General features: G+C 39.7%; 2 protein-coding genes across 2 annotated transcripts; both read right to left on the bottom strand.

The window, feature by feature from the left end:
• Positions 1-14,760: 14,760 nt before the first annotated feature.
• RAB38 (RAB38, member RAS oncogene family) lies at positions 14,761-35,029 on the bottom strand. The gene is made up of 3 exons (XM_003203523.5): positions 34,735-35,029; positions 26,346-26,626; positions 14,761-15,060 (listed from the first exon to the last, which is right to left on the bottom strand). The coding sequence occupies exons 1-3, from the start codon at positions 34,937-34,939 to the stop codon at positions 14,908-14,910; spliced, it is 639 nt and encodes a 212-aa protein (XP_003203571.1). The 5' UTR covers positions 34,940-35,029; the 3' UTR covers positions 14,761-14,907.
• Positions 35,030-54,376: 19,347 nt separating this feature from the next.
• CTSC (cathepsin C) lies at positions 54,377-69,652 on the bottom strand. Its single transcript, XM_085216407.1, has 7 exons — positions 69,275-69,652; positions 67,476-67,621; positions 60,982-61,148; positions 60,394-60,549; positions 59,186-59,301; positions 55,778-55,909; positions 54,377-55,031 (listed from the first exon to the last, which is right to left on the bottom strand). Exons 1-7 carry the CDS (start codon positions 69,435-69,437, stop codon positions 54,529-54,531), a joined length of 1,383 nt encoding a protein of 460 aa, XP_085072533.1. The 5' UTR covers positions 69,438-69,652; the 3' UTR covers positions 54,377-54,528.
• Positions 69,653-72,089: the final 2,437 nt, after the last annotated feature.

The raw sequence follows: 72,089 nt of genomic DNA, 5'->3' as shown, positions 1-72,089 counted from the left end.
GTGCAAGATTTATTTCTCTGCACTTATTTACTAAACTCAGCTTGTTAGCTTCAGTAGTCTGAGAACATTGTCCATTGATTCAAACCTTGCTCAAGCAACTAAATGATTTCCAGTACCTGAATGGGGCCTACAAGAAAGCTGGGGAGGGACTTTTTATAAGGGCGTGTAGTGAAGGATGAGGGAAAATGGCTTTAAACTGGAAGAGGGTAGATTTAGACTAGATATTAAGAAGAAATTCTTTACTGTGGAGATGTTGAGACATTGGAATGGGTTGCCCAGTGAGGCTGTGGATGCCCCCTCCCTGAAAGCATTCAAAGCCAGGCTAGATGGGGCTGTGAGCAGCCTGGTCTAAAGGTAGGTATCCCTGCCTATAGCAGGGGGTTGAAACTAGGTGATCTTCATATCCACTTGGACTTTTGCCAGGGATCTGATGTAAAGGTCTCTTGTGCCATTCAACGAACTGGAGAAGTCACCCAGAGTATATGCTAGAATAAAAGTAGCACAGGGTTAGAGAAGGTTCCTAGTAGTGCCCTTTGTGGCTGTCTTCTCATCTTTGTTTGCAGTCCAACCTCAGAAGTCCTGAGACTTCACTGTAAAGTTGTTCTTCTGCCAAGTGAGATGCAAATGGAGCGTATAGGAAGAGAGCTTGTAATATGCTTAGCCAGTACTTTTCATAATGCTTATCTCTGTGATGACTTTCCATTTTTTATTATTCATATTGCAAGATCTGTGAATTCATGGCTGGCATTGTGTCCTGGTTAAAATTTGTATATAAAAGTGATCCAAGCTCAGTTCTTGTTTTGTATCTTATAAACACAGTTCTTCAGCGCCAAAGTATACCTTCCCAGTGGGAAAGGGTGGGAAAATAAAAGAGATTTCTTTAAGATCTCATCCTAAACAGAGATGTACTCATTGTTTTGTCATATTAAGAGATTTCTCTTCCAGGTTAGTTGACTGTCCAAAGGAACATTTTTGAATATAAAACTGTCCACAAAGTGTTGCTCATTGTCTCATGTTGATTTGAGACAATACTTTCCTTACCAGACTCTGTCAACTTGTTATAATTCAGCTCGTTTCAAATCTCCCTTTAAAAATAGTATTTCTATACTTGACAAGCATAACGCTAAGAGTTGAAGAAGTCACAAAGAAACAGTGCTGAGAAGTGGCAGAAGCTGAGTGAGGTTCAGTACTATGTTGACATCATTTCTATCATTTCTATCATTTCAGTACTCTATTGACATCTTTATGAAGCATAAAGAAGATAATGTCTGCTTAGAGCATAACGCATGCACCTGAGATAGGTGTTTATTCACATAGTGCAGGGACAACATATGACTTCTAAACTAATTATAAGATTAAGTGGTGATGAGATTCCGTGTTGCTCCTGCAGGAAAGGGTGCTTCCCAGTTTGGAATTCCATATGAACTCATCTTGATTGTTCATGTAAATCACTGAGTCTGCCATCAATCTATGCAAATAAGCAGTCATTAAACCAAACAGTGGCATCACCATGTATAAATTATTACAAGGATAGGAAAACAATAATATTTTTTTTACAGAATTTTCTATTAACAAGGGTCCAACCCCCAAAATCTGAATTGTTTCACATATCCACAATGAAGACACTTGCTTCTTGTTTCTGCTGTACAGAATGAGATAATGAGGCAATAAGGATTTCCTGGGGCAAGGTAAAAGCTGAGCACACATCATTCATCTTGATTAATATTTCAGATCATTATCAGAAGATAAGAAAGTGAAAAAATGAGGAAGCTCTTCAAACTTGCAGGCTATTTTTATATGCTTCAGAACTGAGAATTTGATGGCCACTGTGTTCATTTCATTTGCCTGTACTAAAGTGAATGTTCTTTGAGAATAAAATACACACATAATTTGGTTTTGACTTGGTGGAAAAAAGACTAAGTCACTAGAAATTATGTGACTGATTTCTAAAGAAAATAAATGGATTTTGGTGGCTAAGTCTTTAGCTGAAGAGATTGTACAAAGGAGCTTAACATGTGGGTATAATTTTCTAAAGGTTTCCCAGAGGGCTAATAGGGTAAAATAAGTCAGATATGTTATGTGATTAATGCAGCTGCTTTGTCATCATAATTCAAGTGGTCATCAATTAGATCAGTGTAATGGGGTCAACTACAAACTGTCAAAACTGTAGAGAATACCAAATGGACAATCATAGAGACAAAGAGGGGGAAAAATTAAATGTAAATGTAAGAGTGGCATCATGATCTGTGCTGATATGATATGTTCTTATTATAGACTGGCAATTAAAAAATGAGTTATGACAAATTTATACACTTACATTCTTTTAGAAGTGGTCATACACCTACAAATAACCTAGAGAGAAGTGTTCAATATATAAATAATGGGAAAAAATAGCTAAAATCTTTGAAAAACTCTTGAGTTGGAAAGGAAAACTGTTATTGCTGACTTTGACAAAAGATAAGATATAACTAAGGAACAGCCAACTTATTAATAAAAGAAACAAACACCAGTAACCTGATGTTTCACTTGGTTTTATAAATGCACTTCAAAGCAGATGTGGACATGACTTCATATACTAAAGAATACTACAAAAAAAAAAAAAAAAGGTAGAGACAAGAAAATATAAATTCGAACTCAACTACTGTGTAGAAGATTTTAGTTCCTGGGAGAAAAAAAAAAAAAGATATGTTCTCAAATATAAAAAATATAAAAATAAAAGTGCCCTAACAGGAATTACTATTGATGCAATATTATCAGGAGGGACAGGATTTTTCATATGTCCACATTTATGCTGTACATCTTACAATTTATTACATTTAGGAATCAAAATTTTCTGGGTTTCGATTTCACTAGTTGTAGGCAGTACACAAAGTGATAATTCACCTCATCCAAAGTTCAGCCAACCAGTGACACTGGTCATGTATGCTTCTGTCATATTCACTGTCAAATCATATCCAAGGACATCTCTAGATAGGAACCCAAACAAGTGTCTTGTTCTCTTCATATATTTTTATTCCTCTCCAGAGTCAAAATGGAGAAGAGGAAATGAGCTTAGGAATTAACCTCTTAGGAACCAGAACTTTGTTGCAAAAGCTCCAACCACTGACTATAGGGGTAAAAGAAAATACACAGTGAGCCATTTTTCATGTCAGAGACATCATGCAAGGTGGTGTTTTATTTGATGTTAAGAATTTGAATATAATTGCTCAAGATGACAAATTGCTTGGCTCCAAGTGGTTATTGGATATTTTCCTAATATTCAGCATGATTCTTGTAGAACATGAGCCAAAAAATTGTCACCCAATTACCCTGCCATTCTCAAGGATGAAGGTGTGTAGTCCCCAGAAAAAATCTCAGCTGGCTTCATTCCACATCCTGAGTAACTTGAAAAGAAACATCATGGGTCGGACCAAGGGGCAGTGCCATACTTCCACTAGCCATCAAAAACAATGAGGAGAAGATAAGAAAGTGTATGTATCTGATACTGTCTCAGCTACCAGCTGTTTTTAGTTTGAGAACTCCAAAGGCTGTATGTGCTTCTTCATTAGACTGGTTGTCTAACTAATACTACTTTTGGTTTTGAGTATATTTAAATTCTCTGGATCTCCCACAGTCCTGCTAACCCGAGATTATTGCTGTGTTAGGGAAATGATCAAAGAAAAGCTGACTCAATTGTCGAGAAAAGCTTTTCTTTTTTTTTCCCCCATTACTATAAGGAGATTAAAAGATTTCTAATTAATGGCTGCAATCTCAGAGAATTTAATGATCAAATTGATTATGTGGGTTTCTGTGGCTGTGAGGCCTCCTCTGATTTAGTTAAGATTTCTGTGAGACCACTTATTCATCGGTGGCACAGCAAAAGAGATACAAGCAAAACTGAGAGAAAGAGATCTAGCTGCTCAGTTGGTGTGGCCCCAGGGAGATGGCAACACTACAAGTGATCTCATAGGGAATTGGTCTATGTGCTGGATGATGGGTACAATTCAGTGGTTTAGCTACTGATTGGATCTTTCTCCGTTATGTTTCTGTCTTCCTTACCTGTAAAAGAAATATGTGCTTGGGACTTAATGGATGGTTTTGTTTAATTTTCATACTACTGCTTTTGTGTAACAGTCACCAAGTAGGCTTCTTCCCCTGGGTAACTAGTGATAGGAAGAGAGGTCATGGTGTTAAGTTACACCAGGGAAGGTTCAGGTTGGATATTAGGAAAGAGTGGTGACGCATTGGCACAGGCTGCCCAGGGAAGTGATGAAGTCACTGTCCCAGGAAGTGTTCAACGAACATGAAGATGTGGCACTGAGGGACATGCTTAGTGGGCATAGTGATGATGGGTTGATGACTGGACTACTAGATCTTAGATGTTTTTCCAACCAACAGGAAAGGAAATTACATGTCAGCAGCATGCTGAAACTGACAAATCCCAAGAGACTGCAGTGAACAGTCCTCCCATACCTTTGGCAAGAGTACTTTAATCAATATGCTGTAATGTAAACACTCCACCTTTCACTGACTTACCATAATACATGTTTTTCATTTTCTACATCTTGGTTATCTGTCTTTAGAGATCAGTCTGGTTGACTTCAGTAAGTGTAAGCTCTAGCTAGGTATTTTTGAAACTGCCATGGCAATTGTGCTCCTAGGAAATGCTGGGGAAGGGCAAAACTTGGCTACCTTCTGTAGGCAGTGAAAATGGTGGCCTGCAGCAAGAGTGCAGAACTACGGACAGACCCATGGGGCCATAGTGGTGGTAGGGCTGAGCAGGGCTGCAAGGGAGGCAATGGAAGAGAGAAATGATAAAATGATGCCATGATGGGAAGAGAGGAGTGCTGGTACATCTGGATTGGAAGGGAAAGGAGGATATAGAATTCAATGTGAAGAAACTGACATGAGGTGTTGCACCTCTAACATTAGTTATATATTGTAATTAAGTAAATTCTGTCTATATAATGCTATATAAGCATATGTATGCAGTGTGCATATAATGCATATCTATATTACTCCTTCAACATATACCACTATGCATATTTCAGGTCATATACTGTATGAAAAACAATGTTTTCAGAAATTACTGTTTAATGTGGACTGTCAATCAAGGTTTCTTCTTAACATAAGTTATTGGTGATCCTTCTGCTGAATGTGTTTAATCTCCCAAATTCTGGATTTCTGTAGTGCATGGGAATTTTTTCTTTCATTGCCTTTTTTGGAAAAGGATCATTCTGAATCTTGTTTGATGGAAAAACTGTGAGGAAAATTGTCTGAAACAATGCTTAGAAACCAGAAAAGAAGGTTTTGTTTTTAGAGGCATCCAATGACTATGAAACCAATATGACATTATTTGGGAATGGTATTCCCCATGACTTCTGAATATTTTAAAATCCTTGTTGTTAGCTTTATAGAGCTCAGTGGGAATTGCAGGGCTCCTGTAGTTCCAGGATTCAATCTATTTTTATTTAAATTCTTTGATGCTGATATTTCAGTATAGCTGCTATCCAGACAATAAATGTAAAAATCAAAGACCTAGTTTCAATTTCTGTAAGTTTTGATGTCATTTGCAATCATTATTTCCCTTTTGTAAATAGTTTTGTGAGTAAAATTGTACTGTAATGCTTACAGTATTTGATATGCTTTCTCTAGCTAATGTATCCTTACTCTGTAATTTTCCAATGTTTTCTGTTTTTTCTCTCTAAATTCAAATAATTATATCATATTATTTTCTGCTTTCAAGTTCTTTGATCATTTTGACACGTTGTTCCACCATGTTCTTACTGACAGTCCCACTCTGGATGTATGCACGTTTGGATTTTGTGTTGAGGGACATGATTTAGTGAGTACTATTGGTGATAGTGGATGGTTGGACTGGATGATCTTGAAGGTCTTTTCCAACTTGGTAATTCTGTGATTCTGTGATTCAGACTTGCAACTACTTACACAATGAGAAACCACTTTTATGAATCTTCTCTGTAAGATTTTCTCTTATTTCTTTCTTAACTCTTAAGAAACATTTTGTTATGAATTTCACAGTCTGCAATTTTTAATTTACATTTTTTTTATTTTAGCCCTCAATTTCTTTATTAGGTGGTAAATCAGACCATAAATGCATTTAGCATTATCAGAGCAGAAGATCAATGTGCATGCAGATGTAAGAGATTTTGTAGCTCTTAAGTCAAACATGGATTTACACAAATGCAAATGCAGCCATTTCGTTCCTATGCACAAAATTTACCTGAGATGCATGAACACACAGAGACTATAAAAATGAAGAGACAGCTGTTATAAAGACATGTAGGATATTCTATAGATTTACAGAACTTGGACCTGTAAATCTTAGAATGAGTATAAAGGAAATTTGCAAGAGAAGAAATTTAAACATTTTCCAAGTGAGTGTTTTGGCTGCCAGGTTAGATAATCTTTTGACTAAATCCATCTAAAGCCTGATCCTAATGTGGTTATTCTGCACAGGCAATACTTCCATTGCTTGCTCCACTTGAGGGCAACATGAAATAAGACTTTGAAGCCCACTAGGATAAAAGGTTGAACATTCTAACTAGTGGGTGATAACATAGGAAAGGAGGTGGCAGTAAGACTTTGAAGTTGTTGTTTAAATATTAATAATCAGGGGCTTTGTAGTGGAAGAATACGGAGAATTAACTGGATACTAAGCTGCTCAGTGCTGCCATCAGAGAGGCAATCCATGAGTGTGCCAGGAGGCAGAGCAGAGGCACCTGGAGAACTACTGCTGCCAGGAACAGAGGCGCTGCAGAGCTGTGTGTCTTCGGGCTGGCAGCTGCCTTGGTTTCAAATCGTGTCCCTCTTTGGGTCCTTATACTCTCTTTTAGGTATAGCTTTCTATTCTTAGAAGAGTTAGAGTTCATTTCATGATGGACAAGACTGCATCTAAAGTGACATGGGGCTGTGCAAACAAAGCATAAGTGAACTCCACAGAAGCAGTAAAGACCTGTCTTATGTGACCTGCCAAACCTTGACCATTCCTGTGCTTGGTCAGGAGGCAGGTGTAGCACCCTCTTCAGTTGCATGCTTGAGATGAGATCCCTTCCCACTTGACAGAACCCAAAAGCAACTGTGGTGCTTGGATCTCCCTTGGATGAGCAGAGGAGAGGAGCCTCATTGCAGAGGATGTGCTACAAAATCCTATGAACACCAACCATACCCAGACATGATGTTTATAGGCATGCTCTCCTACAATGGTGATCATTTATATAAAGCTAGATGAACAAACTCTAAAGAAATTGGCATATAAAATGGATAGAAAGAGAAGTAGATCTGATATATATCATAAATAGTCATTTGGTTTTTTTTTTGCTAGCCATAGAGTCTGTGAAATATTTCTGGTCGCTGTTGACATCACCTTAAATGTGCATAAAAGGTATTGTTTCAGATGGAAGTAATCCTCTGAGAGGCCAGCTATAACATCAAACAACTGACTAATATCTAGAGACTCTTTTCCCTGTTTGCTGATGATTATGTGTTTGCTATGCAGTGGGAGGCCCTACACATGGCATCTCAACAGTTTTTTTAGCTATTTAGGTTATATGTTTAAATTCTGGAGACTGTGGCTTTTATTTACTTGTGTCTGCTAAGTGAAAAAAAGAACAGTAGTTCTATGGAAGATACAGAGTTCTGACAAGTAGTTCGCTTTGTCAGTGTATCACTTCTGTGAGAAATTTGTGAAATAATGTAGAACATTTAATAGGCCACAGACATGCTGGCTGTGCTCTGTGTTTTCCAGTCTCTGTGCCACACACAGGTTCCTCTTTGGAAAACCAGAGGAAAGGTTTTCCTCCAAAACTTAAACATGAGTTTTTTTGACACAGAAGTCAGGAACAGATGAAGCCTTAGATATCCATTATCTGTAAATTGCCTAAGAGCAAACACAGATTTCAAGGGGCAGATTCCTTTGGGAACCTTCTCTTTTCACTTCTTTCAGGTTTCTAACTCTCTTATCTTGTTCAAATGCCAGCATTGCTCAGACAGGGAATTGACATCGTCACACTTTTCCTGCAGATGGGTTTATGGACAGTTCGAAGATTTTTTTTTCTTTATCATCCATGTGTTGCAGCAAGATTCTGCTTTGGTAAGGCCATATCTGGAGTACAGTGTCCAGTTCTGGGTTTATCAGTTCAATAAAGAAAGGGAATTGATGGAGAGAGTCCGGCATCCAGAGAAAGATGATGAGGAGCCTGGAGCATCTCCTTTATGAGGAAAGGCTGTGGGATCCAAGACTGTTCAGCTTGGAGAAGAGAAGACAGAGGGGTTCTTACGAGTGCTCATAAATATCTAAAGGGCGTGAGTCAAGTGGGTGAGACCAGACTCTTTTCTATGGTGCCAGTGACAAAATAAGGGGTAAATGACACAAACTGGAACACAGGAAGTTCCATACAAACATGAAGAAAACTTCTTTACTGTGAGATAACAGCACTGGCACAGGCTGCCCAGAGAAGTGGTAGAGTCTCGTCTTCTTGAGATATTCAGGATCCACTCAGACACTTTCCTGTGTGACCTACTCTAAGGAATCTGCTTTAGAAGGGGTTTGAACTATGTGATCTCCAGAAGTCACTTCTAAACCCTACAATTCTGTGATTCTGTTATTCTGTAATATTGATCATCGCTGTTAATCAGAAATGCTAATGCAGAATTACAAGAGGCCCTTGGAAGCATGATCTGCATGCAAAGAGCACATTGCAGCGTGAGCCTCAATGCCAAACACTTATGAATCATAAAAACTCCTCACTAAAGTAGCAAGATAAGGAAATGAGATGGCACCAAACACCAAAAAGAGAGAATTCCTAAAAAAAGCTAGGAAGCTTCAGGGAGGTAGCCAATGAAGAGGCAAATTTCAAGGCACACAAGAAACACAACTCTTTGTGCCCTGCAAAATTCATAGAACTCTGACTGATAAAGGGCGTGGATAACTTACAGTGTGAATGCTCCGTCCCTGAAGGCGTTCAAGACCAAGTTGGATGGAGCCCAGGGCAGTCTGGTCTACTACCATATCTTCACGTTGGTGGCCCTGCCATGGCAGAGGAGATGGAATTTGGTGATCCTTGGGGTCCTTTGCAACCCAAGCCATTCTGTGATTCAATGATTCAGTGATTCTGTGATTCTATGATTCTATAATAAAAGCTGAACACTGAGTCAGATTTTCACTAAGAAATTTCTGCAGTTCTAAGGAACTTGCAAAACATCTTTTCATTGCTCTTGGATGTTTCTTGCTTCTACCCCAATTCTAGTCCCAGATGCTGCTCTTCACCCTGATTCTGGTTACGTTCCCTTCGTTATGTTTGTTCATCTCTTTTGCATATATATGTGTCTGAAATGGTACTGTTGCCTTTTTTTTCTTTGTGAAAGCCGAAGGCATGAATTCACAAAAGTAGAAATACATGGATGGATTAGTATGAGAACTGGATCCCAAATGATCTTTTAGGTGCCTTAGAAAATGTTTAAATGTCACTGACATTTAAATCTTTAACAAAGATAATACTTCTGAAATAAATAGTGCCTGGTCTTTTAAAACTGCTTAAACTCATAATGCCAGGTGTGAATACTGCGAGGAGCACTGTTCTGTTGCTACAGAATTCAGATATTATTAAAGCTTAGCTGGAAGCTCATTTACTGGAAGAAACCAAGCAAATATCAGACTAAAGCAACTTTCTCCTGCTACTCACATGCAGAGAAGTCTGCCAGGACATGTTTATTAGCTTCTACTCCAGGGAGATGCATGCTGTGGCTCTACTCAGTTTAATGTCTTATCTTTGTAAACTATTATTAATGCATTTGAAACATAGAACATGGAGATTCTAGTCTTAATTAGGCAGCAGATGCACTGAAACTGTAAAGGGAAGTGAACTACAGGAAATGAGTATTCTCAACTGTTCAAAGACGTTTCCTCATTTTAAGGTGATTGTTCGGTGTAGCAGCAACAATATCATCATGGTGGGGCATTTCCATTCATAGAGTGCGCAGATGTCAGATTTCATTAAAAAGGGAATGAAACCAGAATGCTTGTGTGTGTGTGTGTATGTGTGAGAGTGGTTGCAGAAAAACATCGTAAAATAAAGTCTGGAATCACATTGCAAACATGCACCTTCTTTTTAAGTAAGACAATATAACAGCTGAAGGCACAAGAAGAGAATCATGAAAGGTCAATGTGTAGCATTGCTGCAGGCACCTGTTTGTCCTGACACCTAAAGATGAATGCAGTTTCTACATCCTAAACATGCATGCTGTCTGGTTTGCAAATGTAGCTCACTTATTACCCAGTCAGACTTCCAAGAATCAAGGTTGTGATTAATAACGAGCCCCAAAATTGATGATGCATCTATTTCTGAGCCAAAATTTCTTCCTTCAGAAAACAGACTTTGAACTGCAGCTCTCTCAAGAGGCAGAGTTATAAAAACTGCATCTGGAATTGCAAATCAAATGGAATGACGAATGGATGAAAAAGTAGGAAGTTTCATTCTCAGACATGCAAGCCTTTAATCAATGTCAAATGCTAACCTGGATGCTTTGTGAGAGAGGATGTACAGAAAGGAAACAGTCTTAATGAAACTATTCCAGGCCAAAAAGACAAAGACAAAAACAAAGAAACAAGTGGGAAAAAAAAAGCAAAAAACAAAGCCATTAGGAATATGTCATACATTGACTGTGAATGAGAACAGTTGAATTAACTTCTGCCTATTTGTATATCCTTACAAAGTTAATGAATTAACTTAACAAAACACTCATATTCCACATTTAGTCAGAAATATCTTTTTTTTAATTACAATAGGACCTGCAGTCACATGCATAAATATTGGTGCAATAAAATATATTTCCATTGACTGTTTGCTGGCAATTGACATAAAACTCTGCTCCCCCATGTATTTAAGAACTTCACTTCAGCCAGCTGAACATGCTGTTTCAAGAAGTAAAACAAAATTGCTCTTTAAACATGCCCCTTCACCCTCCCTCCCCTTTTATATGGTCCAGTAAATTAAAATAGAAGGAAGAAAAATGAGAGAGAGAAAGAGAGGTAGTCTGAAGACATAATATCACAAAGAAAGTACTGTCAGGAATAACTGTTCCTGAACAGAAAAGTTCAATGAAAAAGCATAATCTTAAAAATGGTGTATGAGAAGACTCGAATTTTAAGTGTTCTAATGGCTCTTTATTGAAAATCCAACCTGATTAAATAAATAATGATCATGATCTTTCAGTCATAGAGGAGCACAATTTGCAGTTCACTCCTATTTTCTTGTTCGAGGTATATGTATGTGCTTTCCAAGTTATTTAGGATCACCTAAATGTATTTAGGACTTTGAGATACTACTTGTCTCCACCTTTGAGGACAGAAAATGGAAGACACCCCATCATTGCTGGTGTTGTGGTTGAGTTGTTATCTGACATCTTTAGCAGAGATGCTTAACCATTTTTCATGAGTGTTTGGGTCTCATTCTTCATGACCAGCACATCAGCTGTGTATCCCATGGTCCTAGGTGCTGGGATATCCTGAGGTTTTATAGAGAACTGGAATGACTGTGAATTTTAAATCCAGTTTGCAGTATCTTTACCCACTTGAGTAGCTATGGCGCTGAAGGACATGGTTAGTGGACATGGTGGTGATGGGTTATGAGTTGGACTAGATGATCTTATCGGCCTTTTCAAACCTTAATGATTCTTATCAACCTTATTGCAAAAGGGGAAAATGTTTCATTTTGAAATGGCTATGCAATTAAGACTCTTGATCCATAATGATTAGCAAAAAAAGTATAATATAGAATTCATCAATTAAAAAAATTTAAAAATCCAATCTGTTTGGGATTGACACAGTATAATTAAATATTACATTTGTTCCTGAAAAGGTATCAGCTAGCGAGCTCATTAATTTCAAATTAAACCTTTCATTTTGGTCTGCCTACAACCACTCTTTCTGCAAAGGCTTTATTTAGTAGATGCCCAGGTGGCATTCACACATTTATTGCATTATAGAAGGAGACTTGACAGGTTCTTACCACTTGAGTACAAATAAATATGAATATTTGGAGTTATATAACTTCCTAAGGAAGCTTAATTCTTCATATTTTTCTTATTCTTGTAGTATAAATATGTATGACTTTAGGTCTTGTGTGACATCATATAATGTTTAGCCTAGAAATGGACCAAACTCTGACCTTCATCTATTAGAGCGTATTTTGGCCCAAAACTGTGATTGCAGCAAAATCTGACACAACAGAAATACAGGGAACAGATAATGAGACCAGAGGTTTATAAAACACGCTGAAGCAAAATTAAGAGAAAAAAATAAGAAAAAAAAAAATCAGAAACAAAAACTATATATCCTCTAAATGTTTTATTTATGTTTATTTTTTTTAAATTGCCATTATCCCAGACTTTTTAGCTCTCATAAGCATGAATGTTGCCTAAAAGCTATTAAAGATAAGTGATCAGAAGATAACTAGAGATGAGTACATAGTAATTTTGGGGGAAGAAACAGCAGCTTTCTTTGCTTGAGGCATCTACATTTACATGTAAAGCATGGGTTTTGGCTTGTGAAGCCTTTTAAAAGCCATCTATATGCCTAGGTGCTTGTGTTCCCCACAGTGCTAGCTGAAGGTATGAATTAAGTGTTAACCTTACTAAGGCATCCATACAGCTTGACTTAAATAATGCTTTAAATCTGAAATAACTGACCTGGCAGTAGTTCTTAATTACAGCCTAGCAGCTGAGATTATTAAACTAGTACCACGGTATCCGAGCAGCCAGTTTCCATTTGCAGCACATCTGCAGCTAATCAAATCATCCCGTGCACCCCATGCTGCTTTACAACCCCAACCAGGTTAACTGAGGTGGAATAATTGGAGCTAATTGTTGCAGTACAGACAAGCAATGGGTAGATTTAAACATTAGGGCATTACAGCACCATGTATTTATGCTAGAGGGCACTCATAATTCATTCTGAGCCATAATACATCTTGGCATTCGTGTAACATATCAAGGCACTGTGCCAACAGTAACTTCCAAGGAGTGCTGTGAGGTAGGTGTGTACATCAATCCCTGTTTTACAGATGAGGAAACTGAGGCAGAAAGGTGTTTGACCCAGATCGTAGCAGGAGCCTGTGTTAAAGGATGACACTGAAATCAAGATCTGAAAGTTATTCTCCTTGAAAAAAGCCAGTCCATACATCTATATAGGGCTTTTTCAATCTATGTGTGTGCGTACAGGTGAATCATGAATGTGGCTTTTTATTTTTAAGATCAAAACTTGCTTTCTTATTCTAAAATCCTAAGATAAATATGTATCAATTTAAGGCTGTAAGCAAAGCATACAAAGGGCCAAATCTCCATCCTTGGCTCTCATCTGCAGTGCCTATATAGTAACAGAGCATTCAGTAACAGACTGAGCAGTAGTGACACTTGAACCCCAGGGGTTTCACAACATAAGATCACTATGGAGATTTTTGTTTTGTTTTTCCTAGCCATACCCTATTTGCTAGCCTTTGGGAGCTTTACCCCTTTGTCTCTTTGTGGAGTATTGCAGCGATGTCTGCAAACACCTGTATAACACTCTGCCTCCTCCATGGTGATACACATCTCCAAGGACAGAAACTCATTTCAGAAGATAGGTCTTGCCACTGACCTATCTTCACAGCTCAAGGGGGGATAGCTCAGGGGAGAATAGGCTGAATGAGAACAAGAAAGTGGAAGTGATTTGCCTGTGGCAGGAGACAGGCAAAGTCTGTCTTGCGGAACCTGCAACCAGATGTCAAGACTTTTTGTCCAGACACTTGTCTGCATGAGTCCACGCATATTTCATGAGATTCTGAAAGTCAACTATTTCATTTCTAGAATGCAGCTCAACAAATGCTGCGAATTCTCCAAGAGTGTTTACCCTCAAGACTGTTCCATTTTGCTTCCTATGATCATTTTGATTTCTATGATCATGCACAGAATTTTGTTTTCTATGAGAATGTTTTCAGAAAACATATATCCTACTATTCAATAAAGATTTGTTCCTTCAAAGTTTAATCATTACACCGTGAAAAAATTTCCTACAAGAATCGACGTAATGGAAGGGATGCATTCAGGGACTTGTGGAATACATGGCATGAGGGATGGAGATGTAGGAACAAAATCACTGAGTTTTTTTCAGAGGAGATGCAGGATTTCTGGAACAGGTAACCTTTCTGAAAGCTGTCAGCTCCATCACCTGTCAGACTACCCTTGATTCACTGTTTTATCACCCTCTACTTGTTGTAAGTCTTCAGGAAGAGACAGCAAAAACTACCGCGGTTTCAGTCTCACAATCTGAGATCTTTTAAAGAACTGAATGACATGAATGGTTGCTGCAAGTTCAGCCTTGCCAACTCATCCAGGAGAATGAATTTGGGAATATTTCACATTGCATGTTCTTGTTGCCTCTCCCTGAACACCTATATCTTCATTATCATCATCATTTCTCTCATGCAAAAAGAGAACATTCAAGTGTAATGGGAAGCAAAACAGTGTAATGATGATGGTTGTCTGGTCAGGGAATTGAGAGGATGGGCTGGAGAACCAAGGAATAAGTAGGTTATTGCTGCAGGAACATCTCAAAAAATGAGCTTTCAGAAACCACAGTGCAGAGAAATAGGTTTTGATATCACTGATGGTGACACCCAGCCAGGAAAACACAGCCATCACCAGGGGTCTTATTTGACTAATAATCAGTGGCAGTTTTGAATAGTTGCTATCAATGAAAAGTTTGCAATGAAAATTTTAGCTGTTAACAAATTATGGAAGAATGTAAGTAGATTTTTGAGGTGACAGAAATCTGTTTATGGACAATCTGGGTAGGGTGGGTATTTTGGATGAAGGATACACTGTGAATTATAGTTGTTCAGCTCTTGCTGAACTGAATAGTCTGGAAGTCTCTTAGGATTTAAAGCAAGCCGAACAGCTGACAATCTTGCCAGAATTCAAGTGTGGTTTTATAATATCTGTTTCAATAGGCTGAACTGGATCACTCTCAGTAGCAATTATGTGTTTCACCAAGCATCTGGAAGCTTCATTGATGTTTATATTTTCCTGCAAGTGAAGGAGAAAGAGGTTGATTAGTCAATATTAATTGCACTATGCTGCATATTTCCTGAATATAATTAAACTTTTCTCTGGGCAACATCAAAAGTTTACTTTCCTTAATAAACAACTTTTAAAAATTGACTCTACTAAATAATGCTTACGATAGTGTTTTGTTTTGTTTTTTTTTAAATTACTTAGGTTTCATGTATTTTATGATTCACATCTCCTTTAAATTATACACAGATCTCACTTCAAATTATCCAAAGTCTTAGTGATGTGATTGCTTTAATAAACTAAACAAACAAATGCTAAAGAGATGTTAGAGACAAATGCTTGAAGTAAAGCTCCCAAATCCATACTTCTTGACTTGAATGATTGTAACTCTGATTTTCAAAGTAATATTTTTCCAACAGCAATTACAGCCATTAATGACTTACTTTTTAGGAGACGTTTCCACAGTTTCGGGAAGGTCTCTGTATACACTGTTTTCAATGAAATTTCAGATGAACAGTTTCATTGAAAAAAATAATACAATCTCCAGTTATTAACAAAACAGCAAAAATAAGCTCTATATCACTAAGATTCCTCCGTTTTTTGGTTTTTTTTTTTGAGGCTGTGTTATCTCCAAAGTGTTGCTTCAGAAGAGATATGCCACCTCTGGTTTTATTTTCAAGACAGAAATCCTCACCCCAGGGACTCAGATTGAAATGCACAGTATGTCTGTTCCTACAAGGGTCTTCCTTCCACATGATGTTCAGCTTGAACCCTTATTCTGTTTATAGACTAAGCAGAGTTGAAACAACCTCATCAGTGAGACACAGCTTAGCGCAATATATAAAATAATCAGTAATACTGAGTAAGAATAGTAAGGATATTTTAATGATAGCCACCAGTGTAGCTGGAATGAAAAGTCAGGTTTTCTGGTATAAAATGCTCTGTTCCACTCTAGCTGTTGGCACGTACTTTATGCGACTTTTGGTTGGAATAGATGATATTGGTGGTCTTCTCCAATCTTCATGATTCTATGATTCCATGATTCTACAGCAAGAGATTGAAACTCACTGCTGATATGGAATATCGTATCACACACGAACAATACATATATATGTAAATTCATCTACAAATATATGTGTGTGCTGATGTATACATACGTAGTTCTCTTGCTCCAAGAAAATTATATATTATTGCAACTTAAGGCTGACCCACATTTCCATGTTGTACTGAGACCACAGCCACCCACACACACAATGCCATGAAGTCCACCTTCAGAAAATGCTCAGCGTCAGTGCAGCAACACTAACAAAATAGCCTGCAAAATTTAATGTGAAACACTTTGTTTGTGCATGTGTTCAAAAAAGTCAGATGAGATGTTTAAGTATGGAGTTTATCTATAAAAAATAAACTGAAGTGTATGTGTGTGATACCAATAGGGATGGTGCAATTACATGAAAAATCATAGAATCATAGAATGACCTGAGTTGAAAAGGACCACAGTGATCATCTAGTTTCAACACCCCTGCCATGTGCAGGGTCGCCAACCACCAGACCAGGCTGCCCAGAGCCACATCTAGCCTGGAGATCAAAAACCAAAGCAATGGATTCTGTGAGGCTGATTTCTAATCCTCTTGCAATCTATTGCAAAGCTCCACAAACTACGCTGTGAGCCTCACTTTCGCACCACAATAAAGACTTGAAGTCTGTGTATTTAACTGAAAATGCTAATTAGTGCCAGCAATTCACAGGATTCTTCAACTGAACAACTGAATTTAAACATCTGAACTTTGTCTGATAAAGAATATCCATTGGTTGTAAAAAAAAAAAGAAAAAAAAAAAAAAGGAAAAAGAAATCTTTAGACAAGCCATTTGTATAGTAACGCCTGGAAAGTAAAAAAGAGCTGAGAATAAGATCTGCACTGAGCTGTCAAAGGGCTGCAGCATCACATGGTTCTCTGGGACCAGACAAGCAAATTCCTTAGGCAGGCACCAAAAGTCTTTTTCAAGACACCGTGAAATTTTCTTAGAAAAAAACAGGCAATGAGAAATGTCTCAGAGCTGCTTAGTGAGCTAATGATAAAACAGGATTGCTAAATGTGAAAAAAGTCATGAGTCTTTCCTATTATGTTTTCTGTTATTGACTGACTGGTAAGCACTTCATTTAGCTATGTGCTGCTTCTCTTCTGGGATGGCAGTACATAATTTTTCAAGAATGCCTTAGTGACTTTCTGAGATTGTGCCCAAATCCATTGATGTTGACATGTATTAGCAGCAATTCACTTTGTCAGAGATATAAGATCAGCATTTTATCCGAGTGGGAAAGAGGGACTGATCCCAAGCCCACAGGGACATAACATGGGTGCAGGTGACCATCTCTTATTCTCACTGATGCTAGATGAAATTCCAGGTGCCTGAAACTAGAAATTCAGAAAGAAAGGCAATGCTATCCTACCTCAACTAGAACTCAAACCAAATCAAAATCAGATTACTAAACCTTCTTTTTGCTTTTTGGGAAGAAAGCCAAAACTGAACATGTGAATATTGTTTTGACATAAAAATTCAAAATATTTAGTTTAATATTTAGGGGAAAAATTGAAATGAAATGTTTTTCTTTTTTCTGCATTGCTCTTTCTCCTTTTTAATGAAATGATTTACCAAAGTCAACTCATCTTGCTGATTTCTTTGCTAGTTGCATTTTAGATTGAGTCTACTGTTTCACAGATCTACTGATTATTATAAGGTTTGTGCTGGGCTCTCACCATTCCACCTGAATAACTCTGATTTTCAGTTTATGTCCACCTTCTTCTCTGCCAGAGTACCAACTCTGCAAATTGCATTTCCAGCCATGCTACCGATTTTCTGCTCTTGGTTCTAAATTAGTGGAAAGGAATAAATTCCATGGCAAGGGAGGTTGGAACTGGATGATCATAAGTTCCTTTCCAACTAAGCCATTCTGCTATTCTATGCAATAATGAAAGGAATAAAAGATCCCATCCACAGTGTGTCCTGAATCAGTCATATTATCATCCAGCTTTTGGCCCAGTGACTCCTGAATGAATGTGTATTTGAATGGTCCAAACTGCTCAGTTGAAAATTTCTGCCAGATGACAAGGGAGCAAAAGATGAAGGGTGACCTCTACAGCCAGCACTACTGCTCTTAAGTTTGTATCCAACTCTAGCCTCTAGCCTCTAGCTGACTTTCAGAATCTCCCATGCTTCAGATGACAGCTGGGATGTGGTACAGGTGAGAAGTAGCACATTCAGTCACTCTCTGCAAGGAGTCTATGCTCATGCCACCAAAGCAGCTCTATGCCTTGACCATCCCCCTTCTGATGCTGTTGTTGCCTTTTGTTATAACCTTAATCCTAGTCCCTGTTCTGTTGACCAGATATTGCTTGATTCTGATCTATCTAATGAAATATTGATTTCTGCACCTTTCCTCCTACAGCGTAGGGGAAAAAAACCTAACTTACTAAATAAATAAATAAGAGAAAAAAATCAATACTCTCCTAGGGAGAAAAACAACTGCAGAGAGTAGGAGGTGATCTGCTATCCAAACAGACACCCGGGGATCTGACAATTTCAGTGAAGAGGAGGTGTTGGAAAGCAATCCAGGAAAGGACTGAGAAAAAGGAGCAGGTGCAAATTCATCCAGCAAATACAAAGGAAAAACAATCAAGATGTAAGACTGGACAGAGAGGAATAATCACAGACGCCCTGCTGATCGTACTGAAACATGGACACAGATCCCATTAAGCCTAAAAATAAAATTATGTTTCAAAAATGATATATATATATATATATATGAGAGAGAACAGAGTGAAATGTCTTTCTATGTAGAAATGGTTTAACTGTTGCCACTATTATACATTTTGTTCTACATGAAATACCAAAAGAATTGTGATGACTGCTGCAGATCACCTTTTCCTTCAAATTGTCCAACTGTGAGAAAAACAGGTTCATGATACCCTGGATAGTGAACTGGATGAAGGGCAGAACTCAAAGTGTCATAGCAAATGGGGCTACATCTGACTGGCAGCTGGTCACCAACGGTGTTCCCTACAGCTCTATTCTAAAGTCACATCTATTCAGCACTTTATCAGTGATCTGGATGCAGGAGTTGAATGCATCCTTAGCAAGTTTGTTGATGACACTAAGCTGGGAGGTGCTGGTGAATCCCTGTAACGATGAGAAGCTTTGCAGTGGGATCTGCAGATTGGAGCATTGGGCAGTCAACAACTGTGTGAAGTGCAAGGAAGCAAAATGCTGGGTGCTGCATCTGGGATGGAGAACTGTCAGACATGGGCATAGATAATGATGCCCATGAGTGGCTGGAGAGCTCAGCAGGAAGGGACATAGGGGGTAACGGTGACAGGAGGGTTAACACAAGACAGCAGCATGCCTTAGCAACCAAGAGGGCAAACCGATGACCAGACATGTGAGAACAGCAGTAAGAAGTACCAATGGAGGTTCTGAAGAGGAAAAAAAATTATTTACCATGAGGGAGGTCAGACACTGTAACAGGCTTCCTGGAGAAGTGATTGATGCCCCATGCCTGTCAGTTCAAGAGGCAGTTGGACAATGCCCTCATTAATGTGCTTTGACTTTTGATCAGCCCTGAAGTAGCCTTTCAGCTGGACTAGGTAATCTTTGAAGATCCCTTCCAATTGAACTACTCTGTTATAACATGTGTGCAAGCATATCTGCCAAACAAGGGCACTTGGAACATCTAAACCATCACCAGTTAGAGATGTGAACCCTAGACTGGACCTGGATGTGAACCCTACTGGAGATGAAGATAATCAGCTTCTCATAAGTAAACATTTGCAAATTCCAGAACACCTTGATATTACATGGAACTCAGTGTCAACTACATAGTTTCCCCATTTTCTTTCTATCATGCAATAAAATCCAGGAGCAGACAGAAGGCTTTAAAGACTTTTTAATCTGCACTTCTCTGGAGCAACCTCTTTGAGGAATGGCTACACAAACTCCCTTATCAGTGCTCCCTTGGAAAGTGCTGGCAGCAAAGACTTATTAAGATGTGCTGTATCACCATGGTTGGGTTTCTAGGAAAACATAACAGCACAAGTTAAAAAGCATCCAGATGCATGAACATGAAACTCACAGATGTGAACTGCCTTGACTGCACTACCAAGAACAAGATAATTTCTGGAATTGAATTGTTAAAGCTCATTGAATATGATACAGTAAGAAACCTTCCCATCAGGAGAAGCAGATCAAGTGTGGATTCAGGGAAGTCTGCCTGAAGAAAGGCTGGTTGCAGTCAGAGGCATGCCAGCCCCCAGGGCTGAGGAATAAGAGTAGTCCTAACCCAGACCTCAGCCAAAGGCTCTGTTAGATATAAGATTTTCCTGAACTGAGCAACTTGATTGTTTGGAATAAAAAAATATGACTTTTTCTTTTTTTTTGGTGGGAAATGTCAAAACATCCAGGTTTATGTAAAGAGGTAGATATAAGTAATTGCTTCTGAACACAAAGAACAATTTCTTACAGTGGGAATGACTGAACACTGGCACAGGTTGCTTAAAGAGGCTGGGGACTGTCCAGATACAACCCTACTGGACTCCATCATGAGCCATCTGCTCTAGGTGCCCCTGCTTGAGCAAGGTGTCAGGTATGATCAGATATGACCTCAGGATGCCCCTTTTTCAACAGTTCTGTGATTCTGTGAATGTACCGATTTTGACCAGCACTAAGCAATATATTTCATAACAGTGATCCAGAGAGCTATTGGATAGATCTGATGCCTGCTGTGTGCTCTGAAGCAACTCTTCTTTTAGTTCCAGGAAACAAAATCAACAATGTATTCCACACACACATACATATATATATATGACTATATATCTGAACTGAAATCTTCTGTCGAGATGTCAGCCTCACATCTTGGTTTATGGCAGAAGCCAAAGTATTTTCTATGGTTCTGTGCAGTGAGATGGATTAGATTTTGAAAGGGGGGCAAATTAAAAAGACGATGTAAGGAGCAATACATTACTCATTGGAGGAGTCTGGGGATAGAGGACTTTCTGAAAGATAGAGTGACTTTCTGAAAGATTATCCAGCAGAATAGTGGCAAAGAGGACTCCTGATTTGTCCAGTGTTTGGGAGCTACATTCTATACAAGCTGCAGGAAGGACACATTATTACCTATCTTTCCTAATGAAGGAAAGATGATATAACTTTCTCCAAATAGGTCCAAATAGGATGTGTCCAAGTAGTCTAGAGCTACCTGGTATCAGCAATCAGTCTGCAAGCCCCTGTTGGTAAGAATCTGAAAATCTTGCCTACTAGACCTTCTGGGCAATGTGTACAAAATTTTTATGTCTTTTTACCTAATTCTGATGCTGACAGCAGTATTATAAGATGGAATGAGGGACCCAAGCATAATCATAACACAGCTATGGAAGAAGTAAGATATTTAAATTCACTTCTGAATCAGGTATTTTCAAACACACTCTGTTTTGCCTGATTTGTCTGTTCTGATGAATGGTTCTATTTTCATTAAGAAGTGATAATAAGCTTAACATTGATGCTATTCTAATCCAAGTTAAAAGCTTCCATCTTTGAACGGGAAACATTGGCAAGGATGGTTTAAAGTCTCAAAAAAGTGAGTGTACTTCTCAATTACGCTAGTGACACGCTGGATAATTACACATGTAACAGGAATGAGAAATTTTCCTCCTTTAAAAAAACATTTTTCACAATATTATACAATATCATATCATAGAATGGTTGGGTAGGAAGGGGCCTTAAAGCCCATCCAGTTGCAACCCTCCACCATGGGCTGGTTGTCAGCCACCAGCTCAGGCTTCCCGGGGACCATCTAACCTGGCCTTGAGCACCTCCAGTGCTGGGGCACCCACAGCTCTCTGGGCAGCCTCTGCTAGTGTCTCAGTACCCTCTGAGTAAAGAATTTTCTCCTAACATCCACTCTAAATTTCCTCTCTTTCAATGCAATTCATTAAATAATTTCCTAATCAATATGAGTGAACCAAAGACACATGTAAAAGACACCAGATTCTCTACTGGACTTATAGAAATATATATAACATGACTATATTGCATTGTGCTGTTGCCCAACAAGGTTCTTCTTACATAAGAATCTGTCAAAATAAGTTTTATCTTTGTAGGGAGCAGAAGATTGGAACAGGCTGAATGTTTCCTTTAGATTAATGTAAGAATCCAGGCTAACACAAGAGAATACATTAGGTGGCTCAAATGATTTATATTAAAGTTGTTAAGAAAAACGGCACCAGGGAATAATACAGCAATGTTTTTGGTGTAATATTCCGGTGTTATAGAAAAAAATTTCAAACCATTGACAGCATAAAATATAGTAGGTACATATACAGCTTGCAAGGCAACTGGAACTAAAAGATGCATTTTTATAAATAATCACCATTGTTTTTCCAAAACACATAAATCATATTCAGTTTGTTATGAAGGTGATAGCATTTCCAAGCATGCTGGCAGAAAAACTCTGGAGACCTAATTATTCCAGGATACCCCAGAAAGAGTTATTACTTATTTGAACTGCTAAAACTGCTAGCTGCAATATGATGACTTCTCTGTCAGTGTTATTCCACTTCAGAAAAGAGTTTCTGTTTTCTATAGCAACCATAGGCAAGTTTTTATTTTCCCCAGTCCCAAGTTCTATTATTTAATATGCCCTAGGCTGAAAGAATACGGGGTACATGCTACAACTAGTATTTTAAAATAATAGTTATAAGAACTTCTGTTTAGTAAAAAAAAAAAAAAAAGACCAAATGGGGAAATTATTGTGATCTAATTCACCATAAATATTGTGATTTCACTGTCCTTAGTGTGATTACTTTGCTTTGAATCATTTTAAAGCCTACAATTCTGGATGGACATCAGATGTGGAGATCTCAGAATATCAGATCCTAGCTTGTATCTTCAAAAAATAGTTCAATAAAAGGAATGGGGGCCTCAATTCTCACTTCTCCCCGCAATGGCTGTTGAAGACAAGTCTTGTCATAGCTGGATTACTTTATATTCCAACATGACTTCAGTGGTAAGCAGAGGACTGCTTGGTCAGCAGTTATTTCTAAGCTAAATGAAGTAAGAAGAATCTAGATAATTATTGTTTTCAAATAACTCAAAATCTTAAGCCTATTTGGATTAGAGAAACTTAGTCTGAATTTTCCTCTTTTGAGATATTTTTTAATTGTCCTTTGCATTTCCACAGTTCTGCCCAAGACAAGCCACCCTCCATTACCAAGCCACCTTTGAAATTGTTTGTACATGTCACTAGAAATCTGTTGCTCTTAAGAGGTGAACAAATAGGAATTGATTTCTAGAATTCATAGGTTAAAGATCAGTGACCAGCTGCTGATGCAAACCAAAAACTAGAATAATGAAACCTCTATCCCTCAATCAAGAGCTATCCTGTACCTCTGTTCCATCAAATTCACATTATCTCTGTAAATCTTATAGATTCAAGCATTTTAAACAATCTGCTGTACATTTCTTCCCAGGTTTTTTTTTGTTTGTTTGTTTGTTTTGTTTTGTTTTGTTTTTTGGTGATTGATTTTGCCATTAGACCTTGAGTTTTTAGTGAATTGATTCTTGTCCCCAAGATATGTAGACTCATGTACATGTCAGGAATGAAGAATAAGTAGTTCTGAACAAAATAGCCATATACAACATCACACATCACAGGCTTGATATCAACTATAATGAGATATTTCATGTTATTTGTTACCTGAAAGGCAGATGGACACCTAACAGAATACTGAAAAGGGCCAGAACATGAAATTCTTACACAAAAAATAATTTGTCCTGATAAATTCCCCAAGCTCTCTATATCTTCTACTTGCAGCTGCTATTCCAAATGCTTTGCTCCCCAGGTTTTCCTTTTCTCCTGGAATAATTAACTTTCTGCCATAATTATCATGAAGAACCCGATGTAAGAGATCTCAGTCTCTCAGTTAAACCAGAACTAAACACAATCCACAGCAAATATTTGGTTGTCCTATAGAGGAACACTGGCTTCTAGTGGCTTCATCCAGCACAAATCAGCAGGAATGAGGAGAACCCTATTCGTAGAGAAAGATAATTTGCTCATGGACATAGACCAAAATGTTTCCCTGAAAAGAGGACTTTGAAAAGTGACTACTTTGAAGGCCATTCAGTAGGAACAAGAAGACGCTGACTACAATGACATATCAGCCCACAACTCATAAAATTCTTGAAACAGTTACCTGCTATTACTTCTGCTAACTACAAGTGAGACTTCCTTTAAGTATTAATACTTTAGAAGATGTCAAGATGCCAAGAAAAGTAAAATGCAAGCATATCATCCAAAAATTCTTAAGTAACTTTCATGAAGTGTTCTTACAAACTGAATACAAAACTGTCTTTCAGTCTGCTAAAAATTTTGGCCAAGTCAGAGCCAAATTGTATTTAAAATATCCAGATGACCTCCCAGGCTGTAAATGATGAGAGCAGTTTTCATAATCGGAGAATATAATAAACATAATATCCATTGAGAAATTGTGTTTAAATCATTATTTCGCATACGATCAAGCTTCTACTAGAAATCATTGTCATGACAGAAATGAAATAATCAAAATAGTGAAAATTTAGGTTCCAGCAACTTGAAATTAATTGGATACAATTGTTGATGCTAGGAATCACAATATGAAATTTCCTGTCTTTTTATTGAATGTGATAGAAAAAAACTGGTTGCATTGTGATAGAAACTACACAAATATAAAAAGTGTGTAAATCATATAAGCTAATTTTAGACAGCTATAGGGAGGATATAGAGAGTTAAGATCTCTTGACAGTAAATGGAGAGCTAATATTCCTTTTAGGGAGATGTGTCCAATTCTGGATGATACAGAAAGGTACATTTTTCTCCGTTTACTCTGAGAGGTGTCTAGACAGCCACGTCACAGGCTTCTCACTCTGCTTCAAAAGAGTTAGAGGAAAAATGTGATTCAAGGCACTGAGATGAAAATATAGGTGGAACTTAGGTATGTGGGGACAACATATTTATTCAAAAACGTCCATTCAGCATAGAAGGGGTCAAGCACCCCTCTCCTCAGTTCTGTGAATACGAGCCAAAAATTGAAGGCAGACAAAAGGCTGGAAATGCAAAGCAGATTTATAGATAAAGGGTTGAGGACAAAGGCTCTATTTAAAAGACTATACATACTAAAAGCTTTTGAAAATACAATGGTGGATATTTGTTCTGCATATTTATTTATTCTTGGTCACATCCTTTCTTCATAAACAGAAATCTTGTCAAGGTGTATCTAGAGGCAGATGCTTTCCATAATTCCTGCACAGTAACCCTATTAAAGTTTACTGCATTTTTAGAATACAGTTTTTACAGAAACTATCACAATTTCTTGGGTCCTTTATTCAAATTAAACTACATAAATGAGAAGTCCCAAGGTTATAACAATCTTTCACAAACTATAACAACATGCAGGTGTCATATAGTCAAATAGGGTCTTTGAGACAGTTCCCTTTCACAGAACCTCAGTCTTAGTATGTCAGCTCTGCAAATTTTTATGTAGTGAAGTTGTATGAAAAACTTCAAACTGATGTATGGGAATCATGACCTGGATATACTGGTCTTTTCACTCTAAATATCCCAGTGCCTTTCTGATTTTAATCCTGAGTTTCTTATGGTCACCCACGAAATCCGCACCAAGGCAAAGAACTGAACAAAAGAGAAGCTCATTCAGCAGCTTCAATACTCTTCTCCTCCCTGGTTATGTAACTTTTCTGAAAAGGTCATTGAGAATGAGAGCTTATAACACTTAGACTACTATGAGTGCTCTCATGGATTGGCTTTCTGGAATTTAACACAATGAAGCTCTTGTCTCAGATCAGATTTCTAAGGGACAGTGGTCATATAAATATTTAGAAACAACATTCAATGCAAGACTTATGGGAAAAAAATTCATATCCTTGTAAGAAATAGGCTATGCATCTTACCAAAAGTCATCTTCTTCCCTAGGCTATTACAAAGTATGTTGTTGTCCAGTTGTATATTTGCTACTGGTCTATAATCTTAAGAGAAGTTGCATTTCATATCATTGCATATAATTTGCTTTGGAATAAAACACCTAAGGAAAATACAAATTACCACAGAAGGCTTTATGAATTTGCAAATTTACCATTAACTAAATCCACCAAAATAGAAGCAATGCAAGTTAGACATTTCAACTCTGTGAGCTATTTTGGGAACCAATTTCTCTGTACAAAGAAAAACATTTAAAAAGAAATTGAAACATTACCTTGGCTGATGTTTCAAACCAGCCCACGAACCCATTTTCCTTGCAGAACTGATCCATCTTGATGCCGTTGTTCATAAGAACGTCTATTCCCTGGTCACATTTGTTTGCTAAGAGAACTGTTGGCACAGGTTTGCCATTTGGAAGAACAAGCTTAGAGTCCAAATCTTCTTTCCATTTTGTCACAGCTTCGAATGTTGCAGGTCTTGTAACATCAAAGACAATAAATGCTCCCATGGCCTCTCTGTAATAGACCCTGGTCATGTTTCCAAATCTTTCCTGACCTGTGGTTATGAACGTGGGAAGAAAAAAACAAAAACAACTTGTAATAATCATTGCTTCTGATCTAAGTCAGTATTTCACATTGCACATTTTCTAGTGCAACGCTATTGAAGTTAGAGCTTGATTTCCTAAGTCTGACACCTCTGGAAAGCTATTATTTGTCTAAATAAGTGTAACTACAGTGCTAGACTCATTTGTATGAGAATGAAAGTATAGCAAGAAAAAGGAGCTAGAGGAGTTTTAAAGCAAGCATGCAAGGAAATGTAATAACAGTATGACAAGCTTGAACTTCAGTCTTATTAAGTGGCCAGATTTCTGTGGAAAGTACCATGGCTCTTGGTACACTTCATAGGATTTTAAACAAAAGTCACAAAAGATCTAGGTATGAGATTTGAAGCTCCTTGACACTACATTATTACTTGGGAAATATCTAACCCGGTTGATCTCCTTATGCATGAAAGTATTGCATATTTTCAACCATAACTTAATTAAGCTCTTGAGCTACACTAGACATTAGATTCGTTATGAACTTAATTACTAGTGAAGCAAAGCATAAAGGTGAGAAAGGTGAATTTGAAATCTTACAGAAGTGGAAAGCATTATCAGAACCAGCACAGCAGTAGTAATATAAAGAACTATATTGCTCCAGTAAAAGGTGGGAGAAGTTTCACACTAGATCTGTTTAGAAGTTTTATGGCTTTATGTGCTGAATTCAAAGAGTTTTATGGAAATATATTTAGACAAGGATTTTTTGTTGCGTTTGTTGCTTTTTTTTGTGAGGAAAAAAGTAACATTAGGTTCCAGTGTGGAAATATCTCAAATTTCATATGATTAACAGTGAAAAAAAGTTAATGATGTTAAGATGCGATATATTGGTGATAAGGGTTTTGTTAATATGTATGCTATTTTCACAGGAAAATTGAAAAAAAAAAATTCTGAAAATACAAAGATTTTCCTTGAAGTGAAAAGAATTTCCATTGATCTTTTTTGCCAAGCTGTGGCCCAAAAATGAACAATTGTAAATACCCCAAACATCTAACAATTACATCAATCTGTAAGCAAGACAGGCATTGTATTTAATCATAAGCTTCCACAGCTGGGAAAAGAAGCTATGAAAATAGACAATGCTCCATGGAAACCTGTTTCTAGCCTTATTTTCTGGATGCCTGTAGTTATGATTAGGTTACAAAGACAAGAAGATTGCCAGTTTCTCTGACCTCAGGGAGGTTATCTGCAGAGGCTTTACGTGATTAAATGTGTTGTCAAATGTAAAGCTAGAATGAGACCTAGGCTTCTAGAACATGCATTTAATGGAAATGGCACTGACCAGGCAGATTTAGGGCCTGTCCTTGGAATTCACTGAATGCACATCATGGAGACAATACCACCTATTTGTATTCATCTTTGGTTTTATGCAGTAGTTGTTCCAGCAATAGCAAGGTCTTTTGAAGGACTCAGAAACCAATCTGTATCTGACTTCCCCAAATTAATCTTTTTTTTTTTTTTCCTTTAACAAACACTACTCTCCACTGATAAAGCAAGATATAAATATAAAAATCCAGAAAATATAAGGTCATATTGAAAATTTCATATGGTAATCTTTATTAAAATGTCTTATGATTCCTATCAGAAGGGAAAATCAGATTCATGGTTAAGTCATGTGCTATTCAGCAATTTCCTTGTTGAGAAAATGTTTTTCATCTACTAGAAAGTATATGCAAAAAAAGACAGAAATCTCATTAACATCTCAGTGAGGTCAGAAACAAGAAATACAGCTTGTTTTTGATGCATTACAGTAATACTTCTTACTTTTCATGTAAATTTCTTAGTTGCTTACATGCAGATGTGATGTAGATACAAGAATAACTGAACTTGGACCTTACATACTGTGCAAGTTGTTGTGACACAGTTCTTTAAGATAGGTGGGATGTTTTGTTATAGAACATGCACTGAATCATTAATTTACAGCATATAAATCATGTATCACAAGGAGGAAGGAAAGGCTCCAAAGATGTGTTCTTCTGGCTAATAGTGCCTCATAAAACACTGACAAATTCTATGACACTAATTTCTTCTCCTACTTTCAACTGCATTTGTGGATACCCAGGTTTTTCACTCTACAGAGAAGCCCCTGTACCTGTAAAAACTGCTTTCTGCAGGCAGAGAGAGCTCACCAACCTCCATTAGAAATCACTTCAAAGAAAGGAAAGAAATGAGGCTGCTGGCTGAATAAAGTGTCTAACCCCTTTTTAAAATGATCTTCTTCCCTATCAGCTGCAATTAATATATGAACATATTTAGCATAAAGACATAATTAAACTTTGAAAATAAGTGGTTTGTAACCACAGACTTTTAGTATTATATCATTTGCAAAATAGATTTTCTTTTATTTAAGCTGAAAGGCAAAGCTGGAAAGGGAACTCTGTCGGTGCTGTGCTTGCAGTGCAAAATATTGTCTTAGCATCCAGGAAGACTTTTTTTCCAAAGGTCCCACTTTATGTGAGCAAACAGTTATCTTAATAGATGAGGTTCCTAAAACCATTTCCTTTTGCAGAATTACTCACCAAAACAGGCACTGTTTGATGTATTAAAGGTGTCAGAATGTGGCCTCAGGTTTTCAGCAACACAATGGCTTAGGCAGTAATTATGTTAGAAAATAGATCAACCATTAGGTATTCACTGGTATCTCACAGGCAGTCTTGAACATTAGAACATGCTTTATAGCAAGAATCTGGGGCAGGTGGGTTTTGCTTTTAATGGGAAGAACCAGAAACCTCTTAAATCTTTTATGTGGATCACTGTGCTTTGCTGCATCTTTTACAAGGCCACTATGCAGCATCCGGCATCAAACCCCACACGTCTGATGATTTTGGTGCAGTGAGATGGTGGTCTCCATTGAGATTCACCAGCCCCAACTTCATTCACTAACATTCACTAACATTCACTGACTGTATCTAAGACTAGGTCTCTTTTTAGTCAGGGACTGAGAGAGATACCCAGAGGCCATCTTCTCAGCCTGGATAGTCACTTAAGAGGTCACATAAGCTTCCCCATGGAGGCAAAGTAGCACAACCTAGGAATTGACAAACCTGAAACCAGGAAAATATCAACAACAGAGTTAAACCTGATGATCTTTATGGGTCCGTTCCAACTCGGGACATTCTATGATTTTATGACTCGATTATTTGACACCCTGGTGAGCTGAAAAATAGTAGCTAACACTCAGCTGGTTCAGTAAAAGATGCCTAAGTGTTAAACCAGACAAATTTTGATCCACTTTGAAGTGATCCCAAACAGATGAAGGTGCTAAAGCAACAAGATGTCCATTCAAAAGAAGGATTTGCTTTCTGAATTGTACTTGTCCATACATTTATACTGATATCAGAGGCACCTCCGCAGCAAGGTATCATTTAATAAGCTTAAAGCTATCAACACCCGAACTTTTATAGCTTATATAAATGCACTCTACATAAGAATAAGTTGTAGAACTCTGCAATCTCCACAAGCCACTATCATCTTTGATAAAGTTATAAAAACTAATGAGAAAGTGCTAATATCTAAAAAATAGCTTCGATAAAAATTGATTAAAACCATCTAAACCCCAGTTTTACAATGAGTTTCACTTCTTGTTACTATCCCTCATCCTACAAGGGGAAAGCTGGGAACCAGTGGTCTTTACCCAAAACTGAGAAGCTAGAAATTGTGCAAAAGATTTAAACACATTTTATCTTCCACTTAAAAGCACCTTTCAGAATTTTCCCCCCTTATGTCTACACTGTCTTTGTAAAAGTAAGACTAAAACTTAGCCAAAAGGCACCCTGCATTTGGCATGCAAAATGTGGAAAAACAACCTATGGGCTGGATCAGGCTCTCAGATCCCATCGAATCACTGCTGAAAGAAAACCATCAAAGTGAGGGACATATTTATGATTGTAGAACAGTAATTTCAAGGTAACTTAGCCTGGAAATCACCATGACTATCTTATTCATGTGTATGTACTGTAATCTTCAGCAGGCACGAAAGCTTACACTGTGTCTCGCATTAGTGAATGGCCTCTTTACTCCTTCTGGAGTATAACAGTCCCAGCAAATTTACAACTACTAAGTCATGTGACTATATCTATGCAAATACTGTTGCTTCTGAAGGTGGAAATTGCAGGGAAAGCAATTAAACTGGTCTTTTGCCTCTGGTATTGCCTGGATGTCTCTAATGCAGTGGACCAAGTGCTTATGAGTCGAGATCCAGCTTTGTAAAAGCAAACCAATATGTATTTGTTAACAGTGAATAATGCAGCCCACTCATGTAGAGTGGTAACAGCAGAAGGAGTAACAGCAGTGTTGAAATGGTTCTGAAAAAGAAAGTGGTGAGGGGAAGGCTCTGAGTGCTGCTTTCTGCACCATACCTCTCCCAGAGAGCTGCTGCCTGCAGTAAGTCTACAGCTAAACATGGACAACACATGGACAACAGCACAGAGAGGAGCCTTACAGAGAACTGAATAGCAAAGACATCTGGACATGTTGTCTGCAATAGGTGGTTTCTTCTGCAGAGCTACCCCAGAGGGAAGGGGGCAAGATTTCAAGATATTTCACACAGCAGTAGAAGTGATGGCATATTTCAAGAAATACGTGAATACCACAGCAGGTTTTTTGGGACATTCAGTGAAATAAAATTGAACTATTGAGGTGAAATTAAAGACAAGGAGAATGTTACCATGTGTACCTATTCTTATCAGAGGTTTGTAATTGGTAAAATCGGTTCTTTGGTGGCTAGAGTGCACCACTCCACCCATGAAGTCACCAGGTATATTCTTACTAATAATGCATATAAGCTTCACGTTAATTTTACTCAAAATATTTTTGATAAAATTATTTTTAGATTATTAAACAATTTACTGCCCACTGATGCAAACAGTGAAGTGTAAGAATACACATTATGCTTGGTAGTAATATTGGCTGTATGAAGGGAGAGATAGGAATGTGAGAAATGCAGAGATATCTTATATATATAGATACGCACACATATATATTCATATAGAAGTACAGATACAAAACAATATTGACACGTTTGCAGCATTATCTTCAATGTAAAAATTCCCTAAATGCTAAGCCAACATCCTCTAAGCTTGGTTAAAGAGAGAAAATGCATTGTATCCAACATCTTCATCCATGATAGACATCAGAATCAAGTGCACCGTCAGCAAATTTGTTGATGTCACCAAGTGAGTGGTGCAGTTCACAGAACAGTAGGAAGGAATGACACCCAGATGGAGCTGGCCAGACTTGAAAAAAAATGGGTCCATGAGATCCTAATTAGGTTTAACAAGGTCAATTGCAAGTTGCTGCACCTGGGTTGGAGCAATCCCAGATGTGAGTACAGACTGGAAGAACTCCTTGAGAGCAGTCCTACAGAGAAGGACTTGAGATTCTGGTACATGAAAAGCTGAACATGAGCCAGTAGTGTGCTCTTGCGACCTAGAAGGCCAATAGCATCCCAGGCTGCATCAACAGAGGAGTGGCAGCAGGGAGAGGGAGGTGGTTGTCTCCCTTTATTCTGCCCTCATGAGGCCCCATCTGGAGTACTGCGTCCAGGCCTGGGGACCACAGTACAGGAAGGAGCTGCTGGAGTGGATCCAGAGGAGAGCCACAAGGATGATCAGATGGCTGGAGCACCTCTCCTGTGAAGAAAGGTTGAGGGAACTGGGCTTGTTCAATCTGAAGAAGAGAAGGCTCTGGGGAGACCTCATTGCAACCTTCCAGTACTTGAAGGGAGCTTATAAACAGGAAGGGGAGTGACTTTTTACATGGTTTAATAGTGATAGGACAAAGGGGGATGGTTTTAAACTGAAGGAGGGGAAATTTAGGTTAGATGTTAGGAAGAAATTATTTACTATGGGGACGGGAGGCACTGCCACAGGCTGCCCAGAGAAGCTGTGGTGCCCCATCCCTGGAGGTGCTCAAGGCCATGTTGGATGGGCCCTGAGCAGCCTTAGCTGGAGGTGGCAACCAACCCATGGCAGGACGTTGGAACTGAGTGGGCTTTATGGTTCCTTCCTCCCTGTTTTGTGATTCTATAACTTTTATCCTCAAAGCTAAACGTGACATAGTAACAAAGATTCTAGCAAAAGACAGAGGTTGCTCCTACCCCTATATATCTGTGCTTTGCAAGTGATGACAAATGACAGCCACAACAAGGACAAAGTACTTCCACTCCCACCATATACCCAATCAGTTTCACTTCACTATCATTTTTAAACGCTTTTTTTTCCTCACCAGTCAGATGCATTATTGTAACTCCACGCTGCTCTGAATGGAGAGTGTTACCTGCAGAACTTATTTTCTATGTACAGCCATCAACAGCTACAGCTCCTTACGCAGAAGTCATTAAAACTCAGACAGCACTCTATTTATTACTGGCCACTGTCTTGACCTTCACAGAGATGCTCTGAATTGAGCAATTCATATGAAATTTAGTACTGTGCTGTAATTCTCTCTGTCATGTGTGATAACTCAGAAAGCATGCTAGTCATTCAGTACTACAACTCGGTGTAATTGCTTCTGCAGCCTGACTGAAAGCTACATCATATGATCCGCCAGCACATGATTAGTAGTGTAATAAATCTCTGAAACAAAGCATGCAAAATACATTCTTTAAGTCCCTAATGCATTCAGAATTTACTATTAAAAGTCTTTTTTTTCTCCCACACAAAAAAAAATTTGATGGGTGTATACATATTTATTATTACAATCACTGATGAGCAATAAAAGCAATGCTTTCCCCATTATTCCAACTTGTAATATTGAATACTGAACATGGGCTTATTTAGTACCATAAAGCCCCAAAACTATCTGGTTGTTAAAAAGGCTAAGGGTATGCACAAAGCAGCGTTGTTGCATAAGTTTTAGTACCTCAATGCCAAATTCAGTGCTCAGATACGAGTCAGCTAACTGTGGAAGAAAGGCACACCCTCCATGGATATGAATGTTAAGAATTTTCCTATTTCAGTAGTTTTACTCGGCACAACACCATACTAGAACCCTGAGCCCACAGGCAGGCACAGCTGCCTAAAACAGCTGATGTAATCTGCACCTTCTTTCCCTACTTAATGAACACAGTGTCTTAATTTAGAGTTTTAAAGATGCCCTCCTTTCAGCTGTAAGCTGTCGTGTTTTTGCTGAACTTGGATTCTCATGTATGCTACATGAGGAAGGATTACTTACAGCACGCAAAATATGCCATATACAGCTTCTATTTTGCCCACTGACTCAAAAATTCTTCAAGTCTAGGAAGGGGGTTGGCAAAAAGTAAAAGCTGTCATTTTAATTGGAAGGTAAATATAAAAAAATCCCACTGACTATAACAATGCCAATTCCCTATTTTTAATAATGTAAATATGCAAGTATAGAGGTGGACTTCTTTATTCTTTTTCTCCCCAGCCGCCCCCAAGATTAAATTATCTTTTTTTTTTTTGCTTGATGTTAGATTCTTTATTCTAGACTAAAATAAAATAAAGTAGTTAATTCTTGGAGGATAAGTAAATCTTACCAAATACATTTTAACCATCAGAAGTCTGGCAAAATGTAAACAAATTTCAAATAGCTGCAGAAGTTTTTACGTTTTATTGGGCGCAAGGAAGGTGGAAGAGGGAGGAAAGGAAGGAAAAAACTTACTATGACAAAGCGACACCATGATTTTTTTTTGTTTTGTTATTTTTTAACTATAAAAATCATATTAGCAATCTTACTGAATCCCTCATCTCTTCCACTAACTTAACTAAATGAGCAAAAAAGTTCCAGTCAACCTCTCTCCCATCCCAGAGATCTTGAGTCTAATGATGTGGCAGCTGCAGGGAAGAGTCAGGGCACCTGGAGAGAGGAGTCCGTGTCCCCATACAGGTCTGAGGGCTTGGGAAAGAAATCAGGCAGGACAAGTTTTGCTCTGACATCCCTTGTTTATGCGTCTGCTGGCTTTGTGGCAACTCCAAAATCTCAAGCTACCTTCAAATTCTCTCTCCTCCACCACAAAGGCAATTTAAAGACTGGTACAAATACAGATCTATATTTTGTCTATAGTCTCTTGATGGTTTGGGAACAGGTTTCCTTCTGTACTTACCCGCAATATCCCAGAGCTGCAGCCGTACCACAGTCTCAGCATCCCAACTGAGGACCTTTAAGGCAAAGTCCACCCCAATGGTGGCCCGGTAGTGGGGGGAGAAGTTCTGGTGGACATAGCGCTTGATGATGCTAGTTTTGCCCACTCCCAGGTCTCCGATCACCAGCAGCTTGTAGAGGTGCTCCTTCTGGTTGTGCTTCTGCATCTTTCCTGCTGCAGTGGCTGCTCCCTGCGAACTGATTGCATGCTCTGCCCCAGGAATCCGGCCAGCCCGAGGGGAGAGAGGGAGTGAGTAGCTGGGGAGGGAAGCGAAGAAGGGAGGGAGGTGGAGGCTGCTTAGCTTTGTCCGGAAGCAGGATCACTAGATCCTGCAGGCAGCCCTGCCGGGAGATGGAGGAAGCAAAGGCTGGGGGGAGAAAAGTCACCCAGAAAGTTTAGCAGGTACACGTGTAAAAGTCAGCGTGAGGTGTGTCTGAGATTAATCTGCCTGCTGAAAACTTCATAGGAAAATCAGTGTCACAGTCCTGGTCCCTGTTTCACTCTTCACTAGGAGAGTTTCTACTGTGCTTTAGTTTTGCTTGCTCTTTTTTTTTTTTTTTAATCACCGTCTTCTTAGTGATAATTAACCACACATCTCCTCATTTCTAGACAGGTTTAAAATGCCAGTCACTGCAACAGGGCAGAAATCTCCTTGCAGGATGTCATGCTTCCATTACAGTGTAAAAGTTAAACCTGTGTGGCTTTAACTTCAGATGTGATTTGTTTTTAATCATTGTAAGTCAGTGTTAATGCACTTGTATCACTAGAAATGGCAGTTGTAACAATATAAAGCATTTTTACATGTGTTCACACCAGGAGGGCTGCATGAACTCAATTATAGCAGACAAATATTTTTAAATTGCATTAACATAATAATTTGTGATCATCTGTCTCTACATATCAGCATGCTCATGTTGGCTGAATGCAGAACAAAGCTCATACTTTGTTTTTTTTTCAAGCTACAGGAATCTAAAACTCAAAAAATCTGGAAGATTTATTCCATGACTGATAATGAGAAGTTATAAAAGCATAACAGCATTAAAGCATATGAATACCAGTATCTCAATGGTTCTCTGTTTTCCAAATTCAATTATATCAAGCTTGCAAGCAATTAAAAAAAAAAAAAAGAGTAAATCATTCCATTGACACGATTGACCCTATCTTTTAAGTGAAAATTGCAGTGACGGTTTCAATTAGGTAATTTTGCTGGCAACCTTCATCTGTTGTTGCCTAAAGGCATTTGATCTTTCAACAGTTTTGATAGCAACCTCCACCAATTTTAGTATTGCGTGAAACTCATCCATGATTGATTTTTACATTATTGATGACACTGAGAAAATGAAAACATATTCTGCACTTACTGAAATACTACTTAATAGAATTCTCATCCAAATATGTACTGAAATGGCATTAGGAATTTGTCACCTATCCAAAAAGCTGGATTTTATTAAGAGTGCAGTGTACCATTAGGAAAAGTTATGTTATGTAATGTTTTATAATCAGTCATTAAACTCAAACTTAACATTTTGTCTATACACATACATATGAAAAAGTGTAATCTGAGTTCTTTTTTCCTTGAAACTTGTTTTTATTGAAAGACTTCTTTCAATAAGACAAAATCTCATTCAAAACAAGCAAACAAAAACCCCTGTTATTTCTATACTTCTGTTTGGAGAGAAAATTACAAAGGAGTTATCCTTCTTAGCTACAGACATCATTAAAGGCTGCAATTTGAGACGCGAAACAGTTCACTGCAATGAGCTACCGCCTTTGTGTGATTCATACTATTATTATTGCTACCTACTATAGTGCAGGATGTGTCTCTAACTTCCTAGCACTGCCATTTTGAGGGAGTATCTGATGGTCAAGCATTTCCAAGGGCTTACAATACTTCCATAAAGCTTCAGTGTCCTATCTTGCAGGTTAAGAAAGAACAGGGTCAGAGAGGTTAGCAATATAGGAAATGAAGAAATTGGTGTTTTGGATGAGGCTGAAATTACAGTCATATCTTTTATCCTTCTATGTTATGGCAATACAGAGTTCAGTGCATGAAACCCAGCTGCGAGCAGATATTAACAAGGTAATCGGTCCTAAGGTCTTATGCTATTAGAAAGTTCAGTTAGAGATTGGCCTACACCCTGGAGCATGAGGCTTTACCTCCTTTCCAAAGTTTTTGTTAGCATTAGCTATAATAACTCTGAATAATCACATTATTTAAGTTTCCAATTCTTCTTTGAACATGCCAAGATTCTTGGCCCTAGCAATACCCTGGTACAATGAGCTCCTCATAGGCTGAATCAAGGTCACCATCAAGGATGGCGGGTAGGGCCACAAGTGAGGTGTTCAGTGAGATGTTCAGATGTGGACTGAGCATGTTAGAGGCTCCATTGCCTTTAGAGAAATTATTTTTGCTGAGTTAATTAGAAGAACATACTGAGTATCCAGATCTATTCAAGTATCCAGGGACATTAAAGCCTACCTAGTTCCAACCTCCTGCCATGAGCTGCTTGCCATTGACCAGCTCAGGCTGACCAGGGCCCTATCACCAACCGAGATGAGGTTTACACTGTGCCCTGTGCTGTTTGTTCACAGAATCACAGAATGACCAGGGTTAGAAGAGACCTCAAGGATCATGAAGCCCCAACCCCCCTGCCACATGCAGGGACACCAACCTCCACATTCAATACTACACCAGGCTGCCTGGGGCCCCATCCAACCTGGCCTTGAACACCTCCAGGGATGGACGGGTTATCCACAGCCTCTCTGGGCAGCTGTTCCAGCACCTCACCACTCTCTCTGTAAAGAATTTCCCCCTGACATCCAGCCTAAATCTTCCCTCCCTCAACTTCAAACCATTTCCCCTTGTCCTGCAGTTATCAACCCTTTCAAAGAGTTGATTCCCCTCCTGTTTGTAGGCTCCCTTTAGGTACGGAAAGGCTGCAATGAGGTCACCCCACAGCCTTCTTTTCTCCAGGCTGAACAAGCCCAGCTCCCTCAGCCTGGCTTTATAGGGGAGGTGCTCCAGTCCCCTGATCATCTTCGTGGCTCTCCTCTGGTTCCTCTCCAACAGCTCCCTGTCTTTCTTGAACTGGGGGCTCCAGACCCAGACACAGTACTCGAGATGGGGCCTCACAAAAGCAGAGTAGAGATGGACAGTCACCTCCCTGTCCCTGCTGGCCACCCCTTGTCTGATGGAGCCCAGGATACCATTTGCCTTTCGAGTCGCAAGAGCACACTGCTGGCTCCTGTTAAGTTTTTCATCAGTTTTTCATCTGCAGGGCTGCTCTCAAGGACCGCTCCTTCCACTCCGTATGGATGCCTGGGATTCCTCCAGCCCAAGTGCAAAACTCTGCACTTTGCAGTATTGAACCTCATTAGATTCATCCAGGCCCACTTCTCTAGCCTCTTGAGGTCCCTCTGAATGGTATCCCTTCCTTCTACCATGTTCTATCCAACCTGGCCTTGAGCATCTCCAGGGATGGGGCATCCACAGCTTCTCTGGACAACCTGTGCCAGTGCCAGCTTGTAGATGTCTTATACAGAAGCCTGCTGAGATGGGTTTCAGCACCTCCTGAATGCTATGTCCATACTGTTTTGGCTTAGTTGGCATATAAAGGCAGCAGGACAGAGAGGTGTGGAATGACTGCTTGTTTACACAGCTCTGCTGAAGATATGACAAGCACTACCATCGAGCAAGTCAGACAGTTCAGTCTGGTTGTGTCTTAAATGATCACTGCCAGACTCGTTTGACAGCACTGTCAGATCCCTTCAGGCACACAACCAGGTTACTATAACTCAATGATTTGCTGTCCCAGGGAAGTGTGCTCAGCCTGGAACATATATAATGCACTCTGTCTTCACAGGATCACAGAATGACCAGGGTTGGAAGAGACCTCAAGGATCATGAAGCCCCAGCCCCCCTGCCACATGCAGGGACACCAACCTCCACATTCAATACTACACCAGGCTGCCTGGGGCCCCATCCAATCTGGCCTTGAACACCTCCAGGGATGGGGCATCCACAGCCTCTCTGGGCAGCTGTTCCAGCACCTCTCCACTCGCATAGTAAAGAACTTCCCCCTGATATCCAGCCTAAATCTTCCCTCCCTCAACTTCAAACCATTTCCCCTTGTCCTGCAGTTATCAACCCTTTCAAAGAGTTGATTCCCCTCCTGTTTGTAGGCTCCCTTTAGGTACGGAAAGGCTGCAATGAGGTCACCCCACAGCCTTCTTTTCTCCAGGCTGAACAAGCCCAGCTCCCTCAGCCTGGCTTTATAGGGGAGGTGCTCCAGTCCCCTGATCATCTTCGTGGCCCTCCTCTGGATCCTCTCCAACAGCTCCCTGTCTTTCTTGAACTGGGGGCTCCAGACCCAGACACAGTACTCCAGATGGGGCCTCACAAGAGCAGAGTAGAGAGGGACATTCAGCTCTCTGTCCCCACAGGCCAGGATACCATTTGCCTTCCGAGCCACAAGAGAACACTGCTGGCTCATGTTGTTTTTCATCTATCAGGACCCGCAGGTCCTTCTCTGCAGGGCTGCTCTCAAGGACCGCTCCTCCCAGTCTGTATGGATGCCTGGGATTCCTCCAGTCCAAGTGCAAAACCTTGTACTTTGCTGTATTGAACCTCATTGGATTCACCCAGGCCCACCTTTCAAGCCTGCTGAGATCCCTCTGAATGGCATCCCTTCCTTCCACCGTGTCAACTGCTCCACCCACCTTGGTGTCGTCAGCAAACTTGCTGAGGGTGCACTCGATTCTGTCATTGATGTCATTGATAAAGATGTTAAAGAGCACCAGTCCCAAGACAAACACCTGGGGGACGCCGCTGGTTACCGGCCTCCACCTGGTCATAGAGCCATTGATGACCACCCTCTGTCTGCGGCCTTTCAGCCAAATTCTTACCCATCGAGTAGTCCACTCATCAAATCCACATCCCTCCAATTTGAAGATAAGGATGTGGTGGGGGACCATGTCAAAGGCTTTGCTCAAGTCCAGGTAAATGACATCAGTCACCTTTCCCTTATCCACCAATGCCATCACTCCATCATCGAAGGCCACCAAATTGGTCAAGCATGACCTTCCACTGGTGAAGCCGTGCTGGCTGTCTCAGATCACATGCTCATTCCTCATGTGATCAAGCATGTCGTCCAGGAGAAGACATGGCCTTCACTGAGGCTATATTGAGGTAGTTAATATAAACCATATTAGTTTGCATTGGCCACCCGTAGGTAGGTAGTTACCATAGCTCAGCTAACACAGAGTAACTCGTCAAGCTGGGAGAACCAGATGGTGACTCTGGGCCTTACTTTGGGTTGTTCAACGACCCTCAGGCAATAAAAACAGGTAAACATACCACAGATTTAGTTTATGCTTTAGTGATTATATCTTGGTTGTCTGTGTTTGCTCTAGTAAACAAATGCATTTTAAGCTTTAATAAATAAATATAAATAATAATTTGAAAATACCCTACATAACAATACGATTCTAACTATGCTGTTTTATTTTGCCCACAGTTGTGGTGACGACTCATCTCTGGAGACACTCAAGGTCAGGCTGGTTCAGGCTCTGAGTACTGGAATGAATTGTAGGTGTCCCTGTTCATTGCAAGGGGGGGTAGGACTAGATGACCTTTGAGGGTCCCTTCCAACTCAAATGATTCTATGATTCTACGATTTTTATATTCCCTAACTACTATTCTATTTGCAACAACAGTGTCATCCCACACTCTGCTACCTCAATTTTAGTACCTATATTAATATTAATAAAGTATACCAATGTTCTGTTTTAATTTGCAGGAATTTGTGCAAACTCACACCTCCATTGTAAGTAATAATACTCAAGGAATTTTCCATCAAATTAAGGAACAGTTGTCTGTATGTTGGCCACAGCATAAAACTCCACTCATTTTACAGTGGTAATCATCAGTAATGTTTCATTATTTCCCTGACATTAGTAAAGATCTTTTTTTCTGGAAGAAGTGATAAAATTGAGGGTGCAGTTACATTGTCAGGAGACATGGACAACGTGGCTGCATCCTGGAGTTTATCACTCCTTATCTTTGTGTGGCATATACCACAGAAAAAAACTTCACTCTGACTAAGAACCAGGCTTGTTAAAAAATGACATGTTGTCTGAAATATTAAAATCACAAGGTAACAGTTTTTGGCAGAGGAAATTGATTTAAAATATTACTGTATTATTATATCATTACAAATATTTGTCCTTAAAGAATGAGCATCTAATTGTCTGTTTTCATATCACAGCTATTACAGTTACACTTGGTAGCTTTGAATGCCTTGAAAGAATCTGAGATATGAGGTACATATATATGCCTATGTATATATATTACATACATATACACATGTAAATATTCATATATTAAAAGATTACCCTATTGAGTTCTTTAAAAACTAACAAAATCTCTACCAGCAACAAAATACAATACAAAAGCTGATATGAAACATTGCAATTCCGTACAGATTTCTGCCAGTTTTTCACATCCCAATTAATCCTAGGGTATGGATCAAATGCTAAGTGGTTAGCTGCACAGAATACAGTTCATCTTTTATTAATATATTGTTTCCCTTAGTTCAGCCACGTCATATTCACTGACTTCATTAGAAGAATGGCTAATTATGACAACAGTAACCCCGTACAGATAAATAGATTGTTTTAACAAAATGGTGCAATTCCCCCAGTTTTATTTTTAGACGAAAAGGGTATAATTAGCTTGCATTTTCCTCTCTTCCATTCCAATTGTTACCCTGATTAAAATTACTATTGACTTATCAAACATACCATACCCATAGTGGAATGTTTATTGACTTGTCAAATATGGCTAAAGCTCTCCTTTGATTAAATTATGATCTTCCTAACTTATAATTAACTTAGCAGAAAATACACTTTATCAGGAAAGAACTTTCAGGGAATATCTAAACAAACGTTTATGCAACCAATGGAGATACCATTTAGCTTGCTATTATGATTAGATGCCAAATTATTGTTTTATCTTTTGCACTCAGTTATTCTCACTCATTTTAAGTCGAGTCTACACCACAGCTGAAAGCGCTCTATCCATAGCATAATAATATGGGCATGCCCAAATACTACTTCCTGAGAATTATGTTTCAGCCGTCCAACCAAAAAAAGAGTCTGGCTGGCACAAAGAGTCTATAGCAGACTGATTTATCTCAGGAACAAGACCTCTAAAAACAACAGCTGAAAACATTCCCTCTAGCAGTTACAATCCCTTTAAAAATTCTTAGACAGGTATGAACCAGTGGTTGAGGAAATTTGCACCCAAGAGCAGTGGACCTGTTTCTAGCACTAGGGATTCTGCAAAGTCAGATCTCAAGAACTAAAAATGATTACCTGAATACCCTCTAAGAAGAATTTGTAATGTGTGAGGCTTTTTTTTTTTATATTCTCGCACAAATCCACACAACCTAATAAAATGAAAGTTAAGGCCTACCCTTCAGAGCCTGCAGCAAAATCTTAGATGGGTTGCAGTGTGTTTTACACCAAGCACATTTGAGCAATCACTGGGAATACATGAACACAGTGTAACTCAAGAAGAACAATAACAAGTGGGAGCACAATGTCTACCATGGATAAAATCTAATAATAGGCATCAGCAATACTCTGGGAAAAGAAAAATGGCTTCTCCCTGAGGTTAAATGGCAGTGAAAGCACAGAATTAGTTCTAAATGTGCCAGTTCCAAACGAACTGTTGTGCCCCAAAGTCAAAAGCAAAGCATAAGAGCACTCAATGAGGCTGCAGACTTAACTGTCACATTATTTGTAGAACTACTACTTCAGAGCTACCAACAAAAATCTGGGTGAACCTGCGTCAACCTGACAGTACAGCAGTTTTAAATCTCTCCAATTACTGTGAATTAATTGTGATTAATTGTGTGATGCAGTGCTACAGATGGGTGTAGTCTGAAGAAGAAAGTTTGTCTACTGTGTCCTCAATAGGACAGCCTCACCTTTTAGAACAGAGCTGAGCCACATCAGAAGAATTTCTATCTGATTCACACAGATTTAAGTCTGATTCTTGGAGATGATCATTCTCGTATGGTGTTCACATTGCACTGTTGACTTTATGTACAGGAACATGTATAAAGACAGATCTGAAATGAATACACATTGGTTTAAAGAATTTCCATTGAGGACTGAGTTCCCAGACTGCGTATTCAAACAAGGTCATCAAAGGTATAGTTTGTATGTCATATTTGCTGTTCATTAAAATATTACAAGATTGCAGAATTGTTGAGGTAGAAGGGTACTTTTGGAGGTCACTGAGTCCAACTACCATCCTCAGAACAAAGTCAGTGATAGCAGGGTGCTTAGGGCCTTAGAGTTGGGTTTTGTGTATCTTCAGAATGGAGACTTTCTATTCTCTGAGTAACTTGCTCCAATGTTTAACCACACTCATAGGAAGAGGCAATTTATTCATACAGCACTGTCAGCTGCAATCCTATTTGCTTCATTTGTCTCCTACTGTAACTATTTCACAGGGGATGGTGTGCAAAACAAAGCCTCCAAGAGAGCTTTATCATACTGGAATGGATTCCATAATAATATTTGCCATGAAATAACAATGTCCAGAGAGCCTGATTCTGTGTGGTCTGAAGTACTTCATGGAAAGTATCCACAGTGCCTTGTAGTCAGATAAATTTGAGACCTGTGGAGTTCAATAGCTGACTGTTATGCTGAATTAATCAGATTATTGATGCAATGAATTTGTTAACAGAAGTTCATATTGCAATCAGGTCAATTCATTCTTCGGTGCCATTACACGTTATGTCTGGAGAGGCTGAAAATCAAGTAGGCACAAGAAGATGATTAATTATGAGATTCCTGCTCATGAAAATGAGCAGTAGTGTGGGGGCTCTAAAACTCTTCATTATGCTGGGCAGTTTATCTGTGCAAAATGTCATTAGGCAAATGATATGTAGAGATGGTAAGGAATCGGGCTGTTTTGTCTGCACCAGTCCCCTCTCTCTGCTATTTCTGCTCAGCATTTCTCTTCGTAGTGTTTGGTTTCTGTGGGATTATGGGTAATTTTTCTGGTAATTTCTGTGGTCTCTTATAGCATCATACAGCAGTCTGGGGTGACCAGTGCCAGTGGCTTCCTTTTCCTGAAGCCCTGCTGACAGGTTTTGTAAAGCAAATACTCATCCAAACCAAGCTGTACACAAAGTCAACAGGAAAGGACAGACTTACAAAAATTATTATAAACACCAACTAAAGGTTCTGTAGGAAAATACTTAGGTTGCACTGAAAGTAATTCCTCCTATTTATTTTCATGGAAACTACAACACACACAAAGAACACAATAACACTGTCTGATAGAGCAAATTCTCAGCTACAGAGCACTAGTTTTCAACACAGTCACCACCATTAGCTGTGCATGTTTTGCCAGTGATGAACAAGAGCTGCATGCTGCACACAAAAATCTGCACCAGTGGAAGTGACCCACTTTTGCTGTCACCAATGCTGAAACACACCACCCACCGCCTCACTGTGCTCACATCCACTTTTAGGTCTCCAAAAACTATCAGCAAGCACTGATGAATGTCAGTGGGTGTCTTTCTTTCCACATGGAGGGATTCAGTGATATACCTTTGCTTCATACACACTTTCCTGTCAGACACCATTTGTCAGACTGCCCTCTGCTGCCATCTGTCACACAGCAACAAAACATAACGAAATATTGGTGGGAAGGTTGAACCCCTACTGTCATACCACCAACACCTGCCTATGATGTCATGGGCCAACATAATAAAATAAAAGGTATTACTTTTGGAGCAGCCCTCACAGTTTAGAATAAGAATAATAATAAAAATAACCCTTAATTCTGAAAACACCTGTGAAAAGCACAGAAGCTGTGCTAAACAGCCAGTACTGAGGGCAATTTTCAACATGTATCTGGGATGCTTACGAAGTTCTCAAACCCATGGGCATCCATCTACCCAAACAGGGAGAACAAATCCTGCCCTCTACTCACTAAGACTGGTGTTTGGCAGTCTGAGGAGTGCAATGACATCAGTAACATGGGCCAGGGAATCAGGATTAGCTCACTGTAAGTAGCATTTATCTGCCTGAGAATAAAATGCTTGAAAATCATAGACAGTTTCCTGAACTGTCTGTCCTGGTTTCTTCCTTCCAGTGACAACTTACCTTTAGCAGAAATTCACCTCAGCTTATTGAAGAATTTTCTACTGTTATTCAAAATATAGAATCACAGATGGGCATAGTGGTACCCAATCATTACTGATGTTTACTGTGTCTTCTCAGGGACTCACCTCCAGTGTTCAGATGTAAGAAAATAACATGCAAATGGAATGCAACAGGAATAATGACTCAGTTCAGAGAATTTCTAAATAAGCATTTATTCTTGTTATTCTCTATTCTTGTTACATAATGCAGAGCTACGGAAACATATTGAACTGTGCACCTATTACCTTCTGGGGACACATCACACTGCCATTCACAGGCACAACTGTGAAACATTATTATTGTTCCTTTCATGAGAAAGGTCAAGAAAGAAATAAATTGCTTTCTACCTGCAGAGATAAGGGTTGATTTTTTTAGGGAAAAAAAACAAAACACAAAAACACAATAAAAACAAGCTTTGTTCCCCATTTTCTTCCCAAGAAAGTATAATCATTCTGTACATTTTTATACACAAATAGGTTAGCAATAATGTTAGTTTAAAAGAAAGAAGAACTTTTCAAACATATTATAAATGCACTGCCACAGCATTTCACTTGTATGAGGAGCTAAGGCTGAGATCTGATTGCATGTCCGTGCCATCTCCATTTACAGATGCTTTATATATACAGTAGCCTTAAATATTAATATGTATTAATAACATAATGAAAACCCAAAAACTTATTCCTACTGTTTTTTGGTTTTTTTTTTTTTTTTTTTTTTTTTTTGCCAGAATTGGGATCTCATTTTTCATTAATGCAACTAAAAATGATACTGTGTTTCCAAGTCTAATGACTTTTGCCCCACACAGACACAGGAATAGCCTGTTCTGGCTGAACATTTCTGTTGCCCTCGTGCAGTGTTGGCAAAATAGTGCCCTGACATTGCCCACGGATAAGTGCTGCAAAACATTGCCACAAATGTAAAACATAGAGAAAAGCCGTTTCCTTCTTGGAGCAAGCATTTCCTATAAAATCAGCAAACAATTTTACTTAATGGAAGGTTTAAGAGAGTGGGCTCTTTACAAGACAGGCAGAGATTCACCTGGTGTATTCCAGTCAGCTCAAATTCCACTGCTCAAATTAACACTCAGGAAAGGGGCTGTACTTGGAGATCTGTAGCTGAATTCTTAAGCCAAAGATTTTGTAGTAATTAACATTGCTTCACTGTAGCAGCAGTGGAGCATAGCTCAATGAGAGATCTATACGGGGGGGGGACAGAGGAGATGGAGCCCAGGATACCATTTGCTTTCTGAGCTGCGAGGGCACACTGCTGGCTCATGTTAAGTTTTTCAACTATCAAGACCGCCAGGTCCTTCTCTGCAGAGCTGCTCTCAAGGACCGCTCCTCCCAGTCTGTATGGATGCCTGGGATTCCTCCAGTCCAACTGCAAAACCTTGCACTTTGCTATATTGAACCTCACTGGATTCACCCAGGCCCACCTTTCAAGCCTGCTGAGATCCCTCTGAATGGCATCCCTTCCTTCCACTGTGTCAACCACTCCACTCACCTTGGTGTCATCAGCAAACTTGCTGAGGGTGCACTCGATTCCATCATCGATGTCATTGATAAAGATGTTAAAGAGCTCCGGTCCCAAGACAAACGCCTGGGGGACGCCGCTGGTTACTGTCCTCCACTTGGTCATAGAGCCATTGATGACCACCCTCTGTCTGCAGCCTTTCAGCCAAATTCTTACCCATCGAGTGGTCCACTCATCAAATCCACATCCCTCCAATTTGGAGATAAGAATGTGGTGGGGGACCATGTCAAAAGCCTTGCTCAAGTCCAGGTAAATGACATCGGTCACCTTTCCCTTGTCCACCAATGCCGTCACTCCATCATTGAAGGGCACCAGACTGGTCAAGCATGACCTTCCCTTGGTGAAGCCATGCTGGCTGTCTTGGATCACACGCTCATTCCTCATGTGATTCAAGCATGTCATCCAGGATGATCTGTTCCATGATCTTCCCAGGTACAGAGGTGAGACTCACTGGCCTCTAGCTCCCCAGGTCCTCCTTGCTCCCTTTCTTGTAAATGGGAGTGACGTGACCCTTCCTCCAGTCATCCAGGACCTCACCTGGTAGCCATGACTTTTCAAATATGATGGAGTGCTGCTTGGCAACCACCTCAGCCAGCTCCTTCAGAACCCTGGGATACACGCCATCTGGCCCCATGGACTTGTACACATTCAGTCTCATTAGGTGGTCTTGGACTTGCTCTGTCCTTACAGTGGGAGGGGTTTTACTGCCCCAGTCCCCACCTAGAGTTTCAGGGATGCAGGGCTCATGGACTTGAGAAATATTAGAATCGTGGCCGCCCGTGAAGACCAAGACAAAGAACTCATTCAGTACCTCAGCCTTCTCTTCATCCGTTGAAGTCAGTTCTCCTTTTACATTTACCAAAGGAGGTACTTACCAATTAAAGTATCTGGTCTTCTTGTTTAGATGCGACTGCTTAGAAAGATTTGTCCTTTTCTTCTCAACATTACCTCAGTGACATAAAAAGGTATGTCTTTTTTTTATTCTTCCCCCCTCCCTTCCTCTTCCTTCCCCTTCCTTTCCTTTTCCTAATCATCGCCTCTTTTATGTTGCCCTTTGTGACCTATTCCATGTATCCTGAAGGACTTGGTGCAGATGTGCTGGGAACTCAACGCACTGTAGCTAATGCACTTGCCTTCCTTACAGCTTATCCCCCACTGTCATTCCTGGTGTTTCCACACCCAGTCAGTCCCATTCATTTTCCATTTAGAGCAATTTTAATGCTGCTATTACAAATCTATACAACCCAAGTGGGTAAGAGAGATAACATTAAGTTTTGCTTCACCAGCCTCTTTAATTAAAAAGGAAAAAAATGAACTTCTCAAATGTCGCAGCTGAAAAATCAGCCCCCAAGCAGTCAGAAAGATGCAATCACCCTATTTCTATTTCTTTCCTTGAGCAGCACAAAAAAAAAAAAAAAAAAAAAAAAAAAAGCAACATTCTGTGGAAAACAAAAGCATTGCATTGGTTATATTTTATCATTCCACTGCCAAGTTTTATGTATTTGATTTGGCCTTTTAGTCCATTTCTTGTAATTGATTCCCTCCCAGCATACATACAACTGGATGTCATTTCCTGCAGTTATTATCCTACTGATTTAAATGCACACATATAATCCCAAGGTTAATAGAGGGCTTCAAGAAAGGAGGTAGAAACATAACTGAGAGATAAAATTCACATCCTCAACAACCTCATTAACGTATGAGATTTAGAAGGCAATCATTGTGCAAAGTGATAGTATAATACAGACTGCAGACTTTGTTCTCCCCCTATTCACAAATATTTAGCTATTTGAGCAAGGCTGCTTATGCCTAAAAAGTTACAGGCTGAAAAGAAAAGTTCCCAAAATCAGGCCACAATTTTGAGGGCTGAGGAGGTTCAACAAAACTGAAAGTACAGTGCAAAAGTGGGGCTCACAGAAGGACTGGGAGCAAGAATGACAGAGCAGCAAGCCAAAAGCCAGGAGGCTGGTGTTTCTGGTACTCTGGTTTCCAGGTGAAATTGAGGCCTCTCAGTGGTCCCAGAATGTCTACTTTCAGGAAGATTAATTCTTCTGAGATACTCAGGTTGGAAATATCTTAGGGAATCTTATGTACATTTTAGAGCAATCCCAAGCAAGTATACAGACTGAGAGAAGAACTCATTGAGAGCAGCCCTGTAGAGAAGGACTGCATGAAGATGATCAGAGGGCTGGAGCACCTCTCCAAAGAAGAAAGGCTGAGGATTGTTCAGCTTGGAGAAGAGAAGGTTCTGAGCAGACCTCATTAAGGCCTTTCGATATAAAAAGAGAGCTTATAACAAAATGGAGACTGACTTTGAACAGTCTAATAGTGAGTAGACAAGGAGGAATGGTTTTAAACTAAAAGTTGGTATATTCAGGTTATACGTTCGAAAGAAATCCATTATGAGGGCAGTGAGGCCCTGGCACAGCTGTCCAGAGAGCTGTGCTGCCCCATCCCTGGAGATGATCAAGGCCAAGTTGGATGGGCCCTGGGCAGCCTGAGCTGGTGGGGGGCAACCAGCCCATGGCAGGGGCTGGAGCTGGATGGTCTTAAAGGTCCCTTCTAACACAAATCATTCCATGATTTTATGGTGTATGCTCCACACCAAAAATCATATTTATTCTATCTAAATGCTAAACATGCCTGTTCCACTGTAGACTGAACAAAAAAGGCTTCAATATCTCTCCATCCTGCCTTACCTGGTATACAGAGAGACCTGACAAAAAATGATGCTCTGTTACTATTCTGCATCTGATCACATGGAGAAGAAACCTTCAATTTAATTTTGTGGGTCACTAGTAATTCTTTTTTTGAAACCTAAACATGCACATACATGTTCATGCACTTCTTCAGCTTAAAGCCACTTCTAGAAACCATAGCAACCAGCATGGAAACCTCAGCTTGCTTGAACTACACTCAGTGACACTTTCTTCTAATCACACAACATACTCTGTGTCTCATGCAAGGAGGGAAAGCCTTTTTGCTTAAAACTTACTGTGCAGAAGGGGTAGGCAAGTACATTTTGTTATTTCATATTGTAGTCAAAGCTTTCACCTCTTTTTTTTTTTTTATCATCACATGATTCCCATAGCATCCAGAATATGGTGTGTTTTTGTTTTTTTTAAATATATGCTTCGGCTCTCCTTGAGTCACTGCTTGAAACTGAGTTCAACTTTTAAAAGACATCTACATGCACAATACATGCACTGGGGGAAACCAGTCTTAGTGAACCAGCATGGGTACAAGTGTGTTACCCACAGGCTTCCTGACATATCCTCTACATGTCATTCTACAACTCAAGTGCTACTTCACTTCCTACAGCACTGGTGCACACGTTGGAGGCTGTGGCTTTGACACACTTAACAAAGACGGGCACCTCCACACCTGCAATCTAAATATCTCTCCCAGTAACACAAAGACCAAGATCACTATTTGTCAAACTTAATGCTGCAGATACCATGAACAAAGTTTTGCCATGCATGCAGGAATTGGGTCTTCAATACTCTTGTCCTATTCCTGCAACACCCTTAAGCTCCCCCTAAGTCACAGTGGGATCTGAGTGCAGATGAACCCCAAAACGTTTCTCCTCATTCATTACTCAACCACTGCAACCCAGCCCTAGGAGGCTTCAGGCATTGCTCTTCAGAAAATTCTGGAGGCTGTGCAATTTCCTATGCAATTTCAACACAATGTTAAGTTAGCCACAGCTATATAAAGGTGCCTTTATCATTCACGATGATCTAGAGCAGAGTCAAATTTAAATACACTCCATCTATTGAGGTGAAAGTGAAAGCAGTGATAGCTTTCACATCCTAAAGGGAATTTTAACATATGGTAGATACAGTTTTTCTAAAGCAATGTTTTTTTCTGAAGCAATGTATGATTTAGTGGAAAAAGCCACACTCTGGAGGGGAGGGCAGTGATTGTCAAGAATGAGAGTTAAAACTGGAAATTTTGGTAAAGGGATGAAACAACTGAAACCACTGAAAAAAATGTTTTGCTATTCCACCTTTTTACATCTCCAAAAAAAAAAAAAAACCAAAATAATTTGCCTTTTTCTAAACATAAGAATTGAGGAAGAAATGTGTCAAAATTCTCCAGCTTGCATCCTTGCACCTTTTCCATTAACAATACCTACAAACTTGTTGTAATCACACTTTGAAAGCCAATTAGTTGAGGTATACAAATTCATGTTCTTGAAGGTCACACTAAGTCGTACATTAGCAGGGGAACCTTTTGAAGCAGTCCTATGGTTTTAACTTCTTTTTACAAACAAATTCTTAATCTTCCAGCAATGGTGGAAAGAGAGCAACAGATCTGACTGCAGCTCATTAAAGGAGAGAAAAGAGAAGCTATCGGAGTATCATGTTCTCCCAAGTTTGCTATTTTAATAATATCCACTGGCTCACATTATGATTTTCTTTTTCTCCCTAAGACCCTTGCATCTATAAAACTCACAAAGCTCTTAGCCCCAGTTTTAAGTTTAAACAAATCTAGGAAAAAGCCTCTTCTGTCATTTCTGATACAGCGTGTAACGTCAGGTTAGACAGGCAACTTTGGAAGCTAAAAGTCACCTTGTATTTCACGTCCTCAGATCACAGCAATGAATTATGATAGTCTGGTAAGATCTCCTCCAGATATCAATTACCAGCTTCCCCAGTGCAGTTCTTGTACCAGGGGAAATGCCTGAACTACAGAATGACCCAGCTCCAGAGATGGAGACACCACCATGGCCTTCAATAGGTTTTAAGTATTTACAATATTTGCTGCTAAACAGGTAAATTTTATTTGTCCTTTTCACAAATCCAGTTTCAAAACACTGAATTTTTAATACATTTGCTGGACTGATGATCAGCTTTTTCCATTGAAAATATTTATCAACCATGACATTATCTATTAAATTTCTTAAGTTAAATAGCTTGGGCTCCTACTTGTTGCAAGTAGGACACAGGAATGCAAGACACATTTCTGAAACACGTGCAATTATTCTCCTAGGTGACACTTTATTCCTCCATTTAACACATCACTCATAGACGGAAACCATCTGAACAAACTACAGCCTCTTAGAAAAGGTGAAGCTGCAGAGACCTGTGCCTCTCCATTTTGTAGGCAGCAAGTTTTTTTGTGGTCTTCTGTACTTATAGCCAAGCTTAACCACACTTCCTTACTTCTGACAACACAGAAGGATACCGGAAGGATTTGCTCTTTGCAACCCAGCATACTATGGATATCCTATGAGTCTATGGTTACAAGAAGGTTTATTAGTCCCTGCAGTTGCATTTCTTTTGGCCTCTGGGAAGAAAATGTGTCTGCTCTTCAGCATCTGGCTCCAATATATAATTTCTATGCCTGGCCTCACAATCCCAAACAGAAGTTGAGAATCCAAATGTCACGTGGGCCACATAACCAGCTCCATCAAGCTGATGGCTTGACATTTTTCCATGCAACTTTGAAACAGAAAACTGGGACATTCACATACATAGTCAGTCAGAGGCAAACAAGCACATCTGATGACAGTTGGTGGCAGTGACAGACAGCTGTGAGAGCTCACATTAACACTAATGCAGCTGCCACACACAAGGAGTGACAGACAGACATTTCTAACAAAAGAACATATAATCTTATTTAGAAGATGTAGCTAACATGAATCAAGGTGAACAACATGTCTTTATATTATTAGTGCCACAACTGTCAGCAGCAGCTTGGTGATAATGAGTTGATTAAGATCCAGTTTTCTAATGGTTGATGGACTGTAAAACTAATAAAGATGACTTACCTTTTGCATCTGTTCTGAAGCTTATCTTCAAGACAGTACTAGAGATGTTAAAGAAATCTAAGAACCTAGTACATCTACGCAAAATTCATGAAGATAGCTGCTTATTAATAGACACTTCTAAATGCATTTGGCATTCAAATATCAATATTCAAAATGCATTATACCTTTGTAGTGAAACTACAGGTAATTACAGGTGACAGAATAAGCCTGCAGATCATTTATACACAGCAGATCATCTTTCCTACCTCGTAAGAGTTTATATCTGTGTTAACATAGCTACCTATGTATAGAAAAGCAGCCATCCAAATTAGGTCAAGCTGTGCAGCTATAATACCAACATAGCAGGCAGTATGCTGCTGGCATTACAGTGCAGCCAGCACTGTTGTCTTTCATAATGAAAACAGACAATTTCTTCTATCCCTGATTGTTTAGTTTCAAGCAATTTTCAGCTTTAGTTTTACTACTGTAACTCAAATCAGTCCCCAGATAAGAGATGTGGGGTAGTTTACTGAGAGGTCTTTACCAGCACATAAACTATCACACCATTATTATGCATGGTAACACAGCAGGCACAAACTGTGCATACATTATCTAGGGAAATCTGTACCCCACCATCCATCCCCATCCTCCATAAAAGGCAAGAAAACAGTAGTATTGTCTCTCACACCTCAGGAACAATTTTCTTAGGGTTTCTATACCAGCACTTTCTCTAGAAATAGGGTTCAGGTCTAGGGAGAAGCAAAAGAGAAAACGTTACCATGCTTGGTTGTGTATTTCAGAAAAAAATATCTGTGGGACAACTGTGTAGCCTCACAGTGTACTGCAGCCACTACTAAAGGATTAAGTCATCACAGGGCATCTCAGTTTGCAGCAACATCAAATAGCTCTTTCAGGAAGGAACAAGTTGAAAGCGACCCACTCCTTCCCCACTCACAAGACACCCCAGCTAAAAGTGATCCAAATGACACCATGTTATCCTGGAGACTGTTGTTAGCACGGTTCAATGTATTTTCCCCATGGAAAACTGAAGTAAAAAAGGAGTTTTCCCACCCAATTTAAAATGAGACATTTTGGTCACTAACAGACACTTTATCCACTTATAAAGTTCTCCATGTCCTTGAATATATTTTATATACAAAATACTGCACTGGGCATCTGTACCGTAGCAGATCACTGAAATTTTCTTCCACACATGAAACTAGGTCTCATCTCCAGGACACTCCTACCTATTCATGTGAGCAGCAAAAGCCAAGTACTGCTGCAATAACAAAGTACTAATTTCACCTAGAAAGTAATGGCTCATTCCAAGTGTTCCAACTCCCATCTGCCCCTCTGTTCCACTCTTCTTCCCTGCATATTTGAGATATAAAAAGAGATGAATAGGGAGGGGTTTATTAGCAGCATTGGTAGAGATCTAGCCAGTTTACTCAGCAAGGACTACTCAGCTCCTGGGCATTGCCAACCTTACTTGACATACCTGTAAGAATCTTGGATTCACTTGGATGATTTTAATTCATCCCTCCTTTCACCCTCCTTCCCAATCATTATACATTCTGCTAAAGCAAAAAGTTCTTAACAAGTTCAAAACTACTTCAAGTACAAACAACTATAGGAGTGGGATAATTTTTATTGAACTCTGAGATGATCAATTGCAAAGTACAGCAATAAAATCCAGAGCTGGAGCATTTAGCAACAGGCCAAAACGCAGAATTGATTTTCATCATCGTAAGAGTTTGACTTGCAGCTTTTGCAGGACACTTAAAGCTTTAAAATTTCCCTTTAATCAGCAGAATTGCCCATTCCCTCCCCATCACACATTTAAGTTCTAAACTGCAGTGACTTCATGATTTCTGAGGAGTAAGGCACTACAGTGTCCTTTCAGAGTAGTTACAGATTATCACGGCACTTGCTGTGATGTTCAAGATTGTCCATGGCAAAAAAAAATAAAAAATGCAACTGGTGACAGGAAAATGTCTATCCCATGATTAACAAAATGCCAACTGTATTCTAGGTGATCTACTGGTAGACTCCAGAGAGGAAGCCTACAGTACTCAGTGCAGAGTTTAGAGTCCTCACCTACCAAAACTCTTTTCTCTGGTCTGAAAAGTGTCATTAAAACTCACTTGTTTAAGCTAGAGAATGGATTTTAACCATTCTCTAAGAACTGGTACGCTTTCATAGATGAGAATTTCCTTCTCAAAGGCACTTAATGAAGACATTTATAGTTTTGGAATAGGAGTGGCAGCCACTGCAATGCTTTCAATTGCACATTCATCAGTGCCACGACGGATTCTGAAGTAACCATCTTCTCCCCATGAGGTGCCCCAACTGTTCTTGACAATCCAGAACTTCTCACCACTTTTTGGGTCTTTACCATAGCCTACCAGCAAGACAGCATGATTGGTCAGTTCAAAAGGGTTGAAGTTATCCTTGAGCCCAGTGTGATGGTAGATTCCCTCTTTATAAAACATGAAATCATTATAAACTTCAAAGGCAACAGCCATTGGCCCACTCAGAACAAGCTCAAGTTTCATCAGGGCTTCATTGCAGGCTCCATAGAAACCACCAACATAGTGGTACTCAGAAGTGTAGTAGTGATAACAGCTGCGCTTGAACAAGCATGGAGAATCTTGAGCTGTGTAAGGGAAGCAGTCCTCTTCCACCACACCAAAGTCTTGGACATACTTCCCAGCAATGAGGTATGGAAAGCCACCATCACAACCTAAACAAGAAATGCCTGGTTATTCCCTTGGAAAATTATTTGATATGGAAGATGTTCCCATTCAAACGTTGGAATACTTTCAGATTACAGTACTGAAGACAAGATGCAGTGCCTCCAATTATTCTAATATTCCAGTTAGCTATAGCTAGCTTTCTAAATTACACACAAGAAAATTCAGAAAACAGTGGGAACTGTATTGGGAATTTTCTAATACATGGACCACCTCCTCAACGATTTGCTCCTGACATCAAGAACAGCAGCTGATTATATGCTACAGAAAAAGCTGTTACAGCATGGGTACTCTCCTCTGAAAATTTAAAGTCTTAGTCATCGCTTTTGCTCGTCTCCCCCCTCCCCATATGTTCCTTTTCTCTCTGAATACGCTTTCAGGACACTTGGTTCCTTTCTATCTAGGCATGCATTGAACTTAAATGTATTTTCAGCCCGACTCCTTAGACTGGCCAGGAGGATGGAGGCTACTTAAAATCCAGTAACATCCTTAGCATGGAATCCACCTACTCCTAGTCCAGTGCCACCCCCAACAGCAAAGTGGGCTGACAATTCCAGTATATTTTTTTAACTATCTTTCAGAAAACTAAAGAAAAAAGTACTATAATGCGTAGTTTGCCAGATTATTCTGACAACAGAACAAAATCATGTGTGAGAGGAAGGTGTGTAAGTTTTGAATGTACTTCTGCAGTATCATTATTACTGGAAGTTAACTTCGTGTGCACCAGTGTACTTACCCTGAGAATACTGGCTGCAAGATACAACCTGCTGGGGACTGAAGACTGGCTTCTGAGTGTTGTTTGTGAGAATACGTATTCTTGCTTCCAGCATGCCCATGGAGGCAAACGCATAACAGCTGCCACACGAGGCTAAGGAAAGGAATAAAAAACAAAACCAAAAAAATACCACAAAACAACATGAGCAGTCAGTTATATAAACAAGGTGAGTCACCTGCATTCAGGTACCAGTATGACTATACTGCACTGACAAGAGTTAAAACCTGACAGACCAACACAGTGATTTTAAGTTGAACATTGACAGATCAAGAACTTTAAACATACATTTACCTTTTAGGCTTGTAAGCAGTTTTGATCAAAACAGCTTTAGCAACTGTTTTTGTTTTTTAAAAAACACCAAATTACTTCAGAATAACAGACTGTATTCTACTCTTCAGGATTTTTCAGCAGTATCATTTAACATCCATACTATTCACCCTGAATGAATCTAGAGGGACCATATTATAGCAGAAAAGCCTCACAACCTACTGCCTCAGGCTATAACCCTTTAAGGAGCACTGATGGGCAGTGAACTACTTTAAGTTAACACTGACAAATCTTTTCTAGACTATTTCAACCTCTCAGTGTATTTTATGCTGTAATCTCCTGTGAAAATCTTCCACCTCTAGAACCACCCCCCCCAAAATAACTCACTTTGGAGAGTCTAGTGGCATAAAGGTTTGATACTGTATATTCATTCCAGTTACCTTTATTTCCCTAAGGATATCTAATTGTACACTGGATTTTCCAAGGCACTTAAATTTCCCTTCTGTTGCCTGGCAAAGAGCTAAGTCTCCTACTTTTGGAAGAAAATTTAGTAATGCTTCTAGTTTTAGGCCTCTTCACTCCCTAGGAAATTTCTGTAATGCATTGAAAACCTCTAGAAGTAGAATGACATGCATCACAGGGAAGGACAATTACTTGGATGAGGTCCTATTTTATCTGATTGTCACCACGGTGCCCAATTTTCCTTTGTTTCCTGACAGTAGGGAAGTCAAGAATTGCAGAGCTATGAAAAGGAGGGAGGCTTAAGGAACAAAGCAAAGTAGCTTTTCTTGAACTGTGTAGGTGTGTAAAAGCAGAGCTATAACAAAAGCAAGACTTGGTGAAATTGCACCTTCACTGAATTAGATGCATCTCTGAAGGGGCAAAAATCAGACTGGAGAAGAATGTTTTTTTGCCCAGCAGGGCTAGCTGAAGCAGTGAAAGGTGCCATTGTACAGTCACAGCATCCAAGATGGGCCATGCTACAGAAAACTTTGCTGTGTTTTTGACATATAATCAATGCAATCATTTCAATCTGAAATCTGCTGGGGTGGTTGTTACATATAAAAAGAAAAGATATATAATACTTTTTTTTTTTTTTAACTCTGATCGTAAGGGTATTTGTGCAGTTCTTTATGTGCGAAGCACACTAGCAGCAGGGAGTCAACTTCACAGCTGCTTTTCCTCAGACTTTCTAGAAATTCTCTCCTCCAGACACAATTAAAGTTTCAGTCAAATGAGATGCCACTTGCTCTGTAGGAAAGGGCTGACAGATGTTGAGGAATAATAAGGAGGGGACACAGCATCTAGGAAACAATCAGCTGACCAGACTTCCCACTCATTGTTATTTGCAAAAAAAGCTTGCAGAAGTTGGTGGAAATCAGAATTGCATGGTAAGGCTAACAAAATGTTTAGGTTTCTCTCCTCTCCCATCCAGTAAACTTGGTAACAAGCAATGGCAGGGCTGTCTTCAGGATGATCCACATCTTGGCTGAAAGATGCCATTACTGCTCTATAAGCTGCCTCTAAGTATTACCATCGAAGACAACTGCAGTTGCATGAAGCCTGCCATGTCTCAAAGCATTATGCCAATGAACAAAAATTTATCTTTTAGTTCTTGTTCAGTACACAAGCTTATTTTAAATCCTTAGATAAAAAGCAGTGACTTCACAAGCATGTGACATCTGAGACACCACAATCTTTTAATTCATACAATTCTCCCTGCATCTTCCAGACAACATGCTTCCTACTGCTTAGAGCCTTCTCCATCATGTCATGTTCTAATTAGTCACCTAACAACCTCTTCAAATCAAGAGCTCAGTACCTCAGAAAAATCACACAATCTACAAACTTAATTGGTGGGTAGTTTTTTCTGTTGTTGGGTGTTTTTTTTGTTTGTTTGCTCTCTGAAAGCCTGAAGGCTAGAATTCTTATTTAATGGAGCAGAATCCATATTCCACAGACATTTAATATACCCAGCATGGTTTCTCAGATTACACAAAAAAATACAGACACTTTTTTTTACTGGAAGCAGCAGAACATTCTCATTTAGAGAAACCTTGAAGCAACACAAAGGGAAAAGAGTAAGCTTCAGGCTGAGTGTTCCTCAGTTTGGAAAGTTAAACAGTCTTGGGACATTTGCAGTTCACATCAGGAGAAAGTACAAGACTGTATCATTTCCTGTTACCATCCTTCAGCAATGTGATGTGACAGTCTGTGATCTAAAACTCCCACAAGACTTTCTATGCTTTTTTCTACCAGAAATCTATCAGGCAGAACTTGGCAGAACTAAATTGTAGATGTAGATCCAGTTATGTAAGTAACCCTCTCCCTTCTCCACCACACAAACCCATTTTGCTTTTCAAAGTTGCTGGTAATTATCCAGTTGCAGGTGGAAATTTGTTTTCTCCTAGAACAGGGAAGGCATGCATTAAAAATGCGTATCTGGCTTTCAGTATGTACCTATTTAATTGGGAAATAGAACATAGAACAAGTATCACAATGCCTATGGAAGAGGACACTGTCTATGTATATGTTTACACCTATTTTGAGTTCATGGTACACTGCATGTAATCCATCATATACATACCTTTCACAGCAAACGACATCTCATCTTGCAAGTAGCTACTTAAGCAACTGCTCAAGTTCACAAACTGATAAGATTTCAGGGCAGTACAGACAATTTTCATGAGTTATTAATTATTGCTGCATGATAATGTTGCATGATAATTTGCCATCAGCACAAATTAGGAAAAGAATTAAGTGCATATCAGTTCTGTCAGCATGCAAAAAGCCATGACTGAGATTATTCGCACAAAGCTTGGCAGCTGTCTTTATGCAGGGCACTGTGGTTGTTGGCTTTCACTTCAGCAGAAGACACTGCTAAGATAACAGCACAACCATAAATACAACATTCTATTTTGGCAGTGCTGTCAACCAGGATTCCACAAAGTTTCCGCAGGTTAGTCATAGTAAAGATGCAATCTATCAATTACAAGACACTATGCAAGTAAGATAAAATCTTGTTAATAGCAAACTACAGAGTACATCAAAGGAGATTTAGTATATTTCAGAGAGATATATATACACATTTATTTATTTTACCTTGATTCCTAACAGGGCTGACATAATTGACGCCATTCACATTTCTCCAGTCCCAGGATTCTGGTAAGTTTGAAACTTTTTTGAGTAACTCAGGTGTTAGAGGAGCAGGCTTTGGCCTAAAGAGAAGAAAACACTTAAGTAACATATAACACTAAGTAAGGAAACAACACGTAACACTCAAATGTCACCTTCCATCCTTTTTCTCATAGTTTTACACTAAACAGTTTAAAACAGCCTCCATCTACGCTGAGTAAGTGTCAATCTCCAAAGATTACTTTCAACAAGATGAAAGACCTAATCAGATCCCTCCCAAAGGGAACTGTATTACAAAGTATCTACAAGCAGATTAGTTAAAGTATTTGCCCTAACCAGAGGTGCAAACTCTCAGCAACTGTAGAAATACTCCCATCCAAATCAATTTTTACATGTTATGACATTCTTCAAAAAAAAAAAAAAAACATACAATTGCCAAGGCTTGGAAAGGATCAGTAGCACTCCACTCACAGCACATCAGAATAGAAAATGGAAGAATTAAAAGGTGAAGCAGCCGCTAAGAAAAGAAACTTTCTGAAAAATTCCAGTTTTCACATTAATGGTGTAATGGTGGACTATATATTCATTCTTATTGCCAATCTGTCATGTGACCTGGAAGACTCTGAATATACTCACTGGGTGATTTCACTGAAACTGAGAAATCACTTCACTCAAATTATGGAAGACCCTCGCTGCAGGCAAGACAGGTTGCCATAGTAACCAAGGACTTCCCCTAGAAAATCTTCATGTTTAATAAGGTAATGTACTTCCCAGCTTTTTAATTGCAATGATGAACTAGTAGAACCAGGAAGATAGCCACGCAGAGGCTGACAGCAATGGCAAGCAAGCAGTTGATGGTTGCAATGTCACACACATCTATTCAAGATTATTCCTTCTTCTGTGCATGTAGGAGTTCACCAGAAAGTTACTGGGCAAGGTAAGATTAAAGGGGAGGTGATTCCATTTGTCTCAGCTGCTTGAGAAAGCACATGTTATGAATTATTATTCAAATGAACAAGAAAGCTGGCACCCCATGAAAGCGAGCTAGAGGGCTTGAAACACTAAACATCTAAATTTTTATCCAAAACCCAAATAGGAAAAGTGAGCATAAAGATGAACATATTCTTTGCAGCAGTGGGTATAGCTGTTGATGGCAAACCAAAAGGCTGTAGTACCGTGAAGTCCTGGAATAGAGACCCCCAGCTCTTCTTGTTAGTTCTTCCAGAGAAAAATTCTCATACTCCTCATATCTTGTTGCTCTCCAGGACTTCTGGTAAGTATTGATAGCATTGACAAAGTCAAAGTTGTGCACAAAGCGTCTGCTAGAAAGCCTGCAATCACAAAACAAAACAGTACAATGAAAAAAAGGACTGGGATTGAAATATTTGATTTGGTAAATGCTTTTATGTGGAGAAGGCTGTAGTTCTGGAAGAGCTTCCTACCAGGCAGAAATGAGGAGTTACACAATTATATGATCAAGACAAGGCTTCTGAAATTTGAGACAGCCTGTAACTCACTAGATACAATCACCTCAATCAGCTCAGTTCTAAAACTGAGCTTAAACAGAAAATGCAGGAAGACACAGGAGCATGTGTGATGTAACTGGCACAACCTCCTGTCTTTGTACACTCAAGGTTTATTTGAACATTATCACTGGCATTAACTTTATCTCCAGTCACAAAATTGAACCATGCTGAATGAACCTGCTGAAACCTGAAGCACAACTGCCAAGTGTTTCACCTAGCGAAATATTTGTTGCTTACCCTCCTCCAAGTTTCTGGAGAGGTAGTTGGTTTACGTGAACATCTGAGGCAGATGAAGAAACCTTCTGTCCAGTGAAGCAAGCCCAATTGTGGCCAAGTACATCATGCACCCATCCTGGCAGAGTCTCATTACAGTAGCTGGTTACGTTCTGGCCTTCTTTTTTATACTGTGAAGAGATTACACTTGTACTGAATACACACATTTGTTAGCATAGCAATAGTCCCTACTCACCCAGGTGCTTCTTCTGTTTCAGTCAAAGTGGCCAAACATTCTAGATCAACCCACTTTATGTTTAATTTCAGAAGAAAGCATCAAATAAACACTAAGCAAATTAATGAAAGCAATCCTCATCAACTTGCTAAAGGACTGCAGGGCTGTGACTTATACTTACAGCAACAAACCATGTATTAGTACTGGTATTAACAAATGATGTAATTCTTTGGGTTGAACAGTTACTTCCTAGCTAAAATGTAAAAGGCATCTTAATATTTAGCCTTCTTTTCAAGGTCTATGTGGATTACTGCACCGTATATGCAACCATTGAAAAGTAATCCCAGACTGCTGCAAACATTAAAAGAAGCCAAGACTTGTGGCAGCATGAAAATCAAATACAGGGAGGATGGCATGTTTTTTCCCAGGGAAAACTATATTAGAGCGTTTCTCTTTCCACAAGTCAGAGCAGTAGGTGGGATGTCTTGCAACTGCTTGAAGTCTGAGCTGTGGTGAAAGAGCACAAAGAATCAGTTTCACCTCAGCTATCAAAATGAGATTTTAAAAAAAAAAAAAAAAAAAAAAAAAGAAAAAAAGATGATTCATTGAAGGCAGCTCATTAGAAATTTGGGAGTGGGTGAGGAAAGTGGTACTAAAAGCTCAAGTACCAATTCCTAACAGATTCAGTGAAACTTTCTGCATAACATGGTTTACAACAAACATTGTAAGCTTGCATGGAAAATTCCTGTTAGCAATTCTGTGACAGTAGTATGTCTGGGGGGGGAGAAAAGTTTTTATACTCATCTTCTAAGGTGCAAGTTTTGCATTAGGTTACACAGGAGACTGAAAATTTGTACTACAAAAGCTTTAGCTTGACTCTTCCAACCACGGATTACTTCAACAGAATACAAATTCCCTAATCCAGGAATACGTCATTAAATCCCATCCAATAGTTGCAGATGTACAACTGCACATGGATTTGGTATGTGCAGTGTATAGTGCTCACTGAAAAAAGCAGTGACTTGCAGCAATGCTTCTAAACAGATTTAAACTAAACTAAGCACAACCACCCTGTATGAGTACTGGTCTTGCTGGTAAAAACAGCATGTTTTAATTCTGCAAGTTGTTAATTTCCCTAACAGGTAAGAATGAAAGGATAGAGACCTTACTGGACACAGCACTGCAGCACACCCAGGCTGCTATCTCATCCCCTTTTACAGCTACTGCTGTCAATGTTCAGCCCATAAGCCTACTCAAATTCTAGCAGGAGGATTGCCACCCACATTAAGCACGATGAAGAAATGAGAATTGGCCCCCCATTTCTTATAAAATTTACAAGCACTCCTATGGGCTATAACATCAGGAGTACAGTTCAAATTGGAATAGGACAGCAGACACCTTATTCTACAAATAAATAACAATTGAGACTATCAGAACAAACTGCTATGTTGCTACCTGATATAAAATGCAAGCAGATATAAACCACATCTGCATTTCCTTGGCTCCAAAGAACATTCTGCAGTTTAGAGATATATATTCACATTTACACTCTGGGAAAAGAGCAGAAACACCTTGCTAGTAAGCTAGTCCAGCTAATGACATCAGAAATAAACTTTCAATTGATCTGCAGAATTAAATAGCACTAGCAACTCTACCATTTAGATTTCAGCAACAGAGTAAAAACATTCAGACTTTTTTTTTTTTGCAACATCTTGAAGTTTAAATCGTAATTACTGCTACTTGTCCAGGTTGGTTATTTCAGCAATTGTTGGGAAATGGGAGAAAAACCTGCGAGAGGGAAACATCACCAAGTGAGCCTGGAAGAGCTTAGTATATATAGTCTGAAAAAGCTTACCTTGTATAGTGAAATACTTTATAAGCATTTTTTTCCCCAGCTGAAATAACGCTAACACTTTAATATGAAAAAAACAAACCTTTCACTTTTGTTGTTGTTTTAGGGCTTTTTTTTCCCTGCTAGAATACAACTCAAAAGTTTGAAGTAATATCACTTTGTCTGAGGAACAAACCATACAATTTTTAGGAGACTGTCTTTCTCCAATGTACTAGCCTTAACAATAAGCAAATACTACAAATAACCTGTAAAGTCAGTGAGATCTTAGAGTAACTTGGAAGGGCTCAGTAAGTCTGGAACTGGAACAAGACTACTAAAAAGAAACCTAAATGAAACATACATTATCAATGAACAAGCTGCATCTATATCCACTTAGTATAGTAGCACAGCTAAAGACACACTTTAGACAAAATATCATCATTCTTTTTAGTAATTAGAAGTTCATTTTGGCTTAATGTTGAAGAATTACACTGAAAGTTCAGCTAGCATCAACTGAGCCCCTACGCTTGAAACACATATATTGGCTGAAATACAGCTGTTCATTTGTATGAAACATAGCTGTTCAGCTCTGCTGAATGGCTGAATGAGGAAAGTGCTAAAACATCACAGATCAATCAGGATACTTTATCAGTTCTGTCATGGTAATGGGGTTTTAGTCAAGTAACTTAACTGCAGTGAAACAGAAGTTCATGAGCAGATCTTAAACGATGAATGCTTTCCTAACAAGCACAAACTCTCAGCCATGACAGAAGACATGCAAGGCTTTCTGGTATTGCTACTCTTTCAGAAGAGCTGAAGTCTGAGGATCAAATGAGACCAACTTCAGAGCATTTTTAAATGTAATAATTGTAACTACACCAGTATTTGAAAGAGAAAAATTGCCTAGTTCACTGAGATGCTAGGATAAACAATTTAGCTCTTCCAAAATGACTCATCAGCATGAAATCTTTCTTTTGGAAATCACCATCACAATTGCTCCATGAAAAAGCAAAGAACATCAATCCAAAATCATTTGGTAAATCCAGAACAGTGTGTAAATTGTGAAATTATTTCAGGGAGAAATAAGAAATTTTATGAAGCAGTAAAGCAATAGGCAATTACAGAACTAATGTTTTAATACAGAGTATTGTCTTGCTATAAAGCAGGAGTGTCAGTAAGCACAATACTTCTTCCTTTCCATGAACTCCAAAGGCACTTTTCCTACTATCATCCTAAACAGCAGTAAAAGCTAAGCAATCCTATAAGAGGTAGCCTTCCACAATTTCCTCTTGTTCCATTTTCAGGCAGTCCTTTCCCATTAGCATTCTACTTCAGCCCATTTTACTAGATTATGACCAACTCTAAGCAAATGAATTCCACTACGATTAAATAACTTTCAGGTGCAAATGGTATGAATATTTTAAACAATAAGCAGTCATTCCTCAAACAAACTCTCAAGTGTGCATTGTACTGAGTATATTATTTTCCCCTAGGAGCTTTACAGTAGATGAATGCAAACTGCAGTTGATAGAAACACATTTTCAATTTTTATCAGGGCTAAATAATTTTATTTTTATTTCAAACTATTGGAATAATTAATGGTTTAAAGTAGACATATGTCACAAAAGTTGAAGTTCTTCCCTACAAACAGCCTGACCACGTTCCCACAGACAATTGTGAAATAGTAGTTTCGTGATGGACAGTATTACAAATTCTTGCCCAACAAAGTCAATGAGTTGTTTGCCAAAAAAAAAGAAAAAGACAAGAGGAAAAAATTATTTGCTAAGCACTGTGATATTTCCTCATGCTTCTCAGTAATCTGTGGTTTCTCTTACAGCAATAGCATGAACATTATACAGAAGGTAACCAACTTGGATTCTTATTCTAATTTTTAAGGAAATAAGCCTTTAATTTAAGCATGTCTTGCTGATGGAATCCTTACTACTACACAATGGTCCAAACTAGCTCACTATGTCCGAATACCAAAAGCAACTGCAAAACAATTAATGAGTCCATTTATTTACAAATGGATTTCATGGTCATGAAATACAACCTATTGTGCCTTGCTACTGCTCAGGCACATTTGACTCACTCTGTTTTTGAGCAGCATGTTGAATCAGATGACCTCCTCAAGTTCCCTATAAGCAAGTTTTTTTTTCAATGACATTCTTATCATACAATATCCTGAGCTGGAAGGGACCCACAAAGGTTACTGAGGCCAACTCCTGGCTCCCATGTGGTGTCCTGAGAGACGGATCATATCAAGGAGTGCTGTTCAAACATTTATTGAACAATGAGAGACTTGGGACCATGATCACTCTCCTGGTAAGCCTGTTCCAAGACTCAACCTCCACCTCAGTAAAGAACTTTTTCTAATATCCAGCCTGAACATTGCCTGACACAGCTTCATGCCATTCCCTACAGCATTCTATCACTGGCCACCAGAGATAAAAGATCAGAACTGCTTGACTTCCTCTCATAAGGAACTCACAGACAGCAATGAGGTCACCTAACAGTTTGTTCTAAGCTCAACAAACCAGTTAGCCACTCCTAAGTCATGATTTCTAGCATTTTCAGGACCTTTGGGTCCTGCTCTCCTTTGGGCACATTCCAGTATTTTTGGTATAATGCTTAACAATACCCTCACGTATCAAAGCACTTACGTTTCCATAAGCAGAGAGAAAAATACCAGATCAGTACTTAGCTGTCACTTGATGTGGTTCTCATCTTCTAGAAAGATATTTCACAATTGAAAGCCTTCACAGACTTAAGGTTGCCTTCAAGTTGGTGCCAGACAGCTCTTTATTCTGGTGAAGGTTGTTGTTTCTGTGATTAAGTTCCTCACAATTATTTTGATAATACCTCTGCATTTCAATGTAAAAGTATCAGCCTAATGATTCCCAGCCTGTTAGCTCAAATGTCCTTCTCCTATGATGTCCCTGGTGTACTTATCTACCATCTGCTGAATTCCACTTGCTAGAGATGACACAAAGCCTTAGTTTGGATACAATACTACAACATATAGCAGTCCACTATCCTCACAGAAGCAGTAATTCCTAATTCTTGAGGTGGGCACTCGCAGCTAGCGAATCTTGCAGCAACATCCCCACCTGAGATATTTCAAGGCCATTTTGCCCTCTTCTACTCTTCACAGTCAGCAGTTTTTACTGCCTCACCTACCAAACCTGTCAGGCGTATGCATTGTGGTAATTTAGTGTCCCTGTTTTGGGATTATGAGAGCCTCTCAGTAAGCTATTTCTCTCAAACTTTGCTCTTGCTCATGTATAAAATCCTGATTTACGCACCATAAAAAGTTCCTTAAAAAACACAAACAATATCAGTTAATCTTTTAGATCCTACACTGTCCTTTCCTTTTAACTTAAGTGGACTCCTGCAGCCATAGAGGATGTCACAGCTCAGTCAGAGCCTCATGTATCACTTCAGATAGGACTAGAGTCCTCCTGGAAGATAAGATTGCCCACTTTTCTTAATATGTAACACCGGCTTCAAAATAGCTGCTCCCAGGAAGCTGATTTGAAACAAAAGTCATTTCATCATCATCCTTACTGGCAGCCCATGTTCAGAGATCCTAGGATGCTAGGACACGGCCTGAGTGTTTATTATTGGACTCATCTAAAACCAAATAGACCACATCTTATGAAGTGAAGAAGAAATGTGTTCACCCCTCCTGCTGAGGACTGCACTCAGTGTCTGAGCAGTCCTGCTGCACAGAACCTCCAACTCCCAAATAGACAAGTCATTCCACAGACTGTTTCAAGCCACCCTTCAGATTCATAATGCCCCTCATCAGCTAAGCAGCAGAGTGCCCCTCGGCAACTGGGTCTTCTGCCTGCCCTTACTGACAGTACTGTTTGCAACTTGATCTGAAGTCATTAAGCAAAAAAGAAAACAATCCAAGGAGTAGGAAGGTTCCTTATAGATTTAAGACTTGCTCTGGTATTAAAGCTCTTAGAAATCCTTCAGCTGGGTGAACAGATGACCTTTCTAAAGTGAACAGGGCATATCTCATGCATCTGAGAAGATCTTTAAGGAAAGATAAAAGCAATTATGTCTGATATTTCACTTGAGTGCAAGATGTCAGAAAGAAAACTGAAACAACTCTTTTTTCTAAGCCACTGGGAGAGACAGTTTCATGAAGGTTTTTAAACAACTGCTGTAATCATACCCAGAAGCAAAAGAAGCAACACTGTTAAGAGATTTTTCAAATACTACTACTTCTGCTCTCCTCTCCCTACCCAGCAAATAACAATCATTTTTTCTTTTGTTTTTAATGCAAGAATACAGCCATTTGCCTGATTACCCAGGCAAAAGTTAGAGGTGAAGAAAACCAAGCGCTCCCATTGCTCTACTGTGGCACTCAGCAAGTGAGGAGAAGCTCGTGTACAGGCCATTACAGCAACACTCAGTGATGCAGAACTCAAGTTAACTCACCTTAAAAAATGCAAACCACTTGTAATTGTTTAGCACAATTTCAAAGCCTTGATTGTAAATCAAAGTGAAGAAACCAAAATTGCCCAGGCTATCCTGGGCCACATCTAATTTCTGAAGATTCACAAGCACTGTTTTTTCCACAGGTCCTGCAAAAACAATTGTAAAGACAACATTTAAGTTTAAAAATGAGTAGAAAGCATATCATTTATTTTACTACAAAAAATGCTAAACAACACTCACTGAATAAAGCAAAAAAAGATATTAAATAAATACAGCATAGGGACCTCACTTACCTAACAGTGCGTCTACACATTCATTTTTCCAACATCAGACAATATTAGCACATTTAATTAGCCACAACAGCAGTACCAAAAACCTGCTGCAGGAAAACATCAACTTATTTAAATGCAACTCGTTACACAACTCAGACACTGTGTTTAGTAACAAATCTTCCCCTTGAACACCTAATTTCAGATGATGGCCACCACACCACCTCACAGTAATTACAGGATCATGAAGGTTGGAAAAGACCACTAAGATCACCTAGTGCAACCTCAACCCATCCCCACTAACACGTCCCTTAATGCCACATCTCCACATTTCTTGAATGCCTCCAGGGATGGTGACTCCACCACCACCCTGGGTAGCCTCACTACTCTTTCTGAGAATAATTTTGTCCTAATATCTAACCTGAATCTCCCTGGCAAAACTTAAGGTCTTTATCTCTCATCCTATCAATGTTACCTAGGAGAAGAGACCTACCCTCACCTTGCCACAGTCTCCTTTCAGGGAGTTGTAGTGACTAAAATCTCCCCTGACTAATAAGATCTCCTCTTCTCCACACTAAACAATCCCAGTTCCCTCAGCCATTCCTTATAAGATTTGTGCCCCAGACCCCTCAGTTTCATTGCTCTTCTCTGGACACACTCCAGGGCCTCAATGCCTTTCTTCTAGTGAGGGGCCCAAAAACTGAACACAGCAGTCGAGGTGTAGCCTCACTAGTGCCAAGTACAGTGGGTTGATTGTGTCCCTGCTCTTGCTGGCTGCCCTATTTCTGACAGAAGCCAGGATGCCAACAGCCTCCTTGATCACTCTGGTGGTTCACATTCAACCAGCTGTCCATGAACACCCCCAATGCTCTGAATCCCACCAGTACCAACTTCACCTCCCATGCTCCTACTTGTCATCTGCCTGGTCTTATCAATCAATCACAGACTGCTTAGATGCTATGTATTAACTACTCCTCAAATAACAGTCAAACAATAATCAAGTAATAACTTGTAATAGCGAGCTATTATCTCCCCCTCCAGAGAAATGCTGTTTTTTGCCTCCTGAGGTTACCAGGCGAGCTCTCAGCCAGGTATAACCCCAGAGAGCAACACTGCATTTCACAGCTGCATGAGGCTGAGCTCAGTAGGGCAACTGAAACCGTGAAGAAGGAAGAAGTGAGCCGGCATGAAGCACTGGTTCTAGTAAAAGACCTAGCAGAACCCAAATCGAAAATACTAAAAAGAAAGCAACTGAAGGGCAGTAACAGGGCTGCCCACTACGGTCACCCAGAGAACCATGTCTCACACAGAGAGCCAACAGGCCGGCTGTTAAACAAACACAGCACACTAGCCACATGTTTCCTGCCCACCGGTTTCAGTTTCCCAGCACCGAGCAGCAGAACCCTATCCCCCCCACCCCCCTCCGCCCGCCCTCACCCCCCGCCTTCTCCCTGCAGCTCACGGGGTCCCTCGCACCAGCCCGAGGCCGGACTACCCGGGGAAAGGGAGCAGGACGGGATCGGCTCTCACCCGCCTGCGAACAGTTGCCGTGGCGGCCGCCAGCCCGCCAGACGCGGAGCTCCCATGCGCCCAGCAGGTCGGCGTAGGAGCAATTGGCCGGCGTGTCGGCCCGAAGCCCCGCGGGCAGCATCGCCAGCACCGCCACCACGGTCCGCAGCACGCAACCCGCCATGACGCCAAGCCGACCCCTGCCGCTGCCGCCGCTGAAATAAGCCCTGCGGCCCCGCCGCTTCCACGCCCCCGGGCCTAGGCCTGGGCCCGCCCCGGAGTGGTGGCGCTGCACCGGGAGGGGCCGGGTCTGTGCGCCTGCCGCCCGTGGGGGTCTGGGCCGCTCTGGGCTGTGGGTGCGGCCTGCCCTGCAAAGCGTTTTCTCCTCATCTGAAAGCATCTCCCGCCCTAAAAGGCGGCCCCCTCTCTAAAGGGAGTTCTCCTTCACAAAAAGCGTCCTTCCTAAAGGACAGCCTACCCTGCAAAGTGCACCTCCCTCACCAAAGGACATCACCCCACAAGATATTATACAATCATATTTAGGTTGGAAAAGACCACTGAGATCATCATATTCAACTACCAGCCCACCCCCCACCGTGCCCACTAACCCATGTCTCTCAGTGCCGCATCTCCACAGTTCTTGAACACTTCCACATTCTGCTATCCAACCCGAACCTCCTCGGAGCACCTGAAGTCCCTATCATTCTCTTCAGAAAGGAATCCCCCTACCCAAAAAGGGCAACCAATTTCAGGGTGGAAATTAGGGAAAAAATATTCTCAGAAAGAGTGGTGAGGCACTGGCACAGGCTGCCCAGGGAGGTGCTGCGGTCACCATCCCTGGAGGCATTCAAGAAATGTGGAGATGTGGCACTGAGGGATGTGGTCAGTAGGCATGGTGAGGATGGGTTGAGGTTGCACTAGGTGATTTTAGTGGTCTTTTCCAACCTTCATGGTTGGAATTGGTTGGAATTCTATGAATTCCCCAAAGTGCCTCCTGTTCCCCAACATCCATCTAGCTCCCCAGGCAGTTTCCTTCCTCCAAAGGCATCCTCCTCTCTAAAGGGCAGTGTTGTTTCCCAAGCCCCTGCCTCAAAACCCAAGCCAAGGCCTCTGCATTCAAAGAATTACCCTGCAAAGAGGATCTGGTTCCTGGTTTACTTAACCAAGTGCCATTTAGCTGTGGAGGACGAGGTTTGTCCAGCACATATTTTAGCTGCACAAAGTGACTCAGGGTTTCTACAACAGCTGCACCCCACTTTCAGGAAACCACATGGTGCCAGTGTTGCACGGGGTGTGGGACCTCAAAAACCTGTGACAGTAAACCTCAGCCCATAGCCTGCAAAAGTCTAGGAAATTCCCCCAGAAAGTGGAAGCCTTAATGAGGTACAGGTTCAGCAACTGGACTGTTTGCACAGGATGGGTGTTGTTGAGATGTTTCCCGGAGCTGTGAGTGTAGCTGAGTACAGCACAGTGCATGACTAAGTGTGCATGGGGAAGAGGTACTTGTTTCACTGTCTCTCCAGATTCAAAAAGTGCATGCTTTTACATCTTGGAAGTTATGTGTATAATAAAAAAGCCTATAATACTCACTGATGAGTAAATATACCTTTGTTGGAAACAGTTATATATAAAGGCCCCTTTCAGGGGAAAAATAAATACCTAAATTTGCTTTGAAAGGTATGTACTAGCTTAACTAGGATATAAATTTAAAACAAATTTATTAAACTAGTGTAGCTGGTGTAAATCTCCATATAGATCCTCTATATTATCACTGATTTTGACAGTTTAGTCTTAACTAAATTCCAAGCTATAGTATGTTTAAACTAGAAGTGTCCTTTTTTGTTCTTTTTTCTTTTTTTCCTTTTAATAATGGTTTAAATCAGAAGATTAGAAGTTCCAGCCTGTCAGCCTCACCTCTTGAAAGTGCTAAGAAAGATCATGGAGCAGATCCTCCTGGAAGCTATGCTAAGGCAGGGAGGTGATATGGGAGAACTAGCATGCCTTCACCAAGAGCAAGTGATGTATAACCAACCTGGTGGCCTTCTATGATGATATAACTGCATCAGCGGACAAGGGAAGAATTACTGATGTCATCTATAAAAGCTTTGAAATGGTACTCCGTAACATTCTTCTTTCCAAATTAGAAAGATATGGATTTGGTGAGTAGACTATTCAGAGGATGAGGAACTGGTTGGGAGTCCATACTCAGTGAGTGGTGATCAACAGTGCATTGACTTACTAGGAAAAGGAGAATTTCTTGTGTTGTAGGCAAGAAAACAAATGTTTCACTTCATTTACGCTTCACTGGCTAATAATGTTGTTACAGATCTTAAAAAAGTAACTCTCTTGAATTTGTTTTTTATATTCCTCTGCACTTGCTGTATGTGCCTTGCCATTCCTGATGAAGGCTAACTAAGAAGAGGTGGCTGTACATTGTCCTTCCTTCACCAAAAAGATTTTTTTTTTTAGCTCTGTATGCTTCAAAAGAAAACAAAGTTTCCAGTAACCTTAGGAAAACTCCTGTGCTACTGTTCTTCACATTTCGTATGCAAGAATAGAAAATATGCATGGTATTCTCACATTATCCCTGCAGTGCTAACTGGATGATCCCGCCCCTTTGCAACTGTACAGTGCTTTGGGCCTCAGTTTTCAGTTTCAATTGGTAGCAACTGCAGGTTTCCACTGTGCAAATGCTGGTTTCACTTTAAGTGCTTTGGAGTCCCAATAGCATGTAGAAGTATATTTTATGTAATGTAGTTGCAAAATTGTCACTGAAACCAGACAGAAATGGCTTAAATTCAGCCTGGCCCATTGGGTTCGCCCTGATTCTGCTCTT

This window comes from Meleagris gallopavo, chromosome 1, assembly GCF_905368555.1.
Source record: "Meleagris gallopavo chromosome 1, MGAL_WU_HG_1.1, whole genome shotgun sequence".
In the NCBI taxonomy this organism is placed as follows: Eukaryota; Metazoa; Chordata; class Aves; order Galliformes; family Phasianidae; genus Meleagris; species Meleagris gallopavo.
This window is presented reverse-complemented; position numbering and strand designations above follow the sequence as displayed.

Bases quoted from the DNA above. Each gene is read 5' to 3' on its own strand.
- RAB38 (XM_003203523.5), bottom strand. From the start codon at position 34,939: ATGCAGAAGCACAACCAGAAGGAGCACCTCTACAAGCTGCTGGTGATC. The intron at 26,627-34,734 runs GTAAGTACAGAA...TCATAACCACAG, and splicing joins GCAGCTCTGGGATATTGCGG to GTCAGGAAAGATTTGGAAAC. The intron at 15,061-26,345 runs GTAATGTTTCAA...CTTCACTTGCAG, and splicing joins GGTTTGAAACATCAGCCAAG to GAAAATATAAACATCAATGA.
- CTSC (XM_085216407.1), bottom strand. From the start codon at position 69,437: ATGGCGGGTTGCGTGCTGCGGACCGTGGTGGCGGTGCTGGCGATGCTG. The intron at 61,149-67,475 runs GTGAGTTAACTT...ATCTCTTCACAG, and splicing joins AGTGGTTTGCATTTTTTAAG to TATAAAAAAGAAGGCCAGAA. The intron at 55,032-55,777 runs GTAAGTACACTG...TTTCTTGTTTAG, and splicing joins TTGCAGCCAGTATTCTCAGG to GTTGTGATGGTGGCTTTCCA.